At 30.9% G+C, this 72,089-nt stretch overlaps 8 protein-coding genes and 1 long non-coding RNA gene across 9 annotated transcripts; 4 read left to right on the top strand and 5 right to left on the bottom strand.

Moving 5' to 3' along the window:
* Positions 1 to 1,810: 1,810 nt before the first annotated feature.
* LOC123273797 lies at positions 1,811 to 2,878 on the bottom strand. The gene is made up of 3 exons (XM_044741268.1): positions 2,821 to 2,878; positions 2,286 to 2,753; positions 1,811 to 2,221 (listed from the first exon to the last, which is right to left on the bottom strand). The coding sequence occupies exons 1-3, from the start codon at positions 2,876 to 2,878 to the stop codon at positions 1,881 to 1,883; spliced, it is 867 nt and encodes a 288-aa protein (XP_044597203.1). The 3' UTR covers positions 1,811 to 1,880.
* An 18,257-nt stretch (positions 2,879 to 21,135) lies between these two features.
* Positions 21,136 to 22,988, top strand: LOC123273819. The gene is made up of 2 exons (XM_044741294.1): positions 21,136 to 22,119; positions 22,233 to 22,988. The coding sequence occupies exons 1-2, from the start codon at positions 22,117 to 22,119 to the stop codon at positions 22,986 to 22,988; spliced, it is 759 nt and encodes a 252-aa protein (XP_044597229.1). The 5' UTR covers positions 21,136 to 22,116.
* Positions 22,989 to 23,063: 75 nt separating this feature from the next.
* On the top strand, positions 23,064 to 24,049 carry LOC123273818. Its single transcript, XM_044741293.1, has one exon. It carries the CDS (start codon positions 23,064 to 23,066, stop codon positions 23,955 to 23,957), a length of 894 nt encoding a protein of 297 aa, XP_044597228.1. The 3' UTR covers positions 23,958 to 24,049.
* A 2,145-nt stretch (positions 24,050 to 26,194) lies between these two features.
* Positions 26,195 to 27,443, bottom strand: LOC123273824. Its single transcript, XR_006511376.1, has 3 exons — positions 27,259 to 27,443; positions 26,883 to 27,166; positions 26,195 to 26,267 (listed from the first exon to the last, which is right to left on the bottom strand). It is a non-coding gene; the product is annotated as an uncharacterized LOC123273824 (long non-coding RNA).
* Positions 27,444 to 27,467: 24 nt separating this feature from the next.
* Positions 27,468 to 28,988, bottom strand: LOC123273798. Its single transcript, XM_044741269.1, has 3 exons — positions 28,216 to 28,988; positions 27,522 to 27,846; positions 27,468 to 27,483 (listed from the first exon to the last, which is right to left on the bottom strand). The coding sequence occupies exons 1-3, from the start codon at positions 28,700 to 28,702 to the stop codon at positions 27,468 to 27,470; spliced, it is 828 nt and encodes a 275-aa protein (XP_044597204.1). The 5' UTR covers positions 28,703 to 28,988.
* Positions 28,989 to 30,428: 1,440 nt separating this feature from the next.
* LOC123273823 lies at positions 30,429 to 31,570 on the bottom strand. Its single transcript, XM_044741302.1, has 2 exons — positions 31,223 to 31,570; positions 30,429 to 30,650 (listed from the first exon to the last, which is right to left on the bottom strand). The coding sequence occupies exons 1-2, from the start codon at positions 31,395 to 31,397 to the stop codon at positions 30,511 to 30,513; spliced, it is 315 nt and encodes a 104-aa protein (XP_044597237.1). The 5' UTR covers positions 31,398 to 31,570; the 3' UTR covers positions 30,429 to 30,510.
* A 2,562-nt stretch (positions 31,571 to 34,132) lies between these two features.
* On the top strand, positions 34,133 to 36,668 carry LOC123273812. The gene is made up of 6 exons (XM_044741283.1): positions 34,133 to 34,534; positions 34,661 to 34,873; positions 35,098 to 35,298; positions 35,383 to 35,562; positions 36,003 to 36,176; positions 36,255 to 36,668. Exons 1-6 carry the CDS (start codon positions 34,163 to 34,165, stop codon positions 36,666 to 36,668), a joined length of 1,554 nt encoding a protein of 517 aa, XP_044597218.1. The 5' UTR covers positions 34,133 to 34,162.
* A 78-nt stretch (positions 36,669 to 36,746) lies between these two features.
* Positions 36,747 to 46,413, top strand: LOC123273810. The gene is made up of 3 exons (XM_044741282.1): positions 36,747 to 36,864; positions 44,123 to 45,922; positions 46,025 to 46,413. Exons 2-3 carry the CDS (start codon positions 44,176 to 44,178, stop codon positions 46,318 to 46,320), a joined length of 2,043 nt encoding a protein of 680 aa, XP_044597217.1. The 5' UTR covers positions 36,747 to 36,864; positions 44,123 to 44,175; the 3' UTR covers positions 46,321 to 46,413.
* On the bottom strand, positions 38,119 to 43,305 carry LOC123273799. Its single transcript, XM_044741270.1, has 2 exons — positions 41,784 to 43,305; positions 38,119 to 41,687 (listed from the first exon to the last, which is right to left on the bottom strand). The coding sequence occupies exons 1-2, from the start codon at positions 43,303 to 43,305 to the stop codon at positions 38,119 to 38,121; spliced, it is 5,091 nt and encodes a 1,696-aa protein (XP_044597205.1).
* Positions 46,414 to 72,089: the final 25,676 nt, after the last annotated feature.

The following is a 72,089-nucleotide window of genomic DNA, read 5'->3' on the forward strand; positions in this document are numbered from 1 at the left end:
TCTGTAGGAGCTAAAAGTCGAAAATTTTTAATTTTCATTGTTAACGTCCACCCCCGCAATCCATATTGGGAGAAGATTGTCATAAAATCGACTCTTAGATCATTTCTACCTCGCATATAGCAGATACTTATCAAATTTTGAACCTTTAGGAGCTAGAGCTAAAAAATTTAAAATTTTCATTGTTAAGACCCACCCCCGCATTCCTCTGTGGAGTGGGATATCGTAAAATTCGTTCATAAATTATTTTTATATTACATACACAAAATTCATACAAAATTAGGAGTCTGTAGGAGCTAGAAGTCGGAAATTTTTAATTTTCATTGTTAACGTCCACCCCCGCAATCCATATTGGGAGTAGATTGTCGTAAAATCCGCTCTTAGATCATTTCTACATCACATATAGGAGATTCCTACCAAATTTGAAGTCGATAGGAGCTACAGGTAAAAAATGGGAATTTTCTATTGTTAACGCCCCTGCAACCCCCCTTGTGGGTGGAATTTCGTAAAATCCGTTCTTAGCTGACCTCTACTCGGCGAAAGAAATATTCCTACCAAATTTCAAGTCGCTACGCATTATGGTTCCAGAGATATCGTGATGAGTCAATATATAGGTGGGAATCTCTTATATATATATATATATATATATATATATATATATATATATATATATATATATATATATATATATATATATATATATATAATGGATAGTAAATTAATAATAGTATATATGGGGTATTCCATGTCAAATCGACCATTTTTGAACTCGACCCCTTCAGATTTCGCTGAAACTTTTTCATTCTTTTCTACCCTTTGAAAAACGCTTTTGAGAATTTTTTCAAATTTTTTTGACCAACCCAAAAAAAGTTATGAATTTTAAAAAAAAATGGCTCTTTTATTTTCAAATAGCCATAACTTTTTTTGACATTGACTTTTGGGTACCTTTTTTTTTTTTCAAATTTTTGTTTTTGAATGAACTTTTTGAAAAATTACACAAAAAAAATTAAATACGTTAAATTTAACGAAATAATCGGATTTTTCGAATAAAATCGTGATTTTTTCAAATCACGTCGAGTTTTTTTTTTTTTTTTATTATTCAAAAAAAAACTTCAATTAATTTGACAACTATTTCCGTGAAGCCCGGAATGGGCCGAATTTTTTTTTTATTTTTTTTTTTAATTGAAAAAAAATGTCAAATTTTCAAAAATTAACAAAATTTTTTTTTTTCGTAAAAATTACTTCTATAACTGAATAAGTCCGATCCATCGATTTTTAGAAATTATATAGTTTACCTACAAGCTTTACGTGCCATTATAATGACTGGGATTAATGATTAATACAGTTAATTCTCAATGATTTCGAAAATAATGCATCAATTATTTATTTATTTTCTCTCTGACGCTTAAATATTTTACAAATTCTGTATTCATTCGAGTTTGAAAAGTTTTTAACTATCAAACAACCATTTTTATCCGGAATTACACAGTGTATTTGATGAGTGCCTACAATTGGTTTGGTTTTTAAGAATCGTTCATTTAAATCATTTGCTGCTGCTTCATAATCTTCAATGGGTGAAAACTTGACCATAATATTTGGCAAATTATCCGGATCAGATGCCCATTCAAAAAATCCGATAGGCGTTGTTATTTGCTTATCAACTGCAAGTTGGAGACTCGCTCTTGCTGCAAATCGTTTGAGGATGCCTCCAATCCCATCACACGTATCAAATAACATTGATACGATGGAGTCTTACAAATAATCATATTCAAGCAATCACTGTAGTGTTTCATAGGATTTTCTGTATTTCTTTTTAAAGAGTAAACATTTGCACCTAAAATGAAAGGACATAAGTGAACTAAAAATTCATGCATTTATAATTATTAACTAGTTTGATAATTACCAAGCATCATCAATTTAACGTTTTGGTGGATCGTACATACACAAATAGTATGTGTTCCACTTGCTCCAGCTAATATACAATGTTTTGGTCGCAAAGAAGCAAATTTGGAAAATCCAATTTTTTCTGTAGGGTTAGTTTCATGGAAACATTGGTACAGTTCTTTTAAATTAGATAAAATGAGTCGTTTTTGGACGTGGATTCGATTACCATCATCACTCCGAATCGAAACAAAGTCTTTCATCCCGGGCATCGGCGCACTATACTCATCATCGTTATAAAAATTCTCAACCTTTAATTTCACTTCATTAGTAATTGTTTTCCCTATGATAAAAAAAATGTTAAGTAATTAAGTTTTTAGTTGGTTTTGATTTTATGCTATACATACCTAATTTTGACTCAGGTGTTGACAGTATACCTTTTTCTTCAACCAAATTTTTAGCCACCCTTGACCAATGTTTTGATGTATTCATAACTTCACAGATATGTCTTTCACTCCAATTTTCAGGTAGCAATGTTAAAATTTGTATTTTTACAGATTTTTCTGTGTCTTTATCGTTGAATTTGTCGTGTATCTTTTCAATTAAAGAGCAAAAATTTGCAGCATCATCATCGATCGACTCATCATCGATCGACTCTTCATCGGTTGAAGAGAGCAAAACTTTTTTCAAGCTGTCAGATATTCGATTTATTTTGTTGTTCAGAAATCGATTATTATTCAATTTTCTTGATGGAATTGGTGATTGATTTAACAGTTGTAAGGCTTGGTTTATTATGGGTAGTTGAGTTGCAGCGCTAACCTGGGATGCAGATGTTGATTGAGAACCTTGGGGTTCGCTACTGAAGGACAAAGAACCTTAAAAATATAATAAAACATATAGTTGCTAGAAAAGTATTTGAGTATAAATAATTAAATAACTTACGGAATGATGTAGATAAAGGGAGATCTGTGGCAGTTGTATTGCTATCATTGTCGGACATCAACAGTGTTCGTTTGTTGATTAACTAATTCGGAAGCTTTTTTTCGACACGAACTACATAGTAAACTACAATCATCTAAACTTAACAATAATTTTACACTATCAGTCGCATGACGTAAACCACTTGTTTTATTATGTGGTTTTAACTTGAATGGATTACAACACCGAGAGATTTGCGTTTTTGACTCCATAATGTTTAGATAAATTTATTTTATCAAATAGAGATTTTAATATTATTTAAATAACTGATCCTTCAAGAAAGATTAAAACAGAAAAGTGTGTATAAAGAAGAGGAATAATTTTTTTATTTAACAAATGCACCAACTAGAATCTTCCATTAAACAATAGATTGCACAACAGATTTATAGGTTAGTTAAAATATTAAACTGCAAAAGTTTCACTTACAAATGAAATCATACTACCGTATAACATCTGCTTAATTGACTATGGGTAAAGCTATTTTTATCATATTCTAGATTATCGATCGAATTGATGTATTAAAATTTGAATCGTAGGCAGCATAATCGCAGACTAAGCTTATTAGTGGACAATATAATACCTTAAAATCGATTAATAGGACTTATTTAGTTAAAGAAGTAATTTTTACGAAAAAAAAAAATTTTGTCAATTTTTGAAAATTTGACATTTTTTTTTTCAATTAAAAAAAAAAATAAAAAAAAATTTGGCCCATTCCGGGCTTCACGGAAATAGTTGTCAAATTAATTGAAGTTTTTTTTGAAAAATAAAAAAAAACTCGACGTGATTTGAAAAAATCACGATTTTATTCGAAAAATCCGATTATTTCGTTAAATTTAACATATTTAATTTTTGTGTAATTTTTCAAAAGTTCATTCAAAAACAAAAATTTAAAAAAAGGTACCCAAAAGTTAATGTCAAAAAAAGTTATGGCAATTTGAAAATAAAAGAGCCATTTTTTTAAAATTCATAACTTTTTTTGGGTTGGTCAAAAAAATTTGAAAAAATTCTCAAAAGCGTTTTTCAAAGGGTAGAAAAAAATGAAAAAGTTTCAGCGAAATCTGAAGGGGTCGAGTTCAAAAGTGGTCGATTTGACATGGAATACCCCATATGTATATATATATATATATATATATATATAGATATATATATATACAATATAACGCGGCTTATCCGGACGATAGCGTCTCTAATTCATAATGGATCCGTTTCAAACTCAACATACTTCATTTTTAGACGATTACCAAGGCCAAGTTCAAAGATGAGATTAATCGGTCAAGTAGTTCAGAAATTACAGAGTTTCAAAATTTTCAAAATCCTAAAAATTCATTTTTTGGCAGATTCTTTCGCGCATAACTTCTGAATGAAATAACTTATCGAATTTTTGTGAATTTCATTTTAAAGCCCATTAAACAAGCTTCAATTTTTATGTCATTTTATTTACCTAAACTTAAAATAACGTATTCGTCTGTAGGTTTTTAATGAAATTTTACTTTTGCAGTCGTTTTTCAATTATTTTGTCCAATATATCTCATAAAAAATCTATTTTTAATAGTTTCTATACAATTTGTATTGTGTTTATAAGTAACCTTTTATTATATTCGTTAAGCATATTTTCTTGGCGGCAGCACAGAACCTCGCTTTTTAGTAGATTTCATATTTTCGTACTTTCGTGGTACGACCGGCCTATACAGCGAATTTCAACTGTATATAACAGTCACAACTTTGTCTGTAGGTAACATGTCAGCGCATAAACTTACCAAAAAATGTCAAATAAATAATAAAAATAATTTCTAACTAGATTATTGTTAATAAACTATTTAATAACAATACTGCACAAATAATTTACATAAAAATTTTAGAAAATAAAATTTAAAAGTTTGTTAGATTTTATTTGCTTCCATTTATATTTTGACAGCTAGTAAAGCGATGTTTATAAAATGATCTATGTACTCTTCAAGCATCTAATAATTTAATTTCAATCTTTCTTAGCCGTCTAATAATTAAAAACTAATTTTTAATAACCTAAAAAAAAATTAATTCTGTTATAAAATAGAATTTAAATATTTGTGACAAGTTCTGTGCATGTTATCGATCTTAATCAGAGCGTTTGTTAGTAAATTCTAAAATAACTTATTTTTTTTTTATTTATTATTTTTTACTTTTTTTTTTTTTGCCTGCCCCGACCAGTAAAACCTCGGCTTCTCCTTGGCTTTGCAAAAGTCGGGCGGCGCCCCCCTCTCCCCCGGCAAAACCGCGGCGCCCCCCTTCAACCCCTTCCACTGTTATTATTATATATAATTAATAAATAAATAAATTATTAATATTTATCATTAAAATTTGCTTTATGTGAAATCTACTTCCATTTCGGCTGCCGAATGGCCTTTTTTTTTTTTTGAAATTCTAAATAGCAATTAGGAAAATTTTTGGGGCTCCATATCTCGCTCAAAAATAAATGAATTTAGACAAAAAAAAACCAAAATACTCAAAATTAAAAAGTCTAAATGTGAATTTTTTTCTTTTTTTAAATTCCTTAATAACCTTCAAAATATCGATAAAAATATAATTTTTCTAATAAATATTAAACCAAAAAGTAAATATATTCATAATTAAAACATTTTTACTTACTTGTATTAACAAAAAATATATTTTTTTTTATTATTTAAGATTATTTTTCTCCTTTAAATTATAATTAAATATTAAAATTTAGAAAAATAAAATAATGATGCATAAAAATTTACAATATATAAGTTCAATTTATTTCAACAATAATAATTTAAATTCTTAACTAATTTACAAAATTCAACACTCAGTTTATAAAATTTAACACATAGTTTATAACATAGTTTTAAAAATTCTAATTATCGGTTAATTAACAATATATAACACATAGTTTATAACATAACTTTTTGTGCTTCAAATTGTAGACAACGATCACATTTATAGGTAAAATTTTCATTCGAAACTTCGTCAAATGATTTGTTGAGAAAATCTAAGCATCTGAAATGGGACCACTTTTTACACAGTTCACACATTACCCATCGAGAATCACCTCGAATGCTTCCGGTTCCACAAATTAAACATAAATTTTTTACGCTTATTGAATGTTGCACAGTATTTCTTTGTAATTTTAAACGCATCGCCTGAGGATTACATGGTTCCATTTCTTGAAGATTTTGTTGCAGAATTTGCCGAATAAAATGTAAAACAAATAAACCACAGCTATTGAAATCATCTTAAACAGGGTGATTGTTAGTTTTGAGTTGCCAATGGATTTTTAAATCTTTAAAAACTTTTTGGTAACAAAACACAAAATTTTTTATTACTATTTTTTTTATTTCTTCAGTTTCTTCTTGTGGCTTTGAATCCATGAAATACATATATACCCAGTGGTAGTATCAGCAAAAAAAAAATTCAGTGGTTACCGTGAATTTGGAGAGGCATAAAAATGTATTTTTTCCCACTCCAATATTTCTTTAAGTTATTAAAAAAATTAGGTCCGACAGTAGAACATTTTGTTAGAAGAATTGATCGATTGATTTCGCATATCAAATATGCAGATGTTGAATTCTGATCAAATTGTAAAATAACTACACTTGCATGATAATCAATAATATGATTAGTGAGCCAGATTTGATCGTACAAGGAGTTATAATCTTCATCAAAAATTCGAATAAGTTGTTGTTGTTTATCGTCGAGTCTTCTTATTGCTGCTACAAAATAATTCCGAGTTATAGAAGGACCATAATAATAGTTTCTATTTTCGAGAGTACAGTTTTTCGTGTTGAAGTTTAAAATTATATTCTTATTCTGATCAACGACTATTTTAAGATATTTTTGACTTTCATATGTATCTTTACTTCATTTAGGTCTTGAGCCACGATTCCAAGATTCAATTGATTCTAAATTATCAGGTTCATTTTTAGGTCTTGATCTCTTTTTGGCTTGTATTTTCGGTTCTCGGGTGCTTCTAAATTTTCAAGTTCTTTTTTGAGTTGAATTGCTCTCTTTTTAGTATGTACTTTCGGCTTTTCAAGATCCGCAGTTTTGAATTTAGCGCTGATTGAAGAGTAGAGCCTGTCGATAAATTGTCCAGCTTTTAATTCATTTACGTTTTCTTTTTTTGTATTTTTAAAATGATTTTCAGCAGAGGCGTTAGCGAGGTGTTTTTTTGCGGTGTTAAGAGGATAGAAAAAAAACATAAAAACGGAATTAAATATCTCATTATATACTGAAGGAACTCTGGAGATCGATATTTATTTCCTTCATAAGTTTTATCGAACGTTGCAGCTCTTTCTTCTACACGTTGCCGTATAGCTTCATAACGCTTACGAAATGGGCTACTCAGATAAACAGTATCATCTTCTTCGTCATCTGATTCATCGTCATTATCATTATCTACATTATCCAAATCTATTTCTACTTTAAGGGAAGACTTGTTGACTATTGACTCAATGGAGTTTTCAAGGTCTGGAGTTTTGAAAGAATAAATGAAAATAATAAATAAAGATTCAATAATATTATCAAGGGTTTCAATATGACTACAGTGAACAATGGCAGCAATTATCTCCAAGTAAAGCTTTTTTTGATCTTTTTTAATTTTATTTTTAACTATGTATCGAGAAATCATTTTCATTAGGTTTGGATAGCAAGTAAAGAGCGGTATCATATGAAAGGGCAACGGGATGTTATCATAAATAGCATTATAAATATGAACTAGATAATCTTTCACTGAGCATTGATTCCATGATTGGATAAAAGCGTTGATGCCAGCCCAAGACCAATCCGTAACAATCGCTTCAAAAGCAGGCCACACAATTTTATTTTTTATCCACAGATCTTTAAAGAATTCTAGGCAGCGCGAAATAGAAAGGGCTAAGTGTTCATTAGAAATCATTTCTATTAAGTAATAAATTTTCTTATTTACAACTACTACTCCAGCATAATAATAAACTATTTTTGAACCTTTATATGGTAAACGGACTAGGGAACCCGTGGCATCGAAATATAAAATTAAATTAAAATTACCAGTCAAGAATTTAATTTGTTCTTCAATACCCAAGTATATTGTGAATGGCGGATCGTATTTTTTAATATATAAATTACCCTCTGTTTCCACGGATCTCAACACTATATCAGCCACATCATTAGTGCTTCGATCATTTTTGCTTCGTTCATTCGTTTTTGCAGTTCGTAGGACTTCATGGGAATGGCAAAATTAAAAGTTTTTGTCAGTTCTCGCCAAATTGTCATCCATGTCATTTACTAAATCATCATGAACAATACCTGGTTTTGTTGTTTTTAACTGTTGACATACGAATCTTCTCCTTCCTCCTCGTAATTGGTAGCTTAAGGGAAAATTATGTTCAGATGGACCAAATGTTTCGTAAACACGGACTAATGTAGAAAATTTTGCAAATTTTCCATGAAATTTGAATTTCAGGGTACAGTCTGGCTGAAGACAATCAGCATATTCACGAAAGTGATCAACATATTCGTGCTTATTTCCATTGAATTTTAGAAGACATTTTACATCTAATTCCTTTGGCAAATGCTGTCTTACCCATATAGCAATCTTTTTCAAGGCTTGAGCAAATCTGGACTCAATTTCGATAGTTGTTAGTGTCTTTTTCAACCTATGGGTCTTGCTCCAGATACTTGTAGCAAATTTAATTGACAAGTCTTGAACAAGCCTTGTACAAGACTATTGAGAAACTAACTATATCAATTCTTGAGGAAGACTGACACCAGAAGCATGCTTAATATACTTGTGCATGAGTTGCTCAAGATTTGCTCAAGACAAAATGTTTTCAAATGAACGTTCGCATCATTCTACACGAAAAGAACAAAATGATAGTAGATATCCTGTCATAATATACTCAGTGATATGCGTGGTGAAAAAAATTTCATATATCATCAAATATACTATACATTACAAAGAATTATTTTGTAACATACTCAATATAATATCCGATTCGACTGACTAATTTTTTTGGTTATACCGCGTAATATTACACTGGATATCATGTAAAAAAATATCCCGTAAAATGTAAATTACACTCGGTAGAAATTTTGATTATATAGTTGGCGAGACTTTGCGCTTCGGGTATTTCTGGTTTTTGCCCCACCATCTCATTTTTATAGCTGACACATACGTATCGATAGCAAAAACAAATTAAATGTATCCTTACGCTAACCATATGCACTAAATATTTTTTTCTGCCCTCCAGGCGGAAAGTGGCAACTTTCGGCCCGCTGCGCTAAACGAAATTGCCGCTTTCCGCCTCTGTCGGACAGAAAAATAGTATACAAACCTATGGCAGGAAAATAATAAATATCTCAGATCACATATATGTCGACCTCGGCTTCGCCTCGGGCAACATATATGTGTTCTGAGACATTTCTCATTTTCTTGCCACAGGTGTGTAATATACTATTTTTGCCCTCCGGGCGGAAAGTGGCAACTTTCGTCCCGCTGCGCTAAACTAAGTTGCCGCTTTCCGCCTTCGTCGGACAAAAAAATAGTATACACTCCTCGGGAAGTAAATAAGAAAGCCTCAGATCACATGTTTGTTGACCTCGGCTTCGCCTCGGCCAACAATTACATGTGATCTGAGACATTTCTTACTTTACTTTCCTAGGTGTGTAATATACTATTTTCTTCTGCCTAAGCCGAAAGTTCAAATACCTTCCGCTTGCAGCCGGAATAAAGCAGCAGTTTCTATCCTCGGAATAAATGAACGCGCACGCGCAATAGTGCCTACATCGGCTCTCACGCATTGTACGTTCTTCTCTTTAACACATACTTTTTCCGTCAGCACTTCATGTTGCGTCATTAGTGCAATATACTATAATTATAATAAAAATAATGTAATTTAGTGATAATGTGATTTATGATAATGTTTAGTGATAATTTAGTGATAATGTTATAGTTTTAAAATTTCAAAAATTATCATATTGTACCAAAAAAAGGTTGATTTACATAAAATATGTTAAATCGCCAAGTCACTAGAATTATTCTTATATTAAAATTATCATCTAATATTATTATTAAGATTATCCATAATTATTATGAAATGAATACTTATAATTACTATTAATATTTATCAATATGAATATTTGAAGTTATAACACAAAATTAATTTTTTTAATATCTTTACTTAAATAATAATTTTAAATTATTAGTTATGATAATTTTAAATTAAGTCACTAAAATTAATCTTATATTAAAATTATCATCTAATATTATCATTAAGATTATCCATAATTATTATTAAATGAATGCTTATAATTACTATTAATATTTATCAAAATGATTATTTAAAGTTATAATAAAAATTATTCTGTTATTTTCATAACACTAATTATTTTTTTTAATATCTTTACTTAAATAATAATTTTAAATTGTATTTTTTCTTGACTGGGGGGGGGCTCCGCCTTCGGCTCGGGTGGCAATCACACACGCGGGACAGAATGTAGTACTTTCGTCCCTTGTGGCACAATATACTATTAAGCACATATTTGAGATGGTAGGGCAAAAACCGAAAATACCCGAAGCACAAAGACTCGCTAATCCAACTATACAAACGATATTTTTTTTTCTAGCGCCTGCGCGTAAAGTGCTGTTCACAATTTGTGGGTTATAGTTGATTAGTTGTATTGAATATATTTGAACATATTGAATAAAATATAAATCAGTCAATTTTGTTTAGTGAGTGACTATTTGTATTTTTTTCTATGTGAACATTTTTTTTGCCGTGATTATTATTGTAATTACAAGATATGTAAACATAGTGTACAAGACGTATGTTTTTACGTTTATACTTGTGACAATAAGATCTAACCTGTTCATAGTCACGCTAGAGTTCTATACTGCTAATATTTCATTTTTTAATTTTTATTTTTGTGCAATACCAATTATTATGGCAAAGTTATCATGGGTGTAATCAAAATTTCTACCGAGTGTAATTCACATTTTACGGGATATTTTTTCACATGATATCCAGTGTAATATTACGTGGTATAACCAAAAAAATTAGTCAGTCAAATCGGATATTATACTGAGTATGTTACAAAATTAATTCTGTGTAATGTATAGTATATTTGATGTTATATGAAATTTTTTTCACCACACATATCACTAAGTATATTATGACAGGATATCTACTATCATATTGTTCTTTCCGTGTACCCCTCCAATATTTACTATAGAATCAGTGGATCTCATTCAGCTTAACTAGTCCAGTCGGCCCGGAAAAAAGTGGTTTGTTGGTCACTTTTCGACAAAATGGTCCGATTTTCAATTTTTTTTTTTTTAAATACAGAAAAATATTCTCAACATTTGTGTATGTGTGGGAGGTCGTGCTTTTTTTTGGTTAAGAAATAGAGTTTTAGCGATGAACTTTCAATTAAAATATCTCAGAAACTACGCAAAAGTAGTCGAAACATGCGGCGAATGAAATTTAGAGAGTTAAATAACGAACAATATGAGCTAAACCCGATGTCTCTACGACCAATAGTTTACAAGATAATAATTTTTTAATGAAAAAACATGCGGTTCCGCTCAAGCGCTTATCAACAAAAAGCTGTCAGACTCAATTAATTTTTAAAAAATCGATTTCACAATGTAGGTATTAAACGATTCAGAATTTCATGAATCGTAAAGATATCCTATCGTGAGGAGAACTTTTTTTTGAAAAATTTTTTCTATTTATTTATAAAAATAATTAGTTAACAAAAAAAAATTTGTTTTCGCGATATTGGTATTAAACGATTGCGAATTTCATGAATCGTAAAGATATCCTATCGTGAGGAGAACTTTTTTTAAAAAAATATTTTCTATTTGTTTATAAAAATAGTTAATTAACAATTAAAGATTTGTTTTCACAATGCAGGTATTAAACGATTCAGAATTTCATGAATCGTCCAGAAAACCCATCAACAAGTGTTCGATTTCTTAAATGTTAACTATTTTTTTTTTGTTTATAAACAAATAATTTAATAAACTTTTAAAAAATCGATTCCGCAATATAGGTATCAATCGATTTAGAATTTTATGAATCGTAAAGATATCCTATCAAGTGGAGAACTTTTTTTTGAAAATTTTTTTTTTGTTAACTAATTATTTGTTTAAACAAATGAAAAAAATTTTTCAAAAAAAAGTTCTCACGATAGGATATCTTTACGATTCATGAAATTCTGAATCGTTTAATACCTACATTGTGGAAACAAATTTTTAACTTAATTAACTACATTTATAAACAAATAGAAAAAATTTTTTTAAAAAAAGTTCTCACGATAGGATATCTTTACGATTCATGAAATTTGCAATCGTTTGATACCAATATTGCGAAAACAAATTTTTTTTTGTTAACTAATTATTTGTTTATAAAATTAAATAAAAGTTAATTTTTTATCATTTGTGGAAATTAATATGAGTTTTAGTTGTAATTAAGCAATTTGTAATTTGTAATACAAATAATGTTTATCAATCAAGACAATTGTTTTAAAATGAGCACCACTGAATCAATACAGTCCCAAGAAACATGTGCTTGAGCAAGGTTTTGGTGCCAGCGTCTTGAGCAAAACCCCTAGTTGCTAGTGTCTTTTTCTACATATGGGTCTTGCTCAAGTTTATGTAAAAGACTTTCTGACGCATTTTTTGTACCAGAAACTCACAACAGAGACTTACCCATGACTTGCTCAAGATTTGCTCAAGATCAGTAATTCTCAGAAATGTATTTATTTCCAACGCACTTGTGAACCAAAAACTAACAGCAAATGTTGAAGCGTGACTTGCTTAAGATTTGATCAAGATGCATGACGCATTTTATGTCTTATAGGACGTTTTCCCCTCCACTGTATTGATTCAGTGGTGCTCATTTTAAAACAATTGTCTTGATTGATAAACATTATTTGTATTACAAATTATAAATTGCTCAATTACCACTAAAATTTATATTAATTTTCGGAAATGATAAAAAATTAACTTTTATTCAATTTTATAAGCAAATAATTGGTTAACAAAAAAAAATTTTCAAAAAAAAGTTCTCCACAAGATAGGATATCTTTACGATTCATAAAATTCTGAATCGATTGATACCTATATTGCGGAATCGAATTTTTAAAAGTTCATTAAATTATTTGTTTATAAACAAAAAAAAACAGTTAACATTTAAGAAATCGATCACTTGTCGATAGGTTTTCTGGACGATTCATGAAATTCTGAATCGTTTAATATCTGCATTGTGAAAACAAATTTTTAATTGTTAATTAACTATTTTTATAAACAAATAGAAAATATTTTTTTAAAAAAAGTTCTCTTCACGATAGGATATCTTTACGATTCATGAAATTTGGAATCGTTTGATACTAATATTGCGAAAACAAATTTTTTTTTATTAACTAATTATTTGTTTAAACAGATAATTATTTGTTTAAACAGATAATTATTTGTTTAAATCGATTGATACCTATATATTGTGAAATCGATTTTTTAATTAAGTCTTACAGCTATTTGTTTATAAGCGCTTGAGCGGAACTGCATGTTTTTTCATTTAAAAATTATTATCTTGTAAACTATTGGTCGTAAAGACATCGGGTTTAGTTCATGTTGCTCGTTATTTATCTCGCTAAATTTCATTTGCCGCATGTCTCGACTACTTTTGCGTAGTTTCTAAGATATTTTAATTGAAAGTTCATCGCTAAAACTCGATTTTTCAAACAAAAAAAAAAAGAACGACCTCCCACATACACACAAATGTTGAGAATATTTTTCTGAGTATTTAAAAAAAAAAAAAAATTGAAAATCGGACCATTTTGTCGAAAAGTGGCCAACAAATCACTTTTTTCCGGACCGACTGGACTAGTTAAGCTGAATGAGATCCACTGATTCTATAGTCAATATAGGAGGGGTAGGATGATGCGAACGTTCATTTGAAAACATTTCATCTTGAGCAAATCTTGAGCAACTCATGTTCAAATATATTAAGCATGCTTCTGGCGTCAGTCTTCTTCAAGAATTGATATAGTTAGTTTCTCAATAGTCTTGTACAAGGCTTGTTCAAGACTTGTCAATTAAATTTGCTACAAGTATCTGGAGCAAAACACATAGGTAGAAAAAAACACTAACAACTATCGAAATTGAGACCAGATTTGCTCAAGCCTTGAAAAAGATTGCTATATGGGGTGGACGGGAAAAATTCCTATAAGACATAAAATGCGTCATGCATCTTGAACAAATCTTGAGCAAGTCATGGGTAAGTCTCTGTTGTGAGTTTCTGGTACAAAAAATGCATCAGAAAGTCTTTTACATAAACTTAAGCAAGATCCATATGTAAAAAAAGACACTAGCAACTAGGGGTTTTGCTCAAGACGCTGGCACCAAAACCTTGCTCAAGCACATGTTACTTGGGGTGTACTTAGTAATTTTTTGGATCTGTTATCTGAGAGTTAGAGTGATATTAGCTGTAAGATTATTAAGCTGGTGATTTTAATACTAATGTGTTTATCAAGCACCAGGCTCGTATATTACATTATGCAAGATTTGTAATCTTAAATAACTTTTATAACTTGCCTTAATTTGAACAATACAATCTTGTTACTAATTATCAAACAACTATTTAGACCTGGAGCTGTCAAACTGACTTAGTGGCTGTGTAACAGCATCACTCGGCAAATTATCAACTTAATGGTGTTAATTATGTGCAATTGCTACAATTTTTTCTATAATTATTATTATTATTTCTTTTTCATTTTTTGTCAATTACTATTATATTTTTTAGGCTTGCAATTGCTAACACATCCATGGTCTACTCATTTAACAATCTATCTATTAAATTACTGTACTGTACTATTTATGAGCCATCTTGTTATACATTACTAATTTTTTATATACTAACTATTGTAACTATCAACCCTTTTATTGGCGTAAGCTGTTGGGTTTGTTTAAATAAATAAATAAAAGATAATTATGAGCTGTGATAGAATTAGGTATTTTACAATAAACATTACTATAATGTAATATAATTAATCCAGATAATTTATATAGATAATTTTATTAAGTGTTAATAAATATTTGTTAACTATTAATAAATACTAATACGCTATTAATAAATATACTTTCCTCCCAAATAAATATTTATTAAATGTTAAAACATATTTATTAAAATTTAATAAATTAAATAATTGTCTTCGAATAAATTAATTTATTAATAGTTAATAAATCTTTCTATCAGTGTATATTGATAACTAATAATTTACAAATTTGATAAAAAATTTTGTTCATTACGCATCGGTTATGTATACCATTTGCATTACTTGTAGTTGTTACAAACTGTACTCTTAAAGTAAGTCTTGTAGGTGAGCGGGTAAAGAATTAATCTAGCAAGTGTGAGGTTCATGGTTCGATTCCCGCGCGTGCCGGTTTTTTTTTTATGGAAATAATTATATCTAATTCTATATAATTATATAAGGCCATTTTTATATATAAATATATGTTTATCCAGTCTGGCTTATGCGGACACTTTCACTTATCCTGTAGGGTTTTCGAAGACTACAGGTTTCTGCGGACAGTCTTCTAAAGTTCCACGTATACAGTATGGCTTTTGAAGACACGTCCGCAATTGCCTAGTCCGCGAAAGCCAAGTCGCGATAATCTGCCTGCAAAATACTCAACCAATGGTTTATGAGAAACACCCCACGTGATCATTCATTTTGTTATCCCTCAATTTTTTATTCCTTTCTCATAATTGCCGTTCTCCATCGTATAATTGATAATAATTAAAAAAAAAACGAAATTTTCTACATACATAACACGGGAAAAAATGTTCAGGACTGATCAGACCTGTTCATATCCGATCAGACCTGAAATCCGACCTGATCAGGCCTGTTCAGGTATGTTCAGGCCTGAAATTAGGCCTGATCAGACCTGTTCATGTCTGTTCATGTCTGAACCGTTAGATACGCTCAGACCTGATCAGACCTGTTCATGTCTGTTCATGTCTGAAGTGTTAAATACGCTCAGACCTGATCAAGCCTGCTCATGTCTGTTCATGCCTGTTCATGTCTGAAGCATTAAATACGCTCAGACCTGATCAGATCTGATCAAGCCTGTCCATGCCTGTCCATGTCTGATCATGTCTGTTCTAGCCTAATAGAAAAGGATTAAAACTCCATATATCAGCTGACAAGAACTGTTCATGCATGATTTGCCCTCTTAAATGATATTTTAAATCTGGAAAAAAAATTTTATCGAACTATAGACTGCAGTTCTATTTTTAAAATTAATTTGTTCCGTAAGACGTATCAGTTTCTATCCCCTTATAATTTTAAATGTAAAACTTTCATTAAAAATTTCGGCTTATATAAGCATGAACTTTTTAATTTTCCATGCCAAAACGATGATTTTTAACGATGAATTTTGACGCAATGACATAAAATTTTTTACTTTGTTCCATTGAATACGCGAAAAATAAGATTATTTAGTAAAAGTTTGAGTTTGATAGCGTTAAAATATATCAAAATATGTCAGTTCATATCAATAAGTCCTTTCAAGGTGTCTGCTATTATCTTAAGCTACGCCTTGGTCTATTGCAGTAGTGTCAAAGGCTTTTAAATTGTAGAATACACAAATAATTCTTCATTTCCTGTACGTTTTTATTAAAAAAAAACTTCAATTTTTAAAGAAATCAATAAAATTATAATTACGGAATAAACCTTGAAGAAATTGTTTTTTTTACTTTACATAGAACCATATATTAATGGAGCGAATAAAATACATAGCCGTTCCAAATAAATCACTCTAATATACACAGTAAAAAACTTTGCGTCATTGTGTCAAAAATCTTAGTGTTAAAAATATTTGTGTTAAATATTTAACACTTTCATGTGTAAATTTAACATTTATTCTGTTAAATCAACACAAAAAAGTGTTAAATATTTAACATAAAAATTTTTAACCCAAAATTGTTTGACGCTATGACGCGAAATTTTTTACTGTGTATAATTAATTATTAATAATTAATTAATAAATTAAGTATAGAACTCCGTTAACTATAAGGATAAGTCATGTATAAAATTTAAATTACTTGAAGTAGTTTGAAAGGTACGCTAGAATCAAGATAAGTCATTGGGTCAATAGGTAAAGTATCAGTCTGAAGAGCGCAACGTAGATGGTTCGAATCCCCGTCGGCACCAATCTTTTTTTTTTTTTTATGGACCTAATCGAGTCAGGCATGAACAGATCTGATCAGACATGAACATGCCTGGCCAGGTCTGATCAGACCCGGTCATTTTTCATGTTTGATCAGACCTGAAGACTCATGCCTGTTCATATCTGATCAGATCTGATCATTTTTTCCCGGGAAGTGATAAATATATTTGTAACTACAAAAAACTATCAATAATATTGATGTAAAAATAGTTAACAAGCAGATAACTATAAAAATTTTTCAGAGAAAGAATTTGAATTTGAATTCTCTAGTTTTTTCTTTTATAAACAAAAATCAGCTAATGCATGTGAATCTCGTTTCAAATCATTTCATATGACATCGTATAACTAATTTTATCATCAAATCATCAATTATAATCGATAACTCATGTGCTTACATTGGTATGTTGAGGACTATTAACACGTTTATTTTTAATCAAATTTCGGAGTTCATTTTGATTTTTCTGCGAATGGAATTAAATTTCATATGACTTGAATGCCCTCTAGCATACCAGAAAAAAAATCTAGTTGATGTCTACATTACCGGCTAAAAGTATATTTAAAGTGACACATACACTTGAATTATACACCTTCTGTAGCCACCTTCCATAAATTATATGATTGTATTAAATCTCAAAAAATATTAATTAAAAACAATTAGCACTTGAAGATTTTCATAATAAATGTAAGTGAACGTTTTAAAACTTAGAGGAAAAATTTTTTTTCTGACAATTTCATTAGGAAAAAGTTTTTGAATCAACTCTTGTCTGCTTAATTCATTTTATTAAAATCACCTTAGTATTAAACATTTTCTTTGCATTTTTATGACAGTCACGCCCGAGGTGTCTGAACAATAATTATTTTCAAGTTAGCTGAATGTTCGTTCCTGTATGTGTTAGGATCAAAATATGTTTAACAACAATGAAAAATTGAAACGAATTGATATTTTACGACTTGGACTATTTAAGATACAATATTGATAATGGCTTATTTTTTAGAAAAAAAAAAAAAACGGATCTGAATATTCTTGAAGTTATTTCGAACCATCCCTGATAAAAAAAAAGTATTGAGACAAAGAAAAAAGTATTGAAAAGTATTGGTTTTCTAGTCAATCCAATACTTTTCAATACTTTTTTCTTTGTCTCAATACTTTTTTTTATTCAGGGATAAAAGTGAATTAATATATTAATATCGTTGTAGGACTTTCGAAACATCAATGTAAATTCCCATTTAAAGTGACACATGCACCAAATTTTTACACCTTCTAGAGTTTACTTCCATAAATTATATCATTTTACCTGATCCTAAAAAATATTAAAAATAAATAGCACTCATAGTTGTTTATAATTAATGTATGTAAATTTTTTTTAATTTAGCAAAAAAATTTTAGAAATTTTAGAAAAAAATTTTTAGTTTGAAAAATTTATGAAAAAAAATTCTGTGAATCAACTCATATCGGCATAATTAATTTCATTAAAGTCACTTCATTTATACACATTTTCTTTGAATTATTATGACACTCACGCCTGGGGTGTTGGACCATTGAATTGTTTTCAAGTCAGCTGACCAGTCGTTCCAGTTATTTTGCTTCAAAATATGTTTACTAACAAGAGAAATATTGGAATATATTGAGATTTAATAGCTTGGACTCCTCAAGATACAATATTGACAACATATTTTTTCTCAATAGACTCATGCATCTAAATATTGTTGCAGTACTTTCGAAACATCAAAGTAAAATATCCTTCAAGATGACACATGCAGCATACTTCTACACCTCGTGGACCCAATTTTTAAAAATTATATGATTCTATTAGATTTCAAAAAATATTAAAAACAAATAGCACTTATAGATTTTCATAATTAATGTAAGTGAATTATTTTTATTTTCGAAAAAAAATTTCAGAACTTTTAGAAAAAATTTTTTTTTTTTGATAAATTTATGGAAAAAAATCTATTGAATTAACTCATATCTGCGTAATTTATTTGATTAAACTCACTTAAGTAATATACATTTTCTTAGAATTATTATGACACTCACGCCTGGGGTGCTTAACCAATAAATTATTTTCAAGTCAGCTGACTATTTGTTCTAGTTTGTTTTGCTTCAAAATATGCTTACTATCGATAGAAAAATTGGAATAAATTGAGATTTTATAGCTTGGACTTCAAAAGATATTATGACAACAGATTTTTTTCTAGGTAGATTCATGCATCTAAATATTATTATAGTTCTTTCGAATTATCAAAGTAAAACAACATTTAAAGTAACACATACACCTAACCTCTACACCTTCTGGAGCTAACTTCTATAAATCATATTATTTTATTAGATACCTCAAAATATGAAAAACAAATAGCACTTAAAGTTTTTCATAATTAATGTAAGTGAATTTTTTAAAATTAAAGAAAAATTTTTTTTCTGACAATGTTTTGAAAAAAAATTCTCTGAATCAACTCATATCTGCGTATTTAATTATATTAAAGTCACTTAAGTAATACACATATTCTTCGAATTATCATGACACTTACGCCTGGATTGTTTAACTAATAATTTATTATTAAGTCAGCAGATTGGTGGTTTCATTATGTTTTAGCTTTCAGATTCGGTAATCAACCAAGGGAAAATTGAATAAAATCAAGGTTTCTTTCTTTGACAATTTAAAAAAAATTTTTTTTTTTTTAAATTACTTGATCTCTGCTTTATTTATGTTTTTTATATTGCATGAATAATAAACATCATATGCGCATTATTATGACACTCTTGTCTGGGTTGTTTAAAGTGTAATTTATCCTAAAAGTCAGCTGATTAGTCATTCCAAAATTTTTTCGCTTACAATTATATTTATTAACGATGAAAAAATTGAAATGATTAAACATATTTTCTGACTTCAATCTATTTGAAATACAATATTCATCAGAAATTTTTCTAATTTGAAATTAAGTCATCAAGTATTATAGTAGTTATTCTCAACAACAAAGTAAAATAACAATATCTGACGACTTATCTACAAGCCTGATTTTATATTAAGTAATTATCAATCTTATGATTTTATTAAATTTCAAATAATATTAAAAACAATGATGAGCACTCAAAGTTTTTAGATCTGACGTGGATTTTAAGAAATTTTTTCGATAGTTTCCTTCAAGCAAAATTTTTAAAATTAACTCATCTTTACTTAATTTATCTTACCAATGTCACTTAAATAATAAACAATATTTTCATCATTACGACATGTCTGGATTGTTTCAACCATAATTTATTTACGAGTCAGCTGATCAGTCGTTTCAGTATATTTTGGCTCACAAATATGCGTATCAACGATGAAAAAATTGAAAATAAATTTAGAAATCATGATTTGGATCTATTTTAGATAAAATATTGATCAGGTACTTTTTTAATGTGAAATTAAGCAATTGAATATTGTCATAGCTACTTCCAGCAATAAAGTTAAATAACAATATTAGATGACTCATGTATAAGCCAACTTTTATTAATTTCATAAATTCAATAAATTACAAAAAATATTAAAATCAATTATGTAGAAGTTTCTAAAGTTTTTATGTGAGTAATTTTTCAAAAAGTTTTCAATGAGAGTTTTTTTTTTTTATTTTTGTTTGACAATTTTTTTTTTTTTTTTTCAAGTTTTAAAATCACTTATTCTCTGCTTAATTCATTTTATCGATATCACTCGAACAATAAACTTTATGATTGCTGTAAAATGACACACGCTCCGGACGTTCAAACAATAATTTATTTACGAGTCAGCTGATCAGTCGTTCTAGTGTGTTTTGGCTTACAAATAGGTTTACCACCAATGGAAAAATTGATATGAATCCAAACTTAAACACATGGATATATTTGAGAAAAACACTTATTACAAATTTTTTTCATCCCGCCGAAACACGCATTTGAATAATCTTATGGAAGTAGGGACCGAGCGGTAACTGTAGAGGCAGCATATTTGTCGGAAGTGGCGCGCCCTGATGCTTAACAAAATCACTAAATGGGCAAAAAGTATTAATCAGTCGTATTTGAAGCAAAACAATTCAGAAGTTTAAAAAAAAAATAGCCACTTAAACATAGTCTCTAAAGTTCAATTTTGCCTCTACACACGTCATATGCCTGTCATTTTTCTATGGAGTACCGCTTGTACTGAGCAAAAAATAATAAAATTTCACAAGTTTGTCAGTTTGACGGTTTCGTCTTCATATATTTATATATGTCGTGATATATTAAAATTTTATAGTTGAAAAAATTTTGAAAAATTCATGAATTTATTTAAATAAAAAATAAATCAAAATCAAATCACATGTTAGAGTTAAATATTTTTGTCTATTAGCTTACAATTTCTATCACCAGTTGGCGTGACAATGTAGACACTCGATCCCTATTTCGCAGCAGCTAAGTAAAATAACATTTCAGCTGACACATACATAAGCTAATTTTAATTAATTTTATGATTTTACTCTACCTCAAAAAATATTAAAGTCAGTTAAAGTCAGCCAATGATGAAATTGAATTCTTATTCAGATAAATATTTAGCTTCTCTCGAGACCACTTTAATGAATCTTAAAGCGGTTAATATCGTTATATTGTTAACATTTCAAATACTGATCAAGTTGAAACGATAGTCGCTAGGTGGCACTGAAATTTGTGCATAACATTGTCAGTAATATATCTTACGCTATTTACGTAAGAAACTGTCTTTGACATCTAACTATCCATCCCTCGTGATAAGTAATTAAAATTCGTATGTTAAAAAAAAAACAAAGTTTTTCTAATCAAAAAAAAAAAAAATAGTTGAGTCTAAGTACTTTGAATTTTTCTCAGTTACCGATACTAGCGCTAGACCTATTCGCAAATAATGGTTGGGAGTATGTGACATGGATATTCACCTTTATGTATTTTTCTACACAAATATGCTTCAAGATTTATATTTAATTATAAATAATTTGATGGTGGATATTCAGAATTATTTACTACTGTTGATAAATGTATCATCTCAAAAAGTAATCTTTTAAAAGTTTACGAAATAAAATCTGTTCGAAAAATGGTAAGTGGTTTGTATTTTTTAAATTTTTTCTCACTATTAAAAAATTTTTGTTTTTATAACCACAAATATTTTATGTACATAAATGTCTGATATCTATTTTTTTTTGTTTACAGGCTGCTGAAATGTTTGATTTCAAGAATTTACGTGAAAGTTTAATCGATGATATTGCTATTGAATATGAGTGGAATGAATCGGAAGAGAGTGATAGTGAGATATTATTTGACTTACAAGGTATTGATGATGATAGTAATTCATGGAGAGAAGGAACAAATCAAACACTGCACTACGAAAAAAATAAAAATGATAGTGCTGATGGTCATAACAATTATTATTTAGGAAGAGATAGCTTAACACGATGGAGCAAAATCTCAACAGAGAATTCAAGTCCTGATTGCTCCGATTTACTATTTCAATCTGATGGTCCATCAAATGTGGCCTCTAAAGCCAAAACTACTAATAATTGTTTTAATTTGTTTGTTGATTGTGAGATTTTAAAACTCATAACTCATAATACGAATTTATATATTGCCAGTATCCGCAATCGTTACAGCCGTGATCGAGATTGTAATGATACAAACATTGCTGAAATCCAAACTCTTATTGGTCTACTTTTATTGATGAGTTTACTCAAATCAAAACATGATAATTTTGTTGAGTTATGGGAACAAAACGGGTTAGGAGTAAATGTATTCCGACTTTCTATGACATTGAATCGTTTCAAGTTTTTGCTCCGGAGCTTAAGATTTGGCGATGAAAATGATGAAAATTCAAAGAAAAAAAAAGATTGTCTTAGTCCATTAAGTAATTTACTTAATTTGTTTATCGCTAATTGTAAGAATAATTTTATTGTTGGCTCTGATGTCATATAATATGAGCAGATCGTTGACCATCAAAATTACTGCCCGTCATTGACCTCTCCGAAACAAGAATTTTCACGTTCTGGTATGAAAATTTTCACTCTCGTTGACACTTGTTTTAATTATGTGTTGAATATGAAAATTTTCGTAAAGAAACAGAGAAGAGAATTTAGTAATGGATTGAATAGTATTGAAAATTACGTAAAGCTTTTAATGAATGGATTCAAGAGTAATTTACTTTTAATGAATAATTTAACCAGTTTTTCGCTATTAAAAAATCTTCTAAGAAATAATATCACTGCAATTGGTAAATTAAATGGTAGTGAGCCAGAAATTCCTCCTGAATTTCTGATTAACTCTGATAAAGAACAAGTCGCATCTTTTTATGAATGTCAAAGTAATTTAATGCTTACGGAGTTTTCTGATAAAGAAAATAAAAATATGATTATATTGTCAACTCTACATACTACCGAAGATAATACATACAATCAAAAATCAGCTCGTGAACGTTACATAAATGCGGTTCATGCTACAGAGCGATTAAAAAAGTTTTTTCTTGAAAATTCAATTTCTAGGAGAACACGCCGTTTTTCGACGAGAATATGGTTCCATTTACTTGATGTCGCTAGCTTAAACAGCTATATTGTGTATTCGATTAATAATAATTTAAACATTTCAAGGAGAGATTTCATCAAGCAATTAGGATTATCACTTGTAGATGAAGCAATAAAAAAAAGAGCTAAGAATAAATATTTGCCTCGACAATTACGAGAAGATGCTGCACAGTTTTCATCTTCAGATTCTTTTTGTCCTAAGCTAGCAGAAACAAATGATAATAAGCCAAAACGTTGCTCTGTTTGTCCAAGATCGAAAGATGTAAAAATACGAACTTCTTGTTGTTTGTGTAAATTGTCAATGTGTAAAAAGCATATGGTTTCAATTTGTCCAAAATGCATTCATTTGTTAAATGATGAACAATAACAAAATAACACTTTTTTTTATTAATTTTCGGACGGAATATAAAGTCTCGAAAAAAAATTATAATTTTATTATTTGAATATAATACGATTGAAAAAAAAAAAAAAAAAAACATAAATTTCATTAATTTTATAATTATTTCATCATAAAATATTTAATTTTTTTTTTGTAATTTGTGTCTTAATCAATAAATAAATGATTGAATATTTATTTCAAAAAATTACGAAAATTACTTTTTTATATATATATTAGACTGGGCCAAAAAAATTAACTATTTTTTTTTTTTTTGTATATCGAAAATATTATTTGGGATGACAAAAAAAAAATGTTGTGAGAATTTGAGCCCTTAATATTTATATTAAGAGGTCTATCATCGCAACTTTTAATTTTTTTTTCCGGAACGGGTTTTTGTCTCATAACTCCTAAACCATCGAGGTAAATGAAATAAACTTAGATGTTTTTTGAAGCAAATTTAATTGTCTACAAAAAAAGACTGATTAAAATTTTTCGTCAGATGAACCGTTTTCTTATAAACACGCCTTGAAAATTGATAAGATTTCAGAATTTTATTGTTTAACTTTGGAATTTTGTAATTCACTTAAAAATTAGTATCCAGAAGAAATTCAATAGAGATTCTTGAAGGGAATTTAATTTCCTACAAAAAATGTCTCTTAACATTTTTAGCTAAATTCACTCCTTTGAACGTTATTCAAAGTTAAAGTTGATGTCAAAATAAAATTCTGGTTTTTTTCGCTGTAAATTTAATTTTTTTGAGCCCATTGAAAATTTTGATCTTTTTATAGATAATAATTTTTATTTTATCAACAGAATTATGAAAAATTTGAAAAAATCATAATATATTTTTATTTATTGGCATTGAAAAGCTATTTTCTGCAGAAAATTGCATTTTCACTGTGTTTTGATAGTTTAAAAAATAACAATCATGTTGTTTTCTCATTGAAAATTATTTACTTTTTATTTAATACAAATTTATCTACGAGAATCCGCTTTGATTAACAACCTCCCCTTACTCCCCTTGTTTCATTTTTCGACATCAATCCACAGTACTACTTCTCATGAGATTACTCTCTCATTTTCTCAATAATTGCGTCGCTTAATACGAATGCTTAGCAGAAATTAATCATCAATGATATAGTACACATTCAATAAGAAACAAAATCAAATTACAGTCAACGCTCTCTGTATTTGATTCGCCCGTCAGGACCATTCTCTGTACTTGACTCGTCCATAAGAGCTGTGTAAATTCGTCAAATACAGAGGAAAAATGTGGTCAAACACAGAGAGCGGTTAAAATACAGAGAGGTCCAATACAGAGAGCATCGACTGTATCATTCATAAAAAATTTTATAGCACAAAAATATCATTGTATGTATTTTAATCATTTATATTCTATAAGGAAAACAATATAAAACTTTAGTACATCTATAATTATATTTAACAATTAAAAAGACGGAATAATCATTCAATTAACGTACTTTTATTGCAATTAGGGAATTTTTCCGATACTCACTAATAACTAGTAATAAATATTGGAGCTGTTCTTCGTCTTTAGTAAGGCATTGATTGTAATCTTCAATTAGCGCTACACCACGTTCCGCGACATCATTGACAACAGCCAATTTACTAAAAAATTGTTGACATTCCTGAAAACTATCGATGCTGGACCACTTGTCGACTTCTTCACTTAAAAATTCATGTGGCAAGTCAAAGTCTTTTAAAATTGTTAACGATTCTGTTGAAATGAAGTCACTTACATCTTTGTGTAAAAATTCATGTAAGTTTTTGTAGTCAAATTCATATTTTCTGGCTTTAGTTTTTATAGGGTTCCGATTTTTCAAATTTTTTACCATTTTTTTCTTTACTTCCGGATCTACAGCATCGTCAAATAGAGAAATTATGGCTAATTTGTCACTTAAATACCACAAATGATCGCTCATTTTTTTAAAGCTCCTTTTGATACAGATGAATTAATTTTATCATAGAGTATCAATTGTTGCATCAAAATTAAGTCATTATTTGCAGCTAAGATAGCAGAAGGTGAAGTGAACCAAGCTTTTATATAAATGACAATTATGAAAATACATACTTGGCGAATACTAGTTAATTCATGAGGGGTCAGCTTAAATTCTCCCCTAAAAATATATATTTTCAGGCAATAAATTACCTTCGACATCCAACGAGCATGACTCATCGCTCCTGGATGTTTAAAGGTGAAAGTATCTTTGGAATAACTCCTAAAAAAATTGACGATAACTCTAAAAATTCTCGGTAATCATTCCTCGGAAGATATTTCTGCAACAAATGAGTACGAATGAAAAAAACTGATTTTCTTAATCTAGAATTAATAATTAAAAATCGTTTTTGAATACTAAAAGAACAAGATTTCAATTAAAACAAAGTACAAAATTCGATCAATTTTAATTTAACATAAATTACGAGTTAAAGATAATCACGTATATTTTTGTCTATGTTTAAAATGAATTGTATTCGATCGACACCAGGAAATTACTATTAATTTAAGGTTTAAATTTTTCCATTACACAATTTTTTTTAAATTTACCGAAAGGAAAAATTTCTTTTGAAAAATATGGGCATTCTAGTGACAAGACATTGATATGTTGGAAATTTTCAACAATTTCATTTCTTTGCAGAAGAAATCAAAATTTTTCGCACAGTAACTTTTTTGTTGGAAAATAGTTTAACTGATTAAAAAAATAAAAAAACAAAAATACAATTTTAGATAGATAACTTGAGAATTTTCATTCAGAATTGTTTTTTTCCAAATGTAGAAAACTTCTTTCAATTATTTGCATTTTCTTAAAAAAAAATTTTTTCTCTCAGTGTATAGTGAAAAAGAAAGTTGTTTTTGAGTGCTTTTGTGAATGATATTATGTAACTAAAACATACCAGCGAATAACTTTCAATAAAATCCAATGTTTCGTCTTTTTTCTCTGATAGTACTTTAGCAACAATAGGATCATTAATTCCTGCACTGTATTTTGATTTATCTATCTTGTTCCAATTATTTTTGAATCTACCAAAAATTGAAACATTTGGGCCATTTTGCGTTGGCCAGTATACTTCAAAAACACCTTTAATGAGTAGTTCAATGACGTGATGACGACATGGCAACCAAATGAGCTTTCGCCCTAAAAGATTCTCTAGTTCTACGCCAGCGCCACGATGAATGCCTATTTAATAATAGAATCATTAATGAATTAAAAACAAACATGAAAAATAAAATCTCTCAATTCTAAATACTTTGTTAATAGTATTGATTTACCTGTATTTGTATATGCAGTATCAAAGCACACCGCTTTGACATAATCACTGACACCCCAATGCTTCAAAGTTGAGTTTACTGCTGAAGCTTGCTCAATTCCAGTTCCTGCTCCAATTTTTGGAATGCCTAATAATTGTTCAGCGCCAGACGATGTCAGAAGAATTGGGAGTCTATCTGCAACATCTGCGCCAACAATATCGCTTAACAATTTACCATCCCAATGAACTACGTAATTATCATTGAACTTTAAGTCTTTTTTTAACCCTTCAGCTATTTCTTTTCGAAGAAGTATACAATTTCGTTGGATAGTTTTATAGCTTAAATTAACATTCCGAAGATCTATTCCAACGCTCTGTAAGGTAGCTGCCAAAATATATGTAGCATTTCTGTTGCTAACATTTGCACGATCAAGCGCAGCTGCTAAATTTGGAGTGATAATGTTTATTTTTGGTATTTTTTTTTCAGACAACAATTCTGTTTCAAAATCGGAAACATTTGAAATTTGACTGATAGTTGACTGCGACGATGTTAGTAACTCTTGACTAGGTGTAATTTCATTATTATTATTATCATTAACCAAATCTATTTCTGAAAAGTATTTTGATATTATTTACAAGAAAATGTGATCAAAGTATAACAAGATTACATAATATTTAGTTATCAATTAGTTATGCTGAGCATAAAAATTACACAGAAAAAAAACTTCTTGCACCAAGAAAATTTTAAGGAAGACAAAAGTTATTTTGGAGCAAAAAGAAATTTTCTGGGGTCAAGAAACTTTGACTTCATTAAAGAAATTTTTAATCTTCCTTAATATTTTCTTGAGCCAAGATAATTTACCTTCTAGTCAAGAATTTTTTTTTCTGTATACGGTTACGGGAACAGAATAAATTGCAATTATTTTTTCAGTTATTAATTTTATTAAATCAAGTATTATTGTAAATACCAAATATCTACCTATCTCATCGGTTTCCATAATTTCAACATATTTTCTCGAAGTTTCTGGTGAACTGGAGTTATCAGAAATTTCTGGTTGATTCAATAGTTTCTGAGCCGAAAAGTTGTTGATCTCTCCATTCAAACTTCTTAGACCGTTTTTTCCAGCGATATTAAATAACTGTTGAATTTTTTGTTCAAAACTCACTTCTTTTTGTTTTTGAGCTTGTGATTTTATTCTTTTCTTATTGCACTGCAATAATTGCCATTTTTTGAAAAACTCAAGTATTTTGTTAATCGTATTTCGAAGCCCGGAGGTTAAAATTTGTAAATTTTTCCAACAATCTTGAACTATATTTGCAGTTTTTTTTGCACTTTCATTGACTTTTAGATGAAGAACTTTGTGATGATAAAAAAATAATAATAAAACTTCTTTTATAGTGGGAAGTTTACGACCATTAATTTTAGCTATTGGAACACCAATCAAATTAATTTTTTCGGTTGTCATATTGATACAGTTCTTTGATATTATTCAATTATATTTACGTAATCAAAAATCACAACAAATAAAGAGAGTCAGGTTGTAATAAAAATTGTAACAACACTAGAAATTAGACACACAACTCACAACACGAATACTGAGATTAAAAGCGACGCTCGATCCACAATTAACAATGAAGAAAGATGCTACAGTTATCTAAAAAACATAACCTCTCTATTTGTAGAACAATGGAATGTAAGAAATACCGAAAGTGAAGGTCGAACTAGGGGTCTTTTTTTTTAGAAATGGTGATAGATGAATAAAATTATCGTAGCGCTATATAATACGATACTAATAATTAATAATATTGTTTTGAGGTTATGTTCAATCGGTTGGCTTTGTATTAAGCGACGCAATTATTGAGAAAATGAGAGAGTAATCTCATGAGATGTAGTACTGTGGATTGATGTCGAAAAATGAAACAAGGGGAGTAAGGGGAGGTTGTTAATCAAAGCGGATTCTCGTAGATAAATTTGTATTAAATAAAAAGTAAATAATTTTCAATGAGAAAACAACATGATTGTTATTTTTTAAACTATCAAAACACAGTGAAAATGCAATTTTCTGCAGAAAATAGCTTTTCAATGCCAATAAATAAAAATATATTATGATTTTTTCAAATTTTTCATAATTCTGTTGATAAAATAAAAATTATTATCTATAAAAAGATCAAAATTTTCAATGGGCTCAAAAAAATTAAATTTACAGCGAAAAAAACCAGAATTTTATTTTGACATCAACTTTAACTTTGAATAACTTTCAAAGGAGTGAATTTAGCTAAAAATGTTAAGAGACATTTTTTGTAGGAAATTAAATTCCCTTTAAGAATCTCTATTGAATTTTTTCTGGATACTAATTTTTAAGTGAATTACAAAATTCCAAAGTTAAACAATAAAATTCTGAAATCTTATCAATTTTCAAGGCGTGTTTATAAGAAAACGGCTCATCTGACGAAAAATTTCAATCAGTCTTTTTTTGTAGACAATTAAATTTGCTTCAAAAAACATCTAAGTTTATTTCATTTACCTCGATGGTTTAGGAGTTATGAGACAAAAACCCGTTCCGGAAAAAAAAATTAAAAGTTGCGATGATAGACCTCTTAATATAAATATTAAGGGCTCAAATTCTCACAACATTTTTTTTTGTCATCCCAAATAATATTTTCGATAGACAAAAAAAAAAAATAGTTACTCTTTTTGGCCAAGTCTAATATATATATATATATATATATATATATATATATATATATATATATTAGGGTGCTTTTTGCGACTATTTTTTTTTTTCGCTTCCATCCCGAAATTTTGTTGGAAATACACCCAAAAAAATTCCCTGAAAGTTTGAGCCCTTAATATTAATATTAAGTACTCCTACACAGCGTGTGAAGATTTCCCATTTGAATTGTACGAGAACTTTCATTTTTTTTTTTTAAATTTCTATAGCTCAGTGGCATTTCATAGCATCGCTTTGACCATGGACGGGTTTTTTTCAGAATTAAATGCTCTACAGAAGTGTCCATTGTCGCGAAGTCGTAACACATACTGGCGGGGTAGTACGGACCGCCAAACCGAATTTTTTATAGAATTCTTGATTTTTCACTCATTATCTCATAACCAACAAGACATACAAAAAAAATGTAAATAATAATTTTGTAGGAAATTCAATTTTCTACAAAAAAGGTCCTCAGCACCAAATTACTAAGATCGATATTTTCTGAGATATTAATCATTGAAGTTTACCTAGCATTGAATTTCCACAAAATGTTGAATCAAATCTTAAAAAATATTGATTTTTTTCTTTTTAGGAGGTACAGGGAGTTCATCCTCAAAATCAGAATATGTTCGTTTCAACCCACTGGAATTTGATGATAGACTACAAAAACTTGCTGGCATCGAATGTTGCGATAATTTCATGCCTAAAACAATTTTTTCAGAATTAAATAAATAAACCCAATCGATTCAAACATTTTTCAAATTTTATATTCAGCTTCTGTTATTCAGAAGCAAAGATATTCTTTGAATTGAGTTTCCGTCAATTTTCCCCAATAAAAATAAGATAAAATGATATGTATTTTAAATTTATTGGTTACAGAGACTTCAATTTTTTAATAGCGTGGGGATTTTCGACTGCAAAAAAATCGAAAACAAATTTTTTTTTTTATTCAAGTCAAAATTTTTGTCAAAATTGAATAAATTTTGATTTATCTCACTTATTCAGATTTACTTGATAGAAATTTTACCAAAAATGATAGACTAATAATTAGAAAAAAAGTTATGAATCTAGAAACAAATTTTAAAATATTGAAAAATTATATAGAATTCAATTTTCAGAAAATGAGGTTAAGAAAATTAGAATTTTAATGCGAATTAAATTTTACAAGTAAGTAGAAAAAATATGAGTCTAAATTATAAGAAATTGTTTTCGATTATTAAAAATGATTGATTGTTGAGCTTGATAATTTATAGTTGTATGTGAGAAGAAACTAACCAATTTCGTCTGTATTATTCTCATTATCTTCATTTGTTATCTCCTGTTCAGTGTCAGATTTATTCTGAAAAGTTTCCACCGGCAAGAAATTAGTAACGGGCGAGTGAAGATTGGTTTTCCCCTTTTGACACTCATTCAGAAATTGTTGCTGCTCTTTTGGCAAATTCTTAACCATTGTGGAATTCGAAATATCGAACAATTTATCTAGTTTTTGGTTAAACTTTTCAACATTCTGTTTTTGTGCTTTCGATTTTTTTTCCCTCTTGTGATGTGTCTTCACTTTTATATATTCGGCATAAAATTTTTCCAACTTCGTAAGACTGTGCTGAGGACATATAGTTGGAATCTTGAAACTAGCCCGAATAGTATTAGTATCGTTAATAACACTAGTAGCACTATTTCGAATAGTTAATTTTAAAAACTGATGTTTATACATAAAAAAATTTAGTAAGTCACGATACGAAGGCAGCTTATTATCATTTATTTGGCTTCTTTCGAATCCAATTAAATAATTCCAAGTTTTATTACCAATTTTTTCACTCATTTTAATGATGGTTAAAGTCGACCTAACCTCAAATTTAACAAAGTATACATACAACGGCGTCACACTGATCAATGCCCACTAAGCTTTGTTCTTACTCTCGCGGGATTAGTACGCGAAAACAAAGAAAGCGCTGCAATTAAAGGGGAAATTTGTTGAACGCATTCAAGGTCAAGTGAAAGCTCAGTAGTACTACCAGAGCAAGAAAAATAAACCGCAATTAATCAGTATCACAATACACAGCAACAAAGAAACATCCTATATTATTCGTAATGATCATACACAATATATTTTTATCTAGAATTTCATTGAAATTGAATTATTAAATGATAAATTCAAATATTATGGGGTGATTTAAATGAGAAATTTATTTAAAAATAAAAACTTCAGAAAAATACAATTAAAATTTTTACGTTAAATTTGTAACTTAATCAATAAGTAATTACTAATTATAATTATGATACGAATAAAAAAATCATTATTTTTTAAGATTTGATTCAACATTTTGTGGAAATTCAATGCTACGTAAACTTCAATGATTAATATCTCAGAAAATATCGATCTTAGTGATTTCGTGCTGAGGACCTTTTTTGTAGAGAATTGAATTTCCTACAAAATTATTATTAACATTTTTTCTGTGTGTCTTGTTGTTTATGAGATAATGAGTGAAAAAACAAGAATTCTATAAAAAATTCGGTTTGGTGGTCCGTACTACCCCGCCAGTATGAGTTACGACTTCGCAACAATGGACACTTTTGTAGAGCATTTAATTCTGAAAAAAACCCGTCCATGGTCAAAGTGATGCTATGAAATGCCACTGAGCTATAGAAATTTAAAAAAAAAAAATGAAAGTTCTCGTATAATTCAAATGGGAAATCTTCACACGCTGTGTAGGAGTACTTAATATTAATATTAAGGGCTCAAACTTTCAGGGAATTTTTTTGGGTGTATTTCCAACAAAATTTCGGGATGGAAACGAAAAAAAAAAAAATAGTCGCAAAAAAAAAAGCACCCTAATATATATATATATTTGTATTAAATGACAGAATTTAAATCTTTTTTTTTTAAATTAATTGTAAAATTAATATACCCACTGCTCAAAAATTAACGACATTATAATAGCTTCTTAAAAAGCAATCTATAATATAAGATGTTTTTTATCTTTTAACTTGTATGTTCTAATAAAATTTTATAAATTCAACATGCTACAATTTTGTGAATTGATCAAGCATCCTATAATGTTATGCTAAAATGATTAGATATGCAAAATTGAATTGATTTCGAATCTACAAGTTAAATTGCATCAAAAAAAGTATTTAGAGATAGCTCATTAAAATTTTCAAAAAACGTTCATGTGTTTATTTTATTTTTTTATTAATTTTTTTTTCAGAATCTTAAAATTTTGATTAAATTCTCTATTTACTTTTTTGAATATTAAATTTTATAAATAATCATGCTTTGATACTTTAGAAATATCTGGCGAGCAGTAGCAATTAGAATATTTCCACTGTTTCTCTCAATTGTAAGCTGATTATCATAAATTCGCTAATCCAATTTAAAATTCCTTCCCGCGGAAATGTAGTGCCGTCACTGTTTGTCATAATTGTTACTATTCCTGATCTCATGAAACTATGGTTGCGTTCCACTAAGCGCTAAGAACGACTATAATTCTATTTGAATACAAGTGGCGCGATCGTTTTGAGCGCTTAGTGGAATGCGGCATAAATAGGCACTAATTAAAACGATCGTGCTACGTGTGTTCAGATAGGATTATGATCGCTTTTAGCATTTAGTGAGATGCATCCTAACACATGCTTCGACGGACGTCTGAAATTACCACGGAATTATTCAGTCGCGACACCTAACGTAGATACTGACTTAATCAATTATGAAGAAAGTCTAACTGAGCAAACTTGTAGCAGCAACAAAAGAAGAAAGATTGGAGACGTCCCTGTTCATCTTTGTTTAACAAATTATTATTCTTTTTATGAAAGGGTGATATGAAACTTTTTACATCAAGATTGTATTTTATGATATAAAATGTATCGTTTAATCTGTACACCTAAAAAAAAAGACTATAAAATTATAGGAAAAAATAAATTTTTGCCAAAAGGGCATATTAAAATTGCTGTCAGCGGTATGTATTTAACAACATTAATTACCATAATAACAATTAAATAAATAGTTATGTAAGATTTTAATTATTAAGATGCAGATAAGTAGAAAATAAATTCATATAATTAAAAATTTTCATAGTTTTATTGATTCTATATCTGATCAAAGGTTAAAGTGGAGTGTATTACTTTCTATTTGTAAGAGATAGTTTTTAATTCTAATGAGTATTTCATCGATTTTTTTTTTACTTTTTAGATATTCATAATTTGTTATCCATCTGCAAAATGTTGAATTCTGGCATGCCAAAAGTAAGACTAAAACGTTTGGATGAAAGAAATATGGTTCGAAAATCAGTAAATAGATATATTTCTAATGTATCAAAGATTACAAAAAGTGTTTTAACGCCGCATTTATTAGATAAATCTCGGATACTTAGAGTTTCACTCAAACGTTTTGATGAATATATATCATCAACTTTATTGATGAATAAAAATTTTAATGACACCTCATGTATCGAAAAAATGACATCAAATTTGCACTGTGATTTCGAAAAAATCACAAATTTTGACAAAAATAATTGCGAATTACAAGCAAAATTTGATTCAAATAATAAAAATTATCATTTCGATACGGAACAAAAGCCACATCAAGCTAAGGTTTGTAGTTTTTTACTAAGCTTTATGGTAATTAATTTTTCTACTGTTCAAAAATGATGTATAAATTATTTTTCATAGAAAAGCAATATAATACATAAGAATTACTAACAGTTGTGTAATTTTTAGATTATTGATAATGCACGTGATAAGACAACATCATATAAATCACTATGTTCATTATCTGGTCCGAACGTTTTAAGTGACACTGAAACCGAACAATTTGATCACTCAACTACTCATGATAATTCTCTGGAATTAAAAAATCTATTGCCTAAATTGAAAATTGGTTTAGAGGAAGTAAAACCAAACGTGATCATTACAGAAAATTCCGATCTCCATGTAAGTATGAATGTTTGAGGATTAATTAAATTGAATATTTTAATTTTTAGCCCTATTAAAAAAAATATTGAGAACAATTGAAAGGTAATTAAATAGAATTACTTTTAAAATAAATCGAATAATTTTTTATGCCTTTTCTATTATTTTCAATACTTTTTTTTTTTTAATAAGGGAGTATAATCATTTAATTGATCATTTATATGAGTAATATTAATACTTTACAGACAATGCAAAATAGTTGTAATGGCTCGATTAAACTTGACTCAGATATTGTAACAGCTTGTAATGAATTGGTTAATTCTAATGATAATTTGAATGCTCATCGAGTGAATCAGGATACCATGATACTTGACTGTGATCTTGATTTAAACGATGTTGGTGTAAATTCAAAAGACATTTGTGATCATAATTACGAGGATAATATGGTCAGCTATTTATACCAACTATTTTTAGTATTCTACATTGGACAATTACTTCGATGCTTATGTTTTTTTTATTCGTATTTATAGGTATTACCGAATGCGGTAGTTAATCCGATTGACAATGTTGCTAATAAAACAAGACTGGATTATGCATCGACCGATTCAAATATAAAGTTATATGCTCAGTCAGTGAGCCAAGATTTGCAAACTGAATGTAATTCCAGTAAATTTCTTGATAATTCACACGAGACTTCACAAGAAAATGAGGTTTGCATTTGTTTAAAAATATAGTTTTTACTTCGTTTATTGTGATTTTTTATATTGTTCTTTGAAGATAATATTCGGTCACGAATTATTGTTTGAAATTGATATTTTTACTCATATAACTTTAATCATAATTTTATCATCGTTTCAAGTTAGTTATTGCTCTCGTAATATTCTCAGATAACTCTTAAGATACCTAATAATTCATTTCTTATTAGCTATTATAACTAAGCATCAATTGTTAACGCTCAATCTAATGTTGTCTACTCTCTTTAAAATATATTTGGAATACAGAATTTGGTAATATTTTTTGAAAATATTTTGAATATTAAAAATTTACAATAAACAAATTACACTTAGAGAAGAAATAGGATATTGTTTATTAATTAAATGAATTTCATTGAAAACTGTGATTCATAGTTTTTTGTTTATTTTTTTTACAGAATAATTTTGATAGGATTTTTGAAAGGGAATGTAACATTCAAAACAACGGTAATTTTTTAGCTGCTCATTTTACTTCTCCAGAAGATGATTTGATAGAAGGAGTCATCATTCTAAGTATTGATCAAGCCAGCTACAATGATTCGGATTTGTCAAAATATGAATCAAATTATGAGGTTTTGAATTTAAGCTATTAATTCGTAAGAATCTTTAGGATATGAAATATTACTTATATTACTTTCAACATTTTACAGATTTCCGACCAATTGGAAAGCATTCTTGCATCTCAATTAGATAGTGAAACCGTGGAAATGATACGCGATCACAGCATCAATGACATTGATAACAATGATAATTTCTCGATTTCTCAATTTGACCAACATCCCAACATAAACTCTGATGGTATTTCCAATGTCGTATCGGAAGATCCTTCTTTGGTATATACTAATAAAGACAGTAGCGATATTGATTTTGATCCTGACAAAGTAACCCATTCTTCAACTATGACAGAGGATTCAGCACAACTTACACAATCACCCAAAACAGTGAACTTTGAAAGTCCTGGAACCGAGAGTTTACCAACTGATGTAACTCCGTGTACTTCAAGTACACAAAAGACAATAATAACAAATTCAACATGTATCAAAATACCACTTTCATCAAAATGATCCTGTGATAACTCAAAATTAAAAGCAGAAAGTAGTATTATTACTGATGAATTAGGAGTTGGTACTGTTCAACCACGTTGGAAAAAAAAATATTTTTGTATTCACTGTCACAAATTAGTGGTTAAGTTACCTCGCCATATAGAAACAAACCACAAAGATCTCAAAGAAGTACAACTACTGAAAAATACTCCAAAAGGTGAGTAATATTGAGAAATACAAGCTAATTTTTGATCAATATCAATTTCTGATAGAATTGCTTCGAAAGTTTAATTTGAGAGGATTGGACAGCTATCTTGTAGCAGCAAATTATCTGACCGAATTCAAATTCTGTGATCTTTTTTTGATAATTAACCTTCAGTCATTACATAAATAACTTTATTCATTTACATCTTAATTTTAAATTTATTAAAATAAAAGCTGAACTAAAACTAATTGTCAAATAATAATATCTCTTAAAATCAATAAATAATGTTTTCACGAAGAATTCGATCCTCTACAAAACTTTTGGAGCAATAGAAATAAAAAAATGTTAGTAGTCTGCAAGGTGAAAATTTTATAGAATTTGATTAATTTTTGAAATACTTTTGGAAACATAAATTTTGTATTCTAATCTATGCATGACTTTGTAAGCATGTACTATATAATGCAAGCTGATAGGATAATATCTTAATTGAACATATATCACTGCTTCGTAACAGAGTCATAAATATTTTTACTTTGTTTACTGTTAGGAGATGTTGAGGTGGTTAGGAGGTGGTAAATGAAGCAGCGCGGTTAATTTAATTTAGATTTATTTTAAATCGTATTACAAATTATAAACACTGGAATAAATCTTAAAAGTTGCACTGAATATAGGCTCGTGGCAGTGAGTATCAGCCGACAGAGAGTTTCTTTGGACGCGTGACCCTTCGTTGAGAACCTTCTGGTGTATTCAAAGGAAAGGCTTAGAAGGCGCGAGGGTCCCTTAGAGGTGCTCTTCTAAGCAAGATGATGCCCGATTTCCTTTGAGAAACCTTGACTTGCACCAGGAGGTATACTTAAAATGACGGCTGCGAGAAGAGCCTCTTACTTGAAAGTTTTCTTACTGATGTGTAAGGTTAGACTTCTTATTTTGGATGTTAACTGTTTAATTGCACAATAAAAACTGAAGCGGTGGCACTTGGCGCCTGTATTTATACTAAAGCCGGGAGGCCCAGAACGTTCTGGTAAGCATGCGCAGAAATCGATTTCTAAAATGATGCCTGATACTTTTCTAGAGAGAGATCGATTTCTCGAAAATTACTAGATAGAAAGCGCTTCGAGTCTTTAGGCGGGAGTTTGAATTAAAATTATGCTAGAGATGGCGCCATTACTAAACTTATTAGAAAAGGAGACTAAAGATGTCGCCGCTACTTGATAAATCTCAAACATTACCGCCCCCCTTCGTTAATGAAAATTAACGAATGTGTTCTCAGAGAGAGTCTTGATCTGTAGGCAGTGGACAGAGTTTGGTGATTGGCCTGGTGATGGTAGAAGTCTGAGTTCTGATGACAGCGACTCTAATCAGATTATCTGCACCTTGATGTGTCGTAAGAACTCGTCCGAGAGGCCATTTACCAGGAGGATATCTTACGTCCGCGATGAGAACAATGCTTCCTTCGTGAATGTCATTTGAAGGTGTCTTCCATTTGTGGATGACTTGATATCTTTGAAGACACTGCTCCATCCATTTATTCCAGAAGCTTTCTGTGATTTGCCGTATGAGGTGCCATCGATTGAGCTTTGAGATTTTTCTGTTTTCTAGAGAAGCTTCAGGAATTACAGTAGATGGTCCTCCAATGAGGAAATGACTAGGTGTTAATACTGAGAGATCATCAGGATCATCAGAGATGGGACCGATAGGTCGTGAATTAAGAACAGCTTCAATTTGTGTTAATAAAGTCGTCATTTCTTCATAAGTGAGATGATTCTCTCCAATCGTACGAAGCAGATGACTCTTAACGGATTTAACGCCAGCTTCCCAGTTCCCTCCAAAGTGAGGAGCGGAAGGTGGGTTAAAAATCCACTTGGTACCATCGTTACTGATGAGATGAGCTATTTGCTGAAGTTCTTTTGATGATTCGGAGAACATTGCTTTGAGCTCTGAATTAGCTCCAATGAAGTTGGTCCCGCAATCACTTCGAAGAGTTGCACAGATGCCCCTTCTGGCTGTGAATCTCTTATAGGCAGCGAGGAATCCAGAAGCAGCGTAGTTGGTAACAAGCTCAATATGAATAGCGGAAGTGGACAAACAGACGAACAATGCAATATATGCCTTATATTTACGAGCACCTTTTCCCCGCCAGGTCTGAATTATAAGGGGGCCAGCGTAATCTACTCCTGATTGTAAGAAAGGCCTTGCTGGGGTTACTTTATCTATTGGTAGTCTTCCCATGAGCTGACATGCTCTTTTCTGACGATATCTAGCGCATCGAGCGCATTTTAGTACGATAGATTTAACTAGCGAACGCCCACTGAGTATCCAGAAGTGGTTTCTTATGTAGGTTAATGTATCTTGAACTCCTCCATGAAGGGTCTTTTGATGAGCGTCAGCAATAATGATTTTAGCCAAAGGGGAGTCCTTTGGGACGATTAATGGATGTTTTGCATCCATAGGAAGCGTTGAATTCTGTAACCGTCCTCCAAGTCGTAATAAACCTTTACTGTCAATAAATGGTGTTAATTTGGCCAGGGAATTGGAAGATGGTAATGATTGTTTTTTCAGAAGCAGTTGATACTCTTTGGAGAAGGACTCTTGTTGTACTAGTTTTATCCAATAGATTTTTTCAGTTTCTAGTTCCTCTGGTGAAATTGGGGAATATAGAGTAAACCTGTTTATCCGTTGTCTCCAATAAGAGGCGACTCGTTTACAAATGACTGTTTTGCGGATTAATTTGATGAAACTGGAGAAACGAGTAAGTAAATAATTGTTGGGCTGTTGCATAATTCCAGTAGCTACCTGTACTGATCGTATCTCCTGATCAGCAGCTTTGACAGAAGATAAATTAAGGCTTGGCCATTGATCTTCGGGTTCTATCAACCATTTAGGTCCGTACCACCATTCTGGATGACTGAGTAACTGTTGAGGAGTTAATCCTCTCGTTGCACAATCTGCTGGATTTTCCTTCCCAGATATAAAGCGCCATCTAGCTGCTGGAATCGCTTCCTGGATGAAACAGACTCGGTTACGTACGAACTCCTTCCACTTGGAAGGATGAGCGTTGATCCAAGTATAAACTATTGATGAATCGGTCCAGAGATGAATTTGTACGTCGGATGAAACCAAGGTTCTCATTAGATTAGTTATTAGTTTTACAAGAAGTACTGCTGCTGATAGTTCTAAACGTGGAATAGTTAAACGTTTTAACGGAGCGACTTTGGTTTTAGACGATAAAAGAGCCGTTCTAGATTGTCCGTTGGAGTCGGTGGTTTTGATGTAGACTGCTGCTGCCAGAGCGTGTTGAGAAGCATCACTAAATCCGTGTATCTGAATAGATTGATTTTTAGCGTAACCAATCCATCTGGGAAAGACTAAACTTTCAATTTCAGTCATACTATTGATGAAAACTAACCACTCGTTAGCGATTGAAGAAGGTAATTGATCATCCCAGCCTATCTTAATGGTCCACAGCTTTTGCATGATGAGTTTCGCAGTGATCATGATTGGTGACAGTAAGCCAGTTGGATCAAACAGATGAGCAATCGTGGAAAGGATAGATCGCTTAGTGAATACCTTTTCAGCGGGCTTGAAGACAGGAAAATGAAAGGTATCTGTCACTGAATTCCACGACATTCCTAGGATGTGGATATCAGACTCTGGATTCAGAGAAACAGTGGTAGAAAATAGATGCTTACTGGAGTCAATGCTTTGGAGGACTTCCTTGTGGTTGCTGAGCCATTTCTGTAACGGAAAGCCGCCCGCCATGCACAATTCGTTGACTTGCTTCGCTGTTTCTTTAGCTTCTTCAATTGTATCTGCTCCTCCGAGAACATCGTCAACGTACCGTCCAGAAAGTAGCACTGGAACCGCCTTGGGGTATTTGGATCCTTCATCACGGATGAGTTGTAAGATAGTGCGCAAGGCAAGAAAAGGAGCGGCTGAAATCCCGTAGGTTACAGTGGTTAAATGATATTGGATGATACGGTATTGATGATCTAACCATAAAATCCTTTGAAAATTCCAATCGTCTGGATGAATCTTGATTTGTCGATACATCTTCTCTATATCCGAAGTGAAGACATATTGGAAGAGTCGAAACCAGATTAAGACTTCAAACAAATCCCTTTGAAGCTTCGCACCAGTATGCAGAAGATCGTTTAATGAAACTCCAGACGTAGTTTTGTTTGATGCATTAAACACAACGCGAAATTTGGTAGTCAGACTGCTTCCTCTCAATATTCCATGATGAGGAAGATAATACACTGGTTCTGGCTCCGGGTCAGCGGTAGGAATCGCTTGCATGTGTCCCAATGATTCATATTCCGTGAGAAACTTAGTATAAACTTCCTTGTAAGAGGGTTCAGTTTCGATTTTCTTGGTTATTCGATTAAGCATCCTGTTGGCAGCGTCTTTGGATCGTCCAAGAGAGTTGGCTGGACTTTGAAAAGGAAGTCTTACGATGTAGCGACCCTTGGGGTCTCGTTGTACAGTTGATTTATAATGATCTTCACACGCTTGCTCATCAGGTGACAGTAGTTGATTAACTTGTGGTATTTCATCTAGCAGCCAAAAACGATGAATTAGATCATACAACTCTTGATCGATGGTCGTATGAAAACTCTGATGTGCTGTAGGCTCTATGTTGGGGTTGCCACATAGTCCAAACAATATCCAACCAAATATCGTGTTCTGAGCAGTTGGAGTATTAGCTGGTCCTTGCTTGAGTCCATCTTCGAGTATTTGTCCGTAATAATCAGCTCCGATGATGATATCGATAGGACCTGGAGACTGAGTAGGATCAGCTAACGTCAACTCCTTTAAGTGAGGCCACTGCTGATAATCTGTTCCAATAATTTGAATGGACGCTGTCAGTTTTGGCAAAACATGAGCAGAAAAATGGCAAACTTTGATTGAATTTGATTTTTATCGGAGGGAACAAGAAACTAGTCCTTGAGTCTTTCCAACTTTGGTCGCTCCAATTCCTATTAAAGGAATATATGATGATTTCTTTGGTAAGTGTAATTGCTGGACCAGCCTGGCTGAGATGAAGGATATTTGTGACCCAGGATCCACTAAAGCTCTTGCAGTCAGATTATATCCAGAATCTGAACATACGATGACCTGAGCTGTGGCTAGTAGAGTGATAGAGTTGGGTGTAGTTTTTCTTGATGTAGCATAATGGGCTTGAAGAGGTTGCTTTGAAATGTTCTCCTTATCTTTCGTGATGGAACTAACTTCGTGAATCGTTGTATGATGTTTTCTCCCACATCTGATACATCTTTTCGTTGATTTACACAAGGCTGCTCGATGATGTCCTAGACAATTGTAACATAACTTGTGCTCGGCTATTATCTCAACACGTCGAGCTTCAGTCGCGCGTTGATAAGTGGGACATTTTGTAATGTAGTGTTTCTCTGGACACAAAATGCACGTCTGTTGCTGTTGAGCAGCACCTGAAGCGTGGTGGGCGTGAACGGGCTTCTTCCCTTGGTTTACAGATTTGGTTGGATTAGATTTTTCAAAGGCTTGTAAAGATAAGATTCTTGTCATCAAGAAATCTGTCAATTGAGACCACGTAGGAGGTTCTCTTGATGACCCTAGATGATACTCCCAGGCCTTTACGGTTTCTGAATCGAGACGTTGGACAGTGATGAAGACCAAGATGTCATCCCAATGATGAACTGGACGTTCTAAAGTTTCCAACATACGATAATGTTGAGTGACAGAAGAATACAATGCTTCTAATTCCGAGGCAGATTCCTTCGACATGCGTTTGAGTGAGAATAGAGCGTTCACGGAAGCGTTGGTCAAGAGACGCTTATTTTCGTAGAATGACACCAGAGCTTCCCACGATTTCTTGAAGTTCTCGGCTACCAGAGTCGTGTTTTTTAAGAATTGAGCTGCTGATCCAGTGAGGCTGGATTTTAAATAATGTAGTCGCTCAACGTCGTCGAGAGACTGGCTGCTGATGATTGACGAAACGAAGAAATCTTTGAAAGGTAGCCATTCTAATAATGAACCATCAAAGGTTTTTAATGGAAGCCTAGGAAGCTTGACATGTGCTTGAGGGACCACCACTTTACTCGCTACGGTTTGCGCTGGCGGTTCTAGAGATGATTTTCGCTGCAAACTCTCTTGGCGCAGAATTATCGTCTCCAAGGCTTCCAAATAACCCTGTTGGACTTGCTGATACAAATCGTGACGATAGTAGGAATTGTGGCGGAGTTCTCTTCGTTCGTTACTGTGCAGACGATCTCTGGATTGCTCAATCTCATCATGAGAAACTGAAAATAATCCCCAGTCTTCCTTTAGCTTTCGTTTCTGTTCTTCGATGCTGATGATGGAGTGGCGTTGTCCATTTCCATTCTTTAGTTCATTAACAGTGTCAAGCAGAGTCTTAGATAGAGTTTTCTGCTGACGCATACGCTCCTTGATCGTGTCTAAGCTCATGTTGTTCATATTTACCACACTAACCACGCTCTGCTACCAAAAAATGTTAGGAGATGTTGAGGTGGTTAGGAGGTGGTAAATGAAGCAGCGCGGTTAATTTAATTTAGATTTATTTTAAATCGTATTACAAATTATGAACACTGGAATAAATCTTAAAAGTTGCACTGAATATAGGCTCGTGGCAGTGAGTATCAGCCGACAGAGAGTTTCTTTGGACGCGTGACCCTTCGTTGAGAACCTTCTGGTGTATTCAAAGGAAAGGCTTAGAAGGCGCGAGGGTCCCTTAGAGGTGCTCTTCTAAGCAAGATGATGCCCGATTTCCTTTGAGAAACCTTGACTTGCACCAGGAGGTATACTTAAAATGACGGCTGCGAGAAGAGCCTCTTACTTGAAAGTTTTCTTACTGATGTGTAAGGTTAGACTTCTTATTTTGGATGTTAACTGTTTAATTGCACAATAAAAACTGAAGCGGTGGCACTTGGCGCCTGTATTTATACTAAAGCCGGGAGGCCCAGAACGTTCTGGTAAGCATGCGCAGAAATCGATTTCTAAAACGATGCCTGATACTTTTCTAGAGAGAGATCGATTTCTCGAAAATTACTAGATAGAAAGCGCTTCGAGTCTTTAGGCGGGAGTTTGAATTAAAATTATGCTAGAGATGGCGCCATTACTAAACTTATTAGAAAAGGAGACTAAAGATGTCGCCGCTACTTGATAAATCTCAAACAGTTTACCTATGTTATTTTGAAGCAATGAGTAAATTAAAATTTTATTTTTAGTTTAATATTCTCTATGAATTTCACTACTAATAATATAATATTTGCAGGTTCCTCTGAAAGAAAAAAACTAATTGAGATTTATAGAGACAATGGACGTGCTATGCATAACACTAATCCTGACTATAATACCGGGAAGCTATTAGTGAGCCGTCGACCAAAATTACAGAATAAACCTGCCACTGACTACACAACTTGTCTCAAGTGTCTCAAGACTGTAACTAAAGCCAACTCTTACAAGCACTATGCCGTGTGTATCCAAGCAAAAACAAATGGATCACGCGCTTATAAATTTCTTGGTCGCTATGTTGAAGGGCGCATCCATGCCAATGCCAGTGATACTCTAAGCTTAGTAATTTTCCCGGTGCTCCAAGAGGACGCGATTGTTCATTTAATTAGATATGATTGGCTGTTGACATTATATGGCAATAAATTGTGTATGAAATATACACCCCACTATCAGCATAATATGATAAGAGCCAGACTTCGATTGGTTGGTCGTCTATTGTACGCAGCGAAGGAAATAAATCCACAGATCGAAGACCTTGCATCACTTTATGCTCCAGAATATATTGATACAATTGTCAAAGCTATTGAAGTAGTTTCACGGATAAATAGAATTGAAAATGAATGTGGCGCACCTTCTTCGGCTTTAAATCTGGTGACCTATTTAAAACACATTAGAAAAATTTATGAAAGTGAACTGGCAAAAAAAAATGACAAGGAAGGATTAGACAGAGTACTCCGGTTCAAAAAAGTTTATAAAAATGAAATGCCGGATTCTATTAATAAGATAGCAATGGAAAACCAGAGTAAAATAAAACGGCAAAAAATCGTAATATTGCCAATGACGGAAGATATAAAACGACTCATTTGCTATTTAAAAGTTGAACGTAAAAGATGCTTTACGATTTTAGAGCATTCATTTAACTTGGTAGAATGGCTTAATGGTTTGAAAGTCGTTGCCACTTATCTTCTTGTATTCAATCGTAGGAGAGTAGGAGATATCCAGAACATACTGATAAGCGATTTAAAACGTATAGAATGTATTGATAAAAAGACCGACGCTGAAGAATTTAATTTATTGGACGAAAGTGGTAAAAAAATAGCAAAGAAATTTTTTAGAGTAGCTATCAGAGGAAAAAAGAATCGTACGGTTGCTGTTATAGCAGATGCAGATGTAATAAAGGATATTAATCTAATAATTAGACATCGAGTAAGAGCAAATGTGCCTCAACGAAATGAATATTTATTCGGGTTACCTAATAATGTAGATGATCGGATCAGAGTTGTGAATATTTGTAAAGAAATGAGATCTTTTTCTGTCGCTTGTGGTGCAGAAAAACCAGAGTTACTCCGTGGAACTGGTCTTCGTAAACACGTTGCTACAAAATGTATGAAGCTTGATTTAAATGAGAAGGCACTTGGCGATGTTATGAATCATATGGGCCACTCTGAAAAAGTACATCGGGATATTTATCAACAACCAATTAAGTCTAAGACGATCGTTCAAGTTGCGAAAGTTTTGGAAGCGGTACAAGGTCCTCTTGACATCGACGAAGATGATGATGAATTTATTGACGAATTGAGTGACTATATTGTTATTCCAAGTGAAACATCGGAAAAAGAAGTCGATAAAGATTCTAATGAATCATTAGTTGATGTCCTATCCTGTTCACACAGTGTAAGAAAGGATGACGAAGAGAATGATTTACATGATTCGGATTCTTTGTCTGATGCAGATTTGCAGATTAATAAAAATCATAGTCTTAGTGATGTTGAAATGATTAGTTCAATCAATGAATTGAAAAAACCTAAGAAGATTAAAAAAGAACCTCCAGAATTGATGGGTATTATGCTTTCAATGTTTTCGTTTATGCTCAAGATTTTAGTATTTTACTTTCTTAAAATTTTTTTTTGTTATGTATTCATGAAAATTATCTATTTTTTAGGAAAAGCTAAAAAAAGGCGCTGGCCCAAAACGGAACAAGATATTATGTTCTCTGCGTTCGGGCACCATGTACAAGATGGAACTTTTCCATCATTGGAAGATATAGATGAACTACAAGAAAAACATGCTTGTTTGAGAGATCGATCGAGAAAGTCACTTAAGACGTGGGTGTTAAATCAACGAAAAGCTCTATCAAAACCAAAAACCAGTAAAATAATAGTAGTTAACAATCAAGCCGTGAGTTATAATTTGACGAAAATTGTTAAACAAGATTTTGATCCACCGCAACTTGCTTGAATTTTTTTCGCAAGCTTGATTTGTTTCAATTTGATTGAAACAAAAAAACAAAAACAAAGACAGTTATTAATAACATTATTTCTTATAACCATTTATTTTCAGCGAACATAGTTCTAGTTATTATTAATTTATTTTGTCAACAAAAATTTATTTAAAATTACAAATCTCAGTTTAAGTTTTTCACATAAGATAAATTTTAGTATATAAGATATATTTTGAGCGTATTTTTGAAGAAATCATGAAATTTCTTTTACTATTTTAATTATTAAATTCATCAAATTATTTTAATTTGCCTAGTTATTTTTGTTTTAGTTACACTATACATATATCAGATTATATATGTAGATTTTTGTAATATTTATGTTTCATTAAAGCGTTAATTTTTATCCCAAAAAAGTGTGATTGCTGATCAGCTGATTTTATTATAAGTTTTAGTTGATAAGACATTTAGGTAGAAATTAGTACCTATCGGAGTTAATTTAATTTATCGTTAACCACACCGATAGAAACTTTAACTTGACTCAAGAACACCAATTGGAAGAAAATGAATTTCTTGAGCCAAGAGGTAAAATTCTTGAGTCAAGATAATTTTCTTAATTCAAGAGAATCTATCTTGACTCAAGAATTTTTCCTCTTGACTCAAAAAATCCATTTTCTTCCAATTGGTGTTCTTGGTTCAAGACTTTTGCTCTTGCGTCAAGTTAAAATTTTTATCAGTGCAGCATTAATTGAATGTTTAACGTGAAAATAAAATTAACAGTTGGGTCTACAATTAACTCTACGATTTATTCAAATACAGGCGTTTAATTTCTGTATTTATTTTAGTTTTACATCAACTTTAATATTAAAAAATTAGAACTGCTGATCTTTTTTTGATCAACTAATTAACTTAAGGCATCACGAAATTCACATAAGGATTTTTTGAAACCTGCAAGTTATCTGTAAAATTTGCAGACGATTCTGATGTCTTTATCTGAGTAGACCATTCATTTATACAGAAAGGATTAAAGCTGTTTATCTTACATAAGAATTTTATTTGGCATCACCTATTCACGCGTGTAGTAGATGGGCATCAAGCTAGTTTGGAAACCGCTAATACATATAAACTCAATCATGTACCTATCTGATAGTATGTAATACATACTAGGATCAGTTTTTTTTCTTTTTCCAGTTCCTCACAAAAACGCGTAAGGGTTTTGAAGTTCCATGATAAGTAATACCCCTGCTTGCGAAATTGAAATGAACTTGATTGCCAAATTTTCAATGGAATTAATTAGCTGTAATTTATTTGTTAACAGTTTACTATAAATATTATACATAAAATTAAAAAATTAACTATTTGCACTGCTCTTTCAGGCAAATTCTATATTTTATGTTTTATTAAACTTTTATCAATTATAGATTAGGTTCATTGTGATATATAAATATAATAAATAGTGTATCCAAAAAAATTTTTGCATATAATTCCATAAAAGCTGTTAAGTTTGATAAAATTTCCTTAAAATTGATGAAATTTTATTCAACTATAATTACGATGCTATGGATTTTTTGGAAAGAAATTTTTTAAATACTCACGAAATTTCATTACAGTTAATGAAATTTTGTAATTATTTGAAAGATCTTGTGTATAACTACATGAGTTTTTTAAATTTCATAACATTTTATCTAAGATCGAGAGATAATTTTATAAAATTTGATATAATTCCATAAAAATTCGCTTATTTTGAAGAAATGGTTAGATTCAAATTTTATGAAATATGATGGAATGTCATGAATTATGAAATATAATTCCATTTCAGGTATTAATTTAAATAGAATTTATCGACATTTGACAAACTTTTGTAAAATGATACAAAATTTGATAATGCTACATAAAATTTTATACTAGCCATACTTTTGATCCTAGACAAAAGTTTTATGAAAATGTATACAATTAAATCAAATCATAGACAATTTTATAAGATATCATAAAAATATTTTTTCCGGGGCTGAAACTGCCAATTAGCTGATTGGAAAATGGAGTTTAAATATCAAATACTTTAGATCAAACTGATAAATTGAAAAAAAAAAATTATTGTAAGCAATGAATCATTAAAGCTACATGAAAAATGATAGTAATTTTTTCTATGAACGTAAAATTATAAACCAATTTGAATTTGGGTGTTTTTTGTATAGTTATGCATCAATTTCTGTCAGTTAATATTAATCTAAGTGATCAGCTCGTTTAATAAAAGTGTCTAGTCGGGCAATATTTTATGTCAGGAATTTTCATATATTTTTTAGCTTACGGACATTACAAATAAAAATTTTATTCAATCTCATTCATAAGACCCTCTAGTTAAAAATCATTGTCTGTAAAAAAACATCGGGCCTGCTAACTTCCGATCGGCTAATTTTTTTATAGTTCAGGTGATAGGTTCTTATTATATAAATTATTAATTAAAAAGTGAACAGAAGGAAATTTTTAATCAATTTTCATAGAATTCCAAGATAAAATTGAAATTGAATATGTGAGCCAATTTATTCGAAATGTGATTGTCCAAATATCTAATAAGCATGAAAATATATGTGATTTCATAAGGTAAAAGTTCCCATTATCGACACTATAAGACAAATCATGAATATTTGAATTTTTTATCGTATTTCAAATCAATACTATCAACTTTTTTTGATAGGACACATTAATTATTGTTTTAACTCATATAATTTATTGATTAACTTTTATAGCAATAAATTTAATAATTATTATATCAACTTAAAACCAACAGGTCGACTGTATGTATAATTGACACCACAAAAAATTCAAGGATGCGATTATTGACATGCCATTGATCCTATTATTGACAGGTTATTCATTACAGTTAAATTCATATCAACGATAATGATTTTTACTAACTAATGTAAAACTATTATTATTTTAAAATTCGTTTAAGACATCTGCTATTTTGAAATCAATTTAAGCTCAATAGAGTATGAATAAATAATAATATTGTTATTTAGAATATAAATAATCAAAAATAATACAATTATATTAAAAAACATCGAGAAATCTGGATTTAAAAATTAGGTCTCTGTTAACAATATTGTAAAGAAATTACAAACGTATATATAAGCAGTTTTGGCCTACTTGAAAAAACAAAATTTCGTTGTGGTCAACAGTTTATGACTTTGAATTAAATTTAACTATTGTTTAATTTCAAAAATATGTGAAATTGTAATGAAAATTGAATAATTGTGATTATTAACCGATTTAATAATTGAATAATAAAATTCAATAGGGTGTAAATAATGAAGGCACTGTCAATAATAGAAGCTTTTCCATTGCCAACATTTAGACGCGCGCTTGCGCGCGCAAGTTACATCTAGTTCTAGAAATTTAAATAGCACGCTGTACGTGCGTGCTCTCTTTTAAAACCAATAAGAAATCAAGGTCCATTTTTTTAATTAGTATCAAGAATTGCTATAGATAACTAACTTCACTTTAATCATTAATTTTATATTATAGTATAAGAGCTACAATTTTTCACATATAAATTGCTTGTAGGTTTATTTGTGACCGAAAATTCGCCCAAGTTCAGACATTGAGTTTATTGAAACATTCACAAGTTGATAAATTTTTTGAGAAATTTGAAATCATTCATTCAAATGAAAATTTGAATACTTAAAAATTTTGATAGATTTTGATTACTGAATCCTATTACAGCATCTTTACTTATATTGTCAAGCCGAAATCATCTGAAAACTTAATTTGTTTCAGTATATTAATATCTAATAACAGACGTAATTTTTACTAAAAATACCCCACGCGTGGGGAACTGAGCTGCAGCATTATAGACATGCGCTTGAGTGCAGTTCTTGAATGGGGACCAAATATTGGGGTGTCGAAAACTCCCCACGCGATGAATGATTTAATAAAATTAAAATTTGTAGTTGTATCCAAAAAATCATTGTATATATCGATTTATCATGATGTATATCAGTAATATATACGAAAAAAAAGTATGCTTAGATAAAGTCAGAAAAAGCCATACTGGATAAACATATATACATATATATATATATATATATATATATATATATATATATATATATATATATATATATATATATATATATATATTGAGACACTACAAAATGTCCCGATGTTATCAGCCTGGCGAACTACCACCCGAAATTTTCGTTACCGACATTAGCTAAATTAATGTGTAGCCCCGTGACGTCACAAGACGACACGAGGAGGAAAAAATCAGCTACAAACCTCAAAACTTGAGCGATGATCGACACTTCGATCTATCCCCCGGTGTCAACCACCACGCAAAATATTTCTTAGTCATTTTACTACTATTACCACTATTACTGCTATTAGGTGACTACTCACCAAAATCTCAATTAATCTAAAAGTTTACTATTTAATTTAATATTCTGTATTATTTTCTATTGAAATTATTATTTTTCGCATCAGGTGATTACTCACCACGCTCACTAGTATTATTACTAAATTAGTTATAATCTTAAATACAAGTGTTCTGTTTCATAAATATTTCGTTACCGAAATATTATAAGTCTTGTTTAAAGTGTTGATTTGGTGAAATAAAGTTAAGTTTATTGTTATCACCTGTTCGGTGAACAAGGCCCAGTAGCGATTAACTCGCTCCTGGGGGACTCCCAAATTCAAGAGACGCACCTGTTCACCGCTAGTTCCCGCAAAAATCGAACCACCAATAGAAAATCAGCCTCTTGATCACGTCATGAATCGACCGCTTTATTGGCTGATCGCTCCCACTAGACATGCGCAATAGCCTTCTTCCCCAACTCAACGAGGAAGAAGACGGACTATTTTTATTATCTTTCGCTTCTACGCTTTCGCTGCATCAAGTCGCCATTAGTTTTTCCTTACTTTCGCTTTTTGTTAATAAACCGCATTTCGCTAATTTTATAATTTAAACTGCTTAAATTAACCGCTAATAATTCGCTTTAATTTGTTATAGGTAAATTGTGTTAACAGTGCATTTATTTCACCGCTTTTTCAGTGCCGGCAAAGTGTTCAACCACGTGTCAACCGGCTTCGCTTTTGCAAACCACGCTGTAATTTACAAATCCGCTTTTATCTTAACAATCCGCTATTAAAAATATTAAATATTGAGTGTATTTAATGTAAATAAATTCCTAGTGTTATTTTTGATAATAATTTACGCGTTTTAATTGAGATATCCAGACCTAAACCTGATCCCCGCTTTTTCGCTCTTTCAGTAATCATTCATCACCGCTATACACTATTACTAAACTACCACTATTCACCTATTTATTTACTACGACTATCTATCTACAACCTGTCGAAGGGTCAATCAAAGACGAAGGGTCATCGTTGCAGTTAAAATTTGTAAGTAATTAAAATAAATTGACTGGCACGCGTGAGAACTTCTGTCTCAAACTAATAAAATCATCTAAAGACAAAGACACTCATTGGTTCACGGGAGCGGAATATCCCAGAGCAGCGAATCTTAATTTTTAGAAGTTTAGGCGATTATTTCTTATCCGCGAGATTAAATGGTCTAAATAATTAAATTTTAAATTAAGTAAAATTTAGTGTTTCAATATATATATATTAGGGTGCTTTTTTTTTTGCGACTATTTTTTTTTTTTCGTTTCCATCCCGAAATTTTGTTGGAAATACACCCAAAAAAATTCCCTGAAAGTTTGAGCCCTTAATATTAATATTAAGTACTCCTACACAGCGTGTGAAGATTTCCCATTTGAAATATACGAGAACTTTCATTTTTTTTTTTTAAATTTCTATAGCTCAGTGGCATTTCATAGCATCACTTCGACTATGGACGGGTTTTTTTCAGAATTGAATGCTCTACAAAAGTGTCCATTGTCGCGAAGTCGTAACTCATACTGGCGGGGTAGTACGGACCACCAAACCGAATTGTTTATAGAATTCTTGTTTTTTCACTCATTATCTCATAAACAACAAGACATACAGAAAAAATGTTAATAATAATTTTGTAGGAAATTCAATTCTCTACAAAAAAGGTCCTCAGCACCAAATCAATAAGATCGATATTTTCTGAGATATTAATCATTGAAGTTTACGTAGCATTGAATTTCCACAAAATGTTGAATCAAATCTTAAAAAATAATGATCTTTTTATTCGTATCATAATTATAATTAGTAATTACTTATTGATTGAGTTACAAATTTAACGTAAAAAATTTTTAATTGTATTTTTCTGGAGTTTTTTATTTTTAAATAAATTTCTCATTTAAATCACCCCATAATATTTGAATTTATCATTTAATAATTCAATTTCAATGAAATTCTAGATAAAAATATATTGTGTATGATCATTACGTATAATATAGGATGTTTCTTTGTTGCTGTGTATTGTAATACTGATTAATTGCGGTTTATTTTTCTTGCTCTGGTAGTACTACTGAGCTTTCACTTGACCTTGAATGCGTTCAACAAATTTCCCCTTTAATTGCAGCGCTTTCTTTGTTTTCGCGTACTAATCCCGCGAGAGTAAGAACAAAGCTTAGTGGGCATTGATCAGTGTGACGCCGTTGTATGTATACTTTGTTAAATTTGAGGTTAGGTCGACTTTAACCATCATTAAAATGAGTGAAAAAATTGGTAATAAAACTTGGAATTATTTAATTGGATTTGAAAGAAGCCAAATAAATAATAATAAGCTGCCTTCGTATCGTGACTTACTAAATTTTTTTATGTATAAACATCAGTCTTTAAAATTAACTATTCGAAATAGTGCTACTAGTGTTATTAACGATACTAATACTATTCGGGATAGTTTCAAGATTCCAACTATACGTCCTCAGCACAGTCTTACGAAGTTGGAAAAATTTTATGCCGAATATATAAAAGTGAAGACACATCACAAGAGGGAAAAAAAATCGAAAGCACAAAAACAGAATGTTGAAAAGTTTAACCAAAAACTAGATAAATTGTTCGATATTTCGAATTCCACAATGGTTAAGAATTTGCCAAAAGAGCAGCAACAATTTCTGAATGAGTGTCAAAAGGGGAAAACCAATCTTCACTCGCCCGTTACTAATTTCTTGCCGGTGGAAACTTTTCAGAATAAATCTGACACTGAACAGGAGATAACAAATGAAGATAATGAGATTAATACAGACGAAATTGGTTAGTTTCTTCTCACATACAACTATAAATTATCAAGCTCAACAATCAATCATTTTTTAATAATCGAAAACAATTTCTTATAATTTAGACTCATATTTTTTCTACTTACTTGTAAAATTTAATTCGCATTAAAATTCTAATTTTCTTAACCTCATTTTCTGAAAATTGAATTCTATATAATTTTTCAATATTTTAAAATTTGTTTCTAGATTTATAACTTTTTTTCTAATTATTAGTCTATCATTTTTGGTAAAATTTCTATCAAGTAAATCTGAATAAGTGAGATAAATCAAAATTTATTCAATTTTGACAAAAATTTTGACTTGAATAAAAAAAAAATTTATTTTCGATTTTTTTGCAGTCGAAAATTCCCACGCTATTAAAAAATTAAAGTCTCTGTAACCAATAAATTTAAAACACATATATATCATTTTGTCTTATTTTTATTGGGGAAAATTGACGGAAACTCAATTCAAAGAATATCTTTGCTTCTGGATAACAGAAGCTGAATATAAAATTTGAAAAATATTTGAATCGATTGGGTTTATTTATTTAATTCTGAAAAAATTGTTTTAGGCATGAAATTATCGCAACATTCGATGCCAGCAAGTTTTTGTAGTCTATCATCAAATTCCAATGGGTTGAAACGAACATATTCTGATTTTGAGGATGAACTCCCTGTACCTCCTAAAAAGAAAAAAATCAATATTTTTTAAGATTTGATTCAACATTTTGTGGAAATTCAATGCTAGGTAAACTTCAATGATTAATATCTCAGAAAATATCGATCTTAGTGATTTGGTGCTGGGGACCTTTTTTGTAGAAAATTGAATTTCCTACAAAATTATTATTTACATTTTTTTTGTATGTCTTGTTGGTTATGAGATAATGAGTGAAAAAACAAGAATTCTATAAAAAATTCGGTTTGGCGGTCCGTACTACCCCGCCAGTATGTGTTACGACGTCGCGACAATGGACACTTTTGTAGAGCATTTAATTCTGAAAAAAACCCGTCCATGGTCAAAGCGATGCTATGAAATGCCATTGAGCTATAGAAATTTAAAAAAAAAAAATGAAAGTTCTCGTATAATTCAAATGGGAAATCTTCACACGCTGTGTAGGAGTACTTAATATTAATATTAAGGGCTCAAACTTTCAGGGAATTTTTTTGGGTGTATTTCCAACAAAATTTCGGGATGGAAGCGAAAAAAAAAAATAGTCGCAAAAAAAAAAAGCACCCTAATATATATATATATATATATAATCTTTCTTACTCGGGGAACCACAGTGGATCCACAATGGAACCATGGTGACTCTACATTTGAACCACGACAAAACCACGGTGGATCCACGGTGGATCCACGATGGATCCACGGTGAAACCACAGTGGAGCCATGGTGGATTTATTGTGCTTTCAAGACCGCGAGGGTAAGCATTAAAATTAGTTAATGCTGTGAGGTGGGGATGGCCTCTGATGGATCCAGTGTCGCGGGTCAGGTGTCGCGGATATTTTTGTCGTGGATTTTTTAACGTGTAACCCTAAGAGCGGATTTTATACAACCTTCTCCCAATATAGATTGCGGGGGTGGGTGTTAACAATGAAAATTTGAAATTTCCGAGTTATAGCTCCTACAGACCCTAAATTTGGTAAGAATTTTTTATCCACCCACACCCTCTCACATATATACCTAAGCACTCTTACGCATTGAATATGTCGTGATATGGAGTGATGCCCAGAAATTATTCTTGAGCCAAGAATTTTTTCTCTTGACTCAAGAAAATCTATTCCTTCATAATAGTATTCTTGGTTCATGATCTTTTCATTCAAATCAAGCTTACTTTTTTGTCAGTGTATTAATCTTGATATATATATATAAGAGATTTCCACCGATAATTGACATCACTATATCTCTGGAACCATAAGGCGTAAAGACTTAAAATTTGGTAGGAATATTCTTTTCGCCAAGTAGAGGTTAGCTAAGAACGGATTTTACGAAATTCCACCTATAAGGGATTTTCGGGGGCGTCAACAATGAAAAATTCCTGTTTTTAAACTATAGCTCCTACTTGCTCCAAATTTGGTAGAAATCTCCTATATGTGATGTAAAAATTATCTATGAGCGAATTTTATAATAATTCATCCCCAATAATGATCGCAGGGGTGGGTGTGAACAATTAAAATTTTAAATTTCTGAGCTGTAGCTCCTATAGGCTCCAAATTTGGTAAAAATCCGCATGTGTGATGTAAAAATGATTCAAGAGCGGATTTAATGACAGCCTACTCCCAATACGGTTTGTGGAGGTGAGTGTTAACGATGATAATTTCAAATTTCCGAGCTGTAGCTTCTTTAGGCTCCAAATCTGATAAGAATCTGCTATATGCGAGGTAGAAATGGTCTAAGAGCAGATTTTATGGCAATCAACTCCCAATATTAATTACGGGGTGAGCGTTAACAATGAAAATTTTTAATTTTCAAGCTATTGCTCCTACAGACTCCAAGAACGTATTTGACAAAGAATCACCTCCAATAAGGATCGCGGGGGTGGGTGTTAACAATAAAAAATATTAATTTCTAACATATAGCTTCTAAAAACTCTTAATTTGGTAGAAATCTTTTATTTTTCATATAGAGATCATCTCAAAATGGATTTCAATAAAGTTTACTTGCGATAGAAATTGCGGGGGTGGGTGTTAAAATCTAAAATTTTAATTTCCCAACTGTAACTTCTAAAGACTCCATATTTGATCAAATTCCAACCTTAAAGGGGATTGCGGGGGCATTAACAATGAAAATCTCTCATTTCCAAACAAATAGTTTCTACGGACTCGAACTTTTGTTGGAACCTTTTATTTATAATGTATAAATCATCTCGAATAGGATCTTACAAAATTCCTCCCCCATATAGGAGTACGGGAGTGATAATTATCAAAAAATTCATATTCTTCAAATACAGTTCCTACAGATATAAAATTTGATAGAGTCTCAAGAGAAATGGGAAATTACAGAGATGGCCTCTAAGGTCAACGGATTTGAATATTATTCTTTCTTAATAATTATATTTTCTTACAACAATCGTCCCTTTGGCTGTAGCGAAAAAGTCATTGTAAGGTTTCCAAAATTTAATTTTACATATAGCTATTCAGTCAACGGACTAAGAATTTTGCATACATTTTATTTTAGCTTATCACATAACTGATAAATTGTTCTTATTACGGGATCGCGGAAATGTAATAGATTAAAATGAATACATTTTCTAAACACTTGAGATGTGGAAGAGAAATTTGGATACTTATTTGAAAAAAATTTGTAAAAAACATGTACAAATAATTTCCTATGAAAAATTGATGTCACGGAGGAAATTTTAATTAACGGCAAAATTCGTCGCACTTTAAGCTAGGCAGATTTCAACTTGACTTATGAGACCTCCAATTACTTTAACTCAAACTTTCTGTGCTCATTTCAAATCATTTTTCTTCGTGTCAATTATTCATCATTTTTGGAAGAAAGCCACGGGAATGTTATAGTGATTGTACATTGAAAGCTACAATGAATATTAGCTAGAATAATCACAGGGATAAAAGATACAGCTCAATCGAATAGAATTTAGAATCTGTGCGAGTCAAAACAATATTCCAATTGAATTTCAAGTCTAGATCTAAAAATATAATTCTATTAAGTGCCCAGCGGAGCGGGTGGGTAACAGCTAGTACCTCTATACGAGCATTTCTCGCTGAGATATCGATGTTTGACTATATAGAAAGAGATCATTTTGTCTTTGATTGTCAATACCTCAGCAACCAATGATCGTACATAAAATTCAAGATGGGTTTCGAAAACTTAAATAAATTCTCTACAAGAATTAGTTATTGATTTTTTCAAAAATATTTTGTTTTTAATAATTACATGAATTTGAAAAAACAATAAAAAAAGGGCAACAAAAATATCGCGGAAACCACATGTTATATGTGCCTTTTACGGTTCACTATACCCACAAATCAATAGCTAATTCTTGTCAAGAATTTATTCAAGTTTTCGAAACCCATCTTAAATTTTATGTACAATTATTAGTTGCTGAGATATTAATAATCAAAGACAAAATGATCTCTTTCCAGTCAAACATCGAAATCTACGCAAGAATTGCTCATATAGAGGTCTTTAAAAAAACAAATTATAAAGCTTAATAAACAAATTATCTGGTTTATGTTCAGGTTAAGTCAAAAAAAAATGTTTTTAAGTTCGTAGGCTGAAAAAAAATCAAAAAATTTCGAAAATTTTTTTCTCTGTGGTTTTCTTAAGATTATTCGAAAAAAAAAATTTCGGATTTTAAAACTAGATATTGAGAGCTACAATTTATTTTTATTTTATTTGCTGTACGACGATTATTCTACAAGTTACATTCTGTTGAAAATCCCCCAAAAATTTGGATTTTTATCTTGCTCCCTTAATTTTTGTAACAAATGTATGATAAACCAATTTTCGATCAAATTTCACCATTACAATATTTAAATGTAGATACTATATACAGATACTTGATAAAATATTCAACTAGCCATTTAGCTGGTTTAAGCTTTCGCTGATTAGCTCAACTACTTTAAGTTAACCAGCTAAACCGAACAGCTGGCTAGCTAATTAGCTTGATTACCTTTTTTAGCCGGCCTAACCGGCTAAATTGTACGGCCATAAAAATAATTAATAATCAATTAAGTATCTCGCTATTCCCTGTATGTTTAGTAGTAATTGCTCGAACCGCTCTTACTCGTCAGCGTAACCACTATGTTACTTATCTATTAGTAAAAAAATTTATGCGTGCTTAAGAAGTTTGCATCAATAAAGCAAAAATAATAAAGATTATTTAAATAAAAGAAAATTTTTAATTAAAAAAATTTTTAGTTTGAATTTTTAGACGCTCCCGCCAAAAATTAATTTTGATAAAAGTTAAATATTATTAAAGGCTAAGCTATAAGCAGTTAAGGTGAAGTTTGCAGGTTAGTTGAGGGCTGAAATTATTTATCACTGATTAATAAACAACCAAATGTATTAAAATATTCTCTGTGAATCTAGTGGTATTTGTCAAAAGCAGGATATCTCGTTGGTGAATTCACTATGGTATCCTTTTAATATATAAGATAACTTTTGAAAAATTACGTGGTTCCCAGCAATAAAACAAAAATAATAGCAATTAAAAAAAATTAAAAATTTTAATTTTTAGACTTTCCCGCCAAAAATTAATATTCATAAAGTTTGAAAATTACTGAAAGCAAAGTAAAAAACAGTTAAGATGACGTTTGTAGGTAAGTGAAAGATTAAAATAATTAAAAAATATCCACAGATTCGGTAGAATCTGGCGCCAAGTTCCGTTCAAATCTGCTGTAAACGGAGCGCCAGACTACCGACTGTGTTTACTGTAAGCAGAACGGTATTTTGAGGTTGCAAAATTTTATTTAATTCTACGATACTTTTTTTTTCTAAATTGTATATTATAACAGTAATTCATACTTTATTTGACTGTTATTAATTAATTATATTCACTTATAACAATTAATCTACTTGAAATTATTAAATTTAATTAGCACAAACTATAGCAACGCAAAAATTTCGATCCTGACTTTTTTTTCGATGGTCTAAGTGATCTGCCACAGACTAAATAATTCGAGAATGCATAGTAATCCTTCATTAGATGGGAAACTACAGTTAAAAATAGATATTTCACAGCTTGCATCCACGCCCGTCAGGGTGCGCTGGAATTATTTTTACATAAACTGTAGTTTCAAGGGGATAGTTTGCTATAAAAAATGCAACCAACGCGAGATTTAATTAAGTTGGTACCAATTGTAAATTTTTTTTATAATTACAAAAAATACTAAAATCCGAACAAAAACAGTTTCACTGTAAAAAAATCGCGCCAAGTCCACGTTCATAAAGGTGCGATTTCACGATGACGCTTGACGCCAGCTTCGAGCGTCGAATTTGATCACACTGTATAATTTCGATCAAAGCGCCATCTAGATAAAGAGCAGTGATAAAGCTGAAAATTCTGAGCTTTATTTAATTGACGCTTATGTACTATTTAATTAAATTAAAAATATTATTTATTGTTTATGAAACATTAAAATAAAAAAAATATAATGGATTTCGATGAGGTAAAATCTATAGCTATTCTTTATTCTAACCTATTGATATCTATAAAAATATTAATAAATATTCCAATATTCATTAAATTATGACACTAAAGTTGACAAATGTTATAAATTTTTTTAGAATTTTATAACAGTGAAATTATTATGAAAAAAATTTAATAAAAAAATACCGCATGTGAAAATTGAAAAAAGTTATTAGCGGAAATTTTTTAAATCATTTTTTTTGTTGTGATTGATTTGTCATAAAAATTATGTGTTGTTGTTGTTGTTGTTGTTATTGTTGATCCAAATAGGTTAGGGTATAACATAGGCTGATAAGTAAACTTTCGATTTTTCTTACTTGTAAAACTAGGGTCGTTTATTTCGTCAATATGACGCTTGACGCTAAAAGTTTGACGCTGCTTTTTATCTAGATGGCACTCTAATCGAAATTATACAGTGTGATCAAATTTGACGCTCGAAGCTGGCGTCAAGCGTCGTCGTGAAATCGCACCTTAAGACTATTAAGAAAAAAAAAATTTGTTTTTTTCTTTACAAAAAAATATAAAATAAAAAAATTAAAAAATCCAAGTAACCGATATAATTGTTTATGATTTTCGGAAATTAAAAAAAATTTTGTTATAAATTTATAAATTAAGAAAAAAATTTTGGAACGTACTTGGTGTGCGTCATTGTGTATTGCAATTTTTTTAAATTTTGCAACCGCGCACACTAAATACGTTCCAAACTTTTAATCTTAATTTTTAAATTTATAACAAAATTTTTTTTAATTTCCGAAAATCATAAACAATCATATCGGTTACTTGGATTTTTTAATTTTTTTATTTTATATATTTTTGTAAAGAAAAAAACAAATTTTTTTTTTCTTAATAGTCTTATGAACGTGGACTTGGCGCGATTTTTTTACAGTGAAACTGTTTTTGTTCGGATTTAATAAATAATTGAATATTTCGTTATTCTCTGTATAACCAGTAGTAATTGCCATACAGAGTATTATTTATCAGCATAACCACTTTGATATCTATCAATAAATGAGGAGAAATTTATAGCGAAATAAAACGGTTTGCAACAATAAAGTAAAAATTATTTAAATAAACAAAAATTTTCAGTTTGAATTTTTAGATGCTCCCGCCAAAAATTAACTTTCATAAAATTTAAAAATGATTAAAGGCTAAGCTGTAAACAGTTAAGGTGACGTTTGTAGGTTTGTTGAAAACTAAAATTATTGAACAATGATTAATGAACAACTAAATGTATTGATATTCTCTGTAAATCTAGTAGTATTTGTCAAAAGCAGGGTATATCGTTGGTGTATTCACTATGGTATCCTTTTAATATATAAGAAAAATATTGAAAAGTAACATAGTTCTCATCAATAAAGCAAAAATACTAGAAATTAAAAAAAAATTAAAAATTTGAATTTTTAGACTTTCCCGCCAAAAATTGATATTCATAAAATTTGAAAATTATTGAAAGCAAAGTTAGAAACAGTTCAGGTAACGTTTGTGGGTTAGTTGAGGACTAAAATGATTAAAAAACATTTAATAAATAATTTAATATTTCGTTATTTTCTGTATATCCAGTAGTAATTGCCATACAGAGTATTACTTGTCAGCATAACCACTATGATATCTATCGATGAATGAGGAGAAATTTATAGCGGAATTAGACGGTTTGCAACAATAAAGTAAAAATTATTCAAATAAACAAAAATTTTTAGTTTGAATTTTTAGATGCTCCCGCCAAAAATTAACTTTAATAAAAGTTAAAAATAACTAAAGACTAAGCTGTAAACACTTAAGATGACGGTTGTAGGTTAGTTAAAAACTAGAATTATTGAACAATGATTAATGAACAACTAAATGTATTGATATTGTCTGTAAATCTAATAGTATTTGTCAAAAGCAGGGTATATCGTTGGTGTATTCACTATGGTATCCTTTCAATATATAAAAAAATTTTTGAAAAATTACGTGGTTCCCAGCAGTAAAACAAAAATAATAGAAATTAAAAAAAAAATTAAAAATTTGAATTTTTAGACTTTCCCGCCGAAAATTGATATTCATAAAATGTGAAAATTATTGAAAGCAAAGTTAGAAACAGTTGAGGTTACGTTTGTAAGTTAGTTGATGGTTAAAATGATTAAAAAATATTTAATAAATAATTGCATATTTCGTTATTCTCTGTATATCCAGTAGTAATTGCCATACAGACTATTAGTTGTCAGCATAACCACTATGATATCTATCGATGAATGAGGAGGAGTAGCTAATCTAGGTCGGTTTGAGGGCCCGATGAAATAGATTTCTGCAGCACCGACATTGGGTTTCTTCCTTATCGACGGTTGTTGGTGGAGTTTCTGCGATATCGATGGTGGGTTTTTGTGCTCTTTTTACCGACGGTTGGGGTGTTGTCATCGATTTGGTGATCGATTTTTACCGAATGTTGGGGGTGGATTATCATCGATTTTTACCGACTGTTGGGAGATTATCATCGATTCGTTGATCGATTTTTTGAGGTCAAAATGCTACCACCCCAACAGCAGAGCTGATACTTTTACCGTGTATCAGCTTTGGTGTTGATGTGATATGCACTTATTTGAAGTGATGATGAATTTTGTATATATTCTTATGACTTGTTGTATAAGTATATGCGAGAAAGTTCGATACTTACGCCGCTCTGGTAATATAGAATGTAGGTATTGAAGTCTGTTTATCGATTTGAGGTAAGTTTTATCGACAGTCCGATGACAACTAGTGATCTAAGTTATCGACTGCGAGTATCAACAGTCGGTATTATACCGAATGATGTTCTGTTTTATCGATATGGGATAAGAGTTTTTTGAATTTTAACGTTTATTTCATAGTCGGACGTTTGGTATAGCGGGATCACTGGCGATGTAATTCAGAGTTTGAATTTTTTCCTTATCTGCTGGAGTTATGTATGGTACAATCCATTCAATTTTTTGGAGTGTGATTTTTACTTCTTCAGCAGCAGCAGCAGCAGCAGCAGCAGCAGCAGTTTGTATGTAAGAATTTATATCACTGTTTGATATTGTTAGAATTATCTCAAGTTGAACATTCATCAAAACTTTAAGATAATCTTAAGCAAAACCACTTAGAATATTAAGTGGAATGATAAAGTCAAAGTTTCCTGCATTGTCGGTAAACTTAACCTCATTATCCATCAACCAGCCAGCATTTTCCAGAGTTCTCAATTGATTTGGGCTAATTAATAAATATCCTTTCATTAAACTAGTTATACCAACATTCCAATGTTGTTATTCCAATCCACTTCAACTCCATTTATCATTAGTCGAAACTCTTCGATCATATGAGCTATTCCCATGTTTACAAATTTAGTTGTATCAGCAACAGCTGTATTATTATTTTTCGTGAATTTACCGGTGTTATGTAGTACATTTTTGCTTGGAAGTATACACAAGTTTTGATTTTGAATTGTTATCCTCACTTCATCGTTGTTGTTTAGAGTTGATGACGCATACGGTTGATGCGCATGCTTCTCACAATGAGCTATAGAGTCATCAAATATGATTGGTCGTTGAATATTTAAAATTTCTGCCATTATTCGTAGAGTTTATCTCCTATTGGTCCGTACTTATCTCCAGACGGTGAGCCTTTGTATACAGTACCGCCTTTTATATAGCTTTGTGTGTAATACTTAAAATCTTTGTGAAAATCTGTACCGTATGCACGCTGTTGACTTACCAAGTATTTTTTGAGATTTCCTGAAGCTTTATTACTCGACATTACAAAGGCACATCGATTAATGAATGAATAATGAAATTACAATTAAATTTATAGAGAGTTCTTAAAAGTCACGTTTTGGTTTAACACAAGCTAGACAGCAGCAATTTATTTTTATTTTGTAGATTTTCCACGTAATTTTAGTCCGAGAGTTTTTAGAAACTGGGCGTTCTGATGTGTTAATAGTCTGCGATGGATCCGCTGACTGGTAAATTTCATCCATGGTAATGTCTTTTTATATCAAGCACCACGTTTTGACTCGAAAACTATTCCCATAATTTATAAACTTTTCACGTGAAGTCTGATTGTTATAGTTTCACCTCTAAAATTTACTAATTTTCCATCCTGATCAACTATGTGCAGTCTTATATTGTGTATAGCCTTTGTGAGTATTGGAAGGTAAATGACGTGAGATGGTACTTCCACGATCTTAATTCCTGGTGGTACACTAGGAAAGAATTCATGAATAGCATGTACTCTCCGATCATTTATAAACGCGTTTGATGTAATATTACATTCGACTCTTAGTACATTAAGCTTGAGTATAGCAACAGGCAAATTTGATGAATGAGTTTTATGAGGCTCAAGTTGACGATTTGTAAACCCTAATAATCGTCGTATAGAGTCTTTTGGTTTAAAATCTATAAATTGGTCACATTTAATTTCACTTTTCAGCTCATTATTATTCGCTTTTAATTTTAAACTGAGTTTTGGCAATTATTTACGTATATATGTTTCAATATCTTCAATTTCATAGCTTCCAGTTGGTAAAGTTAACGCTATAGTCTTTGGTTTTTATGATATTTCGATAGTTTGTGGTATATTATAATCATCGTCAATCCTTGTAATAATCGATACATTTCTTTTAGCTCTTTTTCCATTATTTTTCACAACTTTTTTTCCACCACCATCAACATTATAGTATGCATTCACATCATTGCTATCATCATCATCATAAGGTCTTTGATAAATAACTCCATCTGGTGGTTAAGTCACGTAGAATTTATTAGCACCAATATCAATATTGGGTATTGAATTAAATGTAAGCAACTCTACAAGTCCTGATACATAATTTTTGTCTGGTGATAATTCAATAGGAGGGAAATAATTAGCCTCCAACACTGATGATGATCCTGTAAGTTTTAATGTAAATGACTCAGCCATGACTGATAACTCAAGCGTAATTTCCATGAATTTATAGTTCTCCAGTGAGAAATTTAAGACATAAATGTCCACATATAATTGTATTGAAATTTTGATATTGTTTGTGATTATATTTTATGCTTTCAACACCGAGATAATCCACAATTTCTTGTGGTGGCTGTAAATTTCCAAAACTATCAAAATAAGTTACATTATTACCAATCTTTTTGTAACATACCCAGTGGGTACCAGGTCCATATTTATCATCTAAGTTGACTATCGCTGATTCATTTCTTTTAGGACCAGTTTTTGGTAAATCGTTTCTCATGAAAACTCCTCTAAAATTTAGAATTTTCAATTCTCTGACATACTTTAATATATCCATATTTGTAAGTGCTCGGTGTGGTAGCTCTACTTGTTTTTTGATACTACTTTAAGATAAGGTCTCAAATATAAACCCATTCCACGTCTGTAAGGTCTTAAGTATAATCCTTTACCAATAGCAATTTCTTCCATTTTTGCATTATGTCTCTTACTCTCTGCTAGTTGATTTTTAGCTGCACTTGCACTATTTACAGCTTTTGCAACAGCGGCAGCTCCACCTTCAAGAGCACCAGTTGCTGAAAGACCTGCAAATAATGGAATCATAAACGGAATAATGCCACCAGTTTTAACTGGTAATAGCAAAATACGTGGGAGTCTAATATTTTTTCTTCCACCTGATTTTTTCACTGCCTTACGTGCACCAATCATTGCCGTTTTAATTGGATCACCACTAGCTGTCATAGATTTTTTAGCTTCTCCTACAATTTTCCTCAATGCTACCTTCTTATTCATCTTTTTCTTTTTACCAATACGTTTCACGTTTGATTTTCTTTTTCTACCATCAGTCTTCTTCTTCTTGCTCTTCAAACCCATTCCAAATCGTCTCTTTAGCTTCATTATTTTATTTACACTCCAAGCGGCTGCTTTTTCACCAATACCAGCGTCTTTTGATTGAACTCTTTGTCGCACTTTTTCAGCAAGTACTTTATCAGCCTCGTGACGTGCTTCTAAGTTCTCACGATTATTCGAGTAAGCTATATCGTGTTCTTTGCACGCTACATCCAATTGATTAATACCAGGATCACCACGAGCTAACGTTTTAGCTAATTTTGTGCCAGGTTATATATTCTAAACCTCGGCGTATATATTCTAAAACTCGCAAACATGGCATCAATTCCACTCCACCGCTTATCAATATTGATATAGCATAATAAAAAGAATTATGATTTTGATTTTTTATTAAATCCAACGCAAAGAAATTGTTCTGAAGTGATATTGGAATTTAAGAATTATTATTATTATATCGTCTAAAGTTTTTATGAATGAATATTTTCTCTTTAATAAATTCATGAATTTTAGTGATTATTTTGAAATCTTTTTCTTCAACAACTTTTGTATCAAGTAGTTTCTTTCTTAACCATTTTCCTTTATTAATTACTTCAACTAATGTCAGTTCATGTTCATTCTGCTTTTGATCATTTTCTTCAACATTTAACATCTTTTCATTAACAATACATGTAAGTTGTTTATGATATCCGAAAATTGTTTCAATTATACCACAATTTAATTGAAAATTGGAAAAAATTATGTCGATTGTAGATGATGAATTTGTTGTAGAATTAGTTTTTTTTAACATTGAATGTAGTTGTCTTAAATTCAACCATTTGAAGAACGAATGTGATGATTCACTATTCAAATTTATATTAAAATCACCCAAAAAAATTATTTTTTTATAATTTTTCTCTGCGATATTGATTATTTCGTCAATATTCTTTTTTCTTGATGAATAATTAGTTGATGAAGATTTATAACCTGTACAAATTGCAATATCATTATACACGCCAGTTATAAGTGAACAAGATTGTAATTTTTCTTCATTATTATAACTATAATGAATTGAAAATTTTTTGTCTTTTCGACAGTATACTACTAATCCGTAAGCATATTTTTTACGATTTTCAGCTAGATTTACACGATGAATAATTTCATAATCTGGTATTGTAATATCATCTTCAATTTTTATCCACGTTTCTGCTGCTATAAAAATACACGGCTTATATAACTTCATAAAGTTTTGAAATTCAAGCCAATGTGAATTTTCTTTCAAACTTCGTACATTTTGGTAAATAATTGTTTCTTGTTCTGGATTATCTATAAAATAACAAGATAAGGATAATTTCAAATTTAACAAACGCTTTATTTCAATCTGCACACGATCATATGGGTCAGGATTTATAGGAATTTGTAAGTCCCCTATTATAAATAATCCATTCAATTTCGTACTTCTACTGAAAGCAACATAAAGCTCATTTTTTTCCATTCCTTTTGCTAGATGTATAACTACATTATCGTAAGTTCCACCTTGACTTTTATGAATTGTAATCGCTTCTGCTGGTACTATTGGAAATTGTTCTCGAATAATTGTAACTATTTTTTCAGTAGGCCTGATGCTCCTAATTGCTTTATCTATTGCAATCTAATTTGGTTGTTCACTTTTCGGATTATATGTCTTTTTTTTTTACCAATTTGATCATCTGAAAAATCTATCCAAAGTCTAAAAATTTCTCCTTTATTATTCAATTCATACCCTTTTAAAATTCCAACTGCACCATTAACAAGTCCATCTTCAACATCAATATTTATAGTTAACATATATTTTATACCAATACTTAATGACAAATAAGACGGTTATCCTTGAGCATTTTTGGTTTCTAAATTTCTACTAAAATTTAATAACTTCTGCTTCATTTATTTCATAGATTTTTCACTTATTCTATCATTTGCAGCAATAATTTTTTTTTTGAGGTCTTCATTTATTATAGCATTATTAAAGTTTTCAACTTCTTCATTGGAACGGAATAAATGAATTGAATTTTTAGGTATTTTTGTCTTATTATTTACTATCCGAGATTTGAACAGATTTAAGGCATTTTTTGACAGCGTACTATTAGTTAAATTATTAAGTGCTTCTGCAAACTTCACATCATCCTTTTGCCGCATTATTTTTGTCATTTGAAAACTTGTCAATAATTTCCATAAAGGGTTACCAATTAATTCACCGTATAAATCTATCGAGTGAGGTTCAAAAATATATCTATTACCAACAGGTTATAATTGATTAAAATCACCAATTACAATTACTGATATTCCACCAAAAGATTTTGAAGTTTGAAAAATTTGCTTTAATCGACTATCGATTTGTTTAATCATTCTTGAACCAACCATACTAATTTCGTCGATTATTATCAAGCTAAGATCTTTCAATTTTGTATACAAAGTATTTCGAGTACCACTGCTCAATGGAATAAGTTCTGTTGAACATTGGTTTAACGGTAGTACAAAAGCTGCATGTACAGTTATTCCTTTTATTCCAAATGCTGCTTTTCCTGTTGGAGCACATAATAAAATTTTAGTTGATTCTAAATTATGAAAATTAAAATTAAAAAAACGAAACATGGTTTGATAAATTGCTTCAATTAGGCGAGATTTTCCTACACCAGCTCCACCAATCACACAATGATACAATGGTAATGAATTAGTTTTAAATCGGTGTAATAGATGTAATAGAAATTTCCTTTGTTTATCATTAAGAAAACAAACTAAATTAATAAAATTTTCTTCAGAAATCAGTCGCGGTATCTCTACATAGTAGAGATATCTTTAATATCAGAATTTTTCATTTCGTTTATATTATTATTCATATCTATCGCTATATCTCCTTAATGAGAAGGATCATTAAATACTTCTAAGTTTTTAGGAGTATTTGTAATATAATTTTCATCGTCTGATTCATCTTTTCGAGTTTGTGCCTCTTTTAATATACTTTCTATGTTTTCATTGTATACGTACTCTGATCTTGTTTTCTCAACTAACTTTTGATTTTTTGTAAATAATTGAGATGCTGAAGTAATCATAACATTTTCATCTCGCCATGGTACAAATAACATAACATTTTCACGAATATAATTATCTTTATCTGTTTGTTCATTAAAATTTATGAATCAAATAATTTTCGACGTTTTTCTTTTTCGAACAAAGCCAGAATTATCGATAAGTCTTAAAGATAGGGTGTCGTCAAATAAGTCATTATTTTCACTTCCTTCATCGATATTAAGTTTATTTGTTCTTCGATATTCTTTCGTAGAATAGTTATACCAAGCTACAAATGATGCAAGACAAATAGTTTCTAACTCAAGTGGACGATGTACATAATGATTTAATGTATCTTTTATGTAAATGTCAGTTGAGTTGGGTGAAAGTTTCTCAAGATCTTGTTTCGATTTCACTATTTGAATTCTATTTGTTGGATTATTTGTGTTAACAAAAACGACTTCTCTTAAACACTTTGAGAGGGTAAGTGCTAAGATATAATAAACGGCTTCTTGTGAACCAAATTCACTTGCTACTAAGAATGCATTTGCAATTAATCTTAATTTTTCTTTTATAGTATAATTTCCTCTTTTAACTTCATTTGTCACATCATACATTCATCGTGAAAGACCCGAAATTGATTTATTTAAATAGTTTAATACGTAATTTGCACATTAATACATATCTAATATGAACTGAATATCCATATTTGCAGTATGTAATTTTAATATTTCTTGATTATAAGGATTGATCATACATTCATCTGGAATTTGGCGCAGAAAAACTGTTGGTCGATTCTAGTTACTCCGTATGATATTTATGTACGAATCAGAAGTTATACTAAAATCCTTCAACAATTGATCTATTGTAACAGAAGTTTCTTTTTTATGGTTTACTTCCAAGTATGTTTGTATATCTTTGCGTACTGTTCTTAATTGATTTCTTTGTTCTTTATCAATATCTGATAGCGGCTTCAAAATACAAGTTTTAGAAACTGGAAAGAATTGAATGTCAAAACGGCATTTTATGTTCTTCTTTTCTCTTTTACAAGTAAACGTATGTTTATGAGTTTGTAATTTGGTGAGTTCTTCCAAAACAAGTTTATTAGAACATGTAATGAATCTATCTATAAATTTAATGACATTTGGATTATTTTCTTCTTCATCGTTATAATTTGGCGATTTTTCAAGCCACAATAAACAATGAATATGTGGAGAACCTCTCTGTTGGAATTCAATCCTATATTAAAAATCTATAATAAAATGTTCCCGAAGGATACTGTTTCAATTTTTCATTACTTTAAATAGTTCTCTTATTCGGTAATCGAAATATCTGGCATTGGTTACTGGGTCACTACTGATTGATCTAGCTTTCTCTTTGTAATCCATTTTTAACTTCCCGCTAAGAAAATTGAAGATTTTCAAAAATCGGGAAGTTATTGTTTTCACCCTGTTTTGCAAAAATCGAGTTTTCATCAGATCTCGACGTTTGAAGGTCACAGGAAGCTTCCCTGACTATCCCCGTGAGGTTGTCACGGTGTCTGTATGTGTATGTGTGTGTGTGTGTGTGTGTGTGTGTGTGTGTGTTTTTTTTTTTTTTTTTTTTTTTTTCCCTTAGAAGGGGGAATCCTTTTTACGGATTCTAGGTGTAGCTGTTTGGCCTGGATATGTGGCGACTCGACGCAGCGTCATACTAAAACTCGACGCTAACGCCCCTACCCACTAAACCCTAAACCCCTTTCCTCTTTCCTCTAATCCCTCATGGAAACCGCCGTTAGGCATTACTTCGTGGGGGGAGGATATAGCGACTGCTCTTCCTTCTGGTAACTAGGTATTATTTTACCTTTCTTCTAGTTGTTGTCATTTGCTCTTTTTCTTTCGATGGAACGCAAGTCTATAAGGACTTCTGTTGCAAACGTGTTTGCGGCGTTCGAGGCAGCCTCTGATGACAGCATTGCTTCTACTATTGTCTCTGGTTGGATTTTCTTCTTCAGGATCATCTCCAGCTCATCGCGCTGTAGGTAAAATCGTGGGCACTCAAAGAAAACGTGCTCCGCGTCTTCATTGATTCCTGGGCAGGACGGTCACTCCGGTGAATCATCATGCTTGAAGCGGTGAAGATACGTCCGAAAACTTCCATGTCCTGACAACATCTGCGTCAGATAGTAATTGACCTCGCCATGACTCTGGTTTATCCAAACGTCGATTTTCGGTATGAGACGGTGTGTCCATCTTCCTGTTGTCGTGGCGTCCCACTGCGATTGCCATCGTGCGATGCTGTTCTGCCGTGCTTCAGCTCTGAGTTCCTCGGCACTTAGTGTGGTTGACCTCTTTCGTTGGTAAAGGTTCCGCTTTCCTCAGCTAGAACTCTAAGCGGCAGAGTTCCGGAAATGACACACACTGCTTCCTCTGATATTGTTCGAAAGGCGCTTGCAACTCGTAGGGCACTCATATGATATATTGGTCCAGCTTTTCTCCATGAATCTTGCACCTCTAGTGCGTCAGCCCAAATTGATATTCCGTAGGTGAGCACCGATGTGACTACTGATGACAATAGTAGCCTCCTGCTCTGCTTTGGGCCTCCGACGTTCGGCATCAATCGTGCGAGACTAGCTCTCACTACTGACGCTTTCGTACAGACGTGTTCCACTTGCTGCTTGAAGTTGAGTCGGTCATCAAGCATCACTCCCAGATATCGTATATGAGGTTGTGATGTGATTTCTCGGTCACCGACATTAATCTTAATTGTTTCAACTTCTTTTCGGCTGGTAATAAGCACTGCTTCGGTCTTCTGCTTGGCCAGTTGTAGGTTCACTGTATCCATCCACTGGTTGATCTTCTCAAAAGTGATGTCAAACAGATGTTGAATCTCGTCGAGGTGTTTGGCGACGATCACTGCGGCAACATCATCCGCATGCGCTACGTCCAGTTCATCTTGCGTTGACTGATAATTGAGACTGTGTTGCTGTGGAAACAGCGCAGTGACGATTTTCTGAAGGAGTTGGGGACACGTAGGTGACGGCATTTGTTGTTTCTTTAGGTGCGTCATGACCACCTTATACGGCCACCTTATACGTGTGTGTGTGTGTGTGTGTGTGTGTGTGTGTGTGTGTGTGTGTGTGTGTGTGTGTGTGTGCGTGTGTCGCGTGTGTGTGTGTGTGTGTGTGTGTGTGTGTGTGTGTGTGTGTGTGTGTGTGTGTGTGTGTGTGTGTGTGTGTGTGTGTGTGTGTGTGTGTGTGTGAAAGTATATGAACCGCTTATAACTTTTGAACGGCTTGACCGATTCCATCGTGGTTGGTGCCATTCGAAAAAGCTTGACCAAACTTAGATTTTGAAAACTATTTGGACCGATTCAGATCAATAGATTTTGAGAAGTGTTAAAAAAACTGAAAAAAAATTTTTTTCAAATGTGGTTTTTTTGGAATAACTTTTAAACGGCTTAAAGGTTCGATTTTAAAAACTAATCAGCTCGTAACCTTGCAAAACCACGTCGATCGCCACCAGTCCGGTAAAAATCGGTTGATTCGTTCGAGAGATATCGTGAACGAAAGAAAACCGAAACAAGTGTTTTTTCGGAATAACTCCGAAATTCCTAGCGCGATCAATTCAAGATTTAAAATTCTTCGTGAGGCTTGAAAAAC

Source organism: Cotesia glomerata, unplaced genomic scaffold (genome assembly GCF_020080835.1).
Source record: "Cotesia glomerata isolate CgM1 unplaced genomic scaffold, MPM_Cglom_v2.3 scaffold_14, whole genome shotgun sequence".
Lineage (NCBI taxonomy): Eukaryota > Metazoa > Arthropoda > Insecta > Hymenoptera > Braconidae > Cotesia > Cotesia glomerata.

What these genes read in the sequence shown, in the direction of transcription:
- LOC123273797 (XM_044741268.1), bottom strand. Translation starts at nt 2,878, where the DNA reads ATGTCCGACAATGATAGCAATACAACTGCCACAGATCTCCCTTTATCT. An exon ending in CCCTTTATCTACATCATTCC is followed by an intron (nt 2,754 to 2,820) that starts GTAAGTTATTTA and finishes TATATTTTTAAG; the next exon opens with GTTCTTTGTCCTTCAGTAGC. An exon ending in AACACCTGAGTCAAAATTAG is followed by an intron (nt 2,222 to 2,285) that starts GTATGTATAGCA and finishes TTTTTATCATAG; the next exon opens with GGAAAACAATTACTAATGAA.
- LOC123273818 (XM_044741293.1), top strand. Translation starts at nt 23,064, where the DNA reads ATGAAAATTTTCACTCTCGTTGACACTTGTTTTAATTATGTGTTGAAT.
- LOC123273798 (XM_044741269.1), bottom strand. Translation starts at nt 28,702, where the DNA reads ATGACAACCGAAAAAATTAATTTGATTGGTGTTCCAATAGCTAAAATT. An exon ending in TATGGAAACCGATGAGATAG is followed by an intron (nt 27,847 to 28,215) that starts GTAGATATTTGG and finishes AATACTTTTCAG; the next exon opens with AAATAGATTTGGTTAATGAT.
- LOC123273823 (XM_044741302.1), bottom strand. Translation starts at nt 31,397, where the DNA reads ATGGTTAAGAATTTGCCAAAAGAGCAGCAACAATTTCTGAATGAGTGT. An exon ending in GAATAATACAGACGAAATTG is followed by an intron (nt 30,651 to 31,222) that starts GTTAGTTTCTTC and finishes AAATTGTTTTAG; the next exon opens with GCATGAAATTATCGCAACAT.
- LOC123273812 (XM_044741283.1), top strand. Translation starts at nt 34,163, where the DNA reads ATGTTGAATTCTGGCATGCCAAAAGTAAGACTAAAACGTTTGGATGAA. An exon ending in AAAAGCCACATCAAGCTAAG is followed by an intron (nt 34,535 to 34,660) that starts GTTTGTAGTTTT and finishes TGTAATTTTTAG; the next exon opens with ATTATTGATAATGCACGTGA. An exon ending in CAGAAAATTCCGATCTCCAT is followed by an intron (nt 34,874 to 35,097) that starts GTAAGTATGAAT and finishes AATACTTTACAG; the next exon opens with ACAATGCAAAATAGTTGTAA.
- LOC123273799 (XM_044741270.1), bottom strand. Translation starts at nt 43,305, where the DNA reads ATGAACAACATGAGCTTAGACACGATCAAGGAGCGTATGCGTCAGCAG. An exon ending in GACTCAAGGACTAGTTTCTT is followed by an intron (nt 41,688 to 41,783) that starts GTTCCCTCCGAT and finishes TTATTGGAACAG; the next exon opens with ATTATCAGCAGTGGCCTCAC.
- LOC123273810 (XM_044741282.1), top strand. Translation starts at nt 44,176, where the DNA reads ATGCATAACACTAATCCTGACTATAATACCGGGAAGCTATTAGTGAGC. An exon ending in AGAACCTCCAGAATTGATGG is followed by an intron (nt 45,923 to 46,024) that starts GTATTATGCTTT and finishes TCTATTTTTTAG; the next exon opens with GAAAAGCTAAAAAAAGGCGC.